This window comes from Pleurodeles waltl, chromosome 12 (genome assembly GCF_031143425.1).
Source record: "Pleurodeles waltl isolate 20211129_DDA chromosome 12, aPleWal1.hap1.20221129, whole genome shotgun sequence".
Lineage (NCBI taxonomy): Eukaryota > Metazoa > Chordata > Amphibia > Caudata > Salamandridae > Pleurodeles > Pleurodeles waltl.
Genome location: NC_090451.1, coordinates 312,159,256 through 312,231,344, shown reverse-complemented (window position 1 = coordinate 312,231,344; position 72,089 = coordinate 312,159,256).

The following is a 72,089-nucleotide window of genomic DNA, read 5'->3' as shown; positions in this document are numbered from 1 at the left end:
TGTAGCGGCACACTTGGACCCAGCATTCGCATCAATGGTGGATGATACTTTGACTCCTAACTTTGATGAATACTAGGGCAGCGCAGGAAGTAAAACCATATACTGGGTTACAATGAAAGTGGTGGTGCACGGGGAATGCCTGAAAACCACCTATAGAGTTAGGAAATACCTTGAGCGGATCTTGGACAGGCACGACCACAATCTGAGTGCACTAGGGAGGAGGTTGCCAGCTGACCCAGATACATTTTCTAATCTGGTCCAGTTCTCCAGGAGCTTCCATTTACATTGCTGGAATGGCAGCAATGTAAATGGAAGCTCCTGGAGGACTGGACCAGATTAGAAAACTTTGTCCACAAAGCCCACTGCCAGGGACTCCATGTGGGAGGGGACAAGGCAGGGGCACTTCTTGCCCGATTGACCAAACAAGAGGGCCACCACGCATCAATATTGTCAATATGGGACAACACAGGTAGTCTTATTGGTACACAGTGGAGCATTAATGCTGTGTTTGCATCCCATCTTTGTAGAACATACACAGCTCAACCAAACAATGATATGGAGAGGGGGAGTGAAAATGCTGCTACTCGTGGAGGAAGACTGCTAGGCCATGGAGGCACACATTTCTAAAGGATAGATTGTGGCTGCCATACACAGCATAGAAAAGGCCAAAGATCCCTGGTGGGGATGGGCTACCTGCTGAATTCTACTCCATAAATGTGGGGAACTCTAGTGGAGAAATTGCTGGAGTTGTATAATGAGGCCCTGATAAGGGAACAACTGCCAGATATGATGCACGAGGCGATGGTGATAAAGATTCCTAAACTGGGTAAAGACCAGTCAGAGACCTTCTCTTGACGCCCACTATCCATGTTAAATATAGATGTGAAAATACTTAGTTGGTGCTGGCTAGTTGGCTACTGGGACACCTTCTGGCACTGATATACACGGATCAGTGCAGGTTTATCCCAAAGCGGAATACCCTCTGCAACCTTCAATGTCTCTCAAATGTATATCACATTCCACATCATCTGAGGATGAGTTTGCGTTAGCATTTTTGGCTATCAAGCAGGTGTTTGATTTGGTAGAATGGAACTATCTTTGGCTGGTCCTTGACAAAGTGGGCATTGGTACTCAATGCATATAGTGGGTGAAACTGGGTTTTATGGATTACGGGGCGAGGGTGCAGATAGGTGGGACTATGTGGAAGAGGTTCCCCCTGTACAGGGGTACGTAACAGGGATGCCTACTGTTGACATTATTATTTGCCCTAGCAATGAAACAATGGCATGTATGCTTAATCAGGGGCTCAAACCCTGGGGAATCTCAGTGGGGGCCATCCAACATGTAATCTGACTTTACACGGATTATGCTCTTGTCTATCTGTGACAGCCAGAATGTTCTGTGCCCATCCTACTAAATGTAATGCAAGAATTTGGGGAGTTCTCTGGACACCAGATCAATCACACTAATTCCAAATTGTTTTGCATGGGATCGCTGACGGTGATCCCGGTTTATGAACTGCCAGCCATGGTACTACCTAGGGAGATGAAGAACGTGTGGTATCTGTGAATTACGTTCACCCATACTGAGGAGAATTTCACAACTCTCAATATTGGCCGGGTGGTTGATGGGATGAAGCCGCTGATTAGGTTCTTGAAGACACTGCCTCTATCCTTGATACCCTGGTAAAAATGGTGATGCTCTTACGCTGGATATACACCTTACAGGGCACATTCTACAAGATCCCCCACTGCTATTTTTTTATTAATTGACAAGCACATTGTTGAACTACTGTTGGTGGACAGATGGAAACGGATCAAGCTCTCTACGCTCAAATTAACCTGACAGAAGGGCGAGTGGAGTTACCCGACATGGAACTGTACTATATATCAGCCCAATTACAACATCCAATTCTCTGACTTGACCCTCACGACAACTGGGAAAAGCAACTACTGAAGGGCTAATGTGGTGCTGAGGCACTAACTACCTCACTGATGTGTGGGGCTACCAGACATGCCATGCGTGGTGAAGGATGTCAGTAATATCTCGGAATCAGTGGTGATCTAAAGCGCTTCATATGCAACAGGCTTGCACATCTGGACACTGCAGCCTTTCCTGCAGATGGTCAAGGCAATATCTGTTGGACAATGGCAGAGAGGAGACTGTAACACACTGGGGGAACCTTCCCCTAATGGCTGGTTCATAACCAGAGATGACGCTATTGAGTCCCATGCCCTAGGCAGAGGACAATATCTACATTATGCCACGCTTTCCTCCATGGCACTGGAGCATTGCCCATGCTTTCCAGATGCCTCACTCTCATTGAAGACATTGACAATGATGTTGGCCATGGTGGGAAGGAGACAACTGAAATCTATAATGTACAAAGCCTTGTGGGATGATCTACCCGCTCCTCTGCTAAAGATACAGAACAAGCAGGGAGGAGCACTGAAGTAGCCTCTAACTGCTGCAGATTGGGAAAGAGTGCACAGAGGTGTGTGGATGGTATAATCTAAAACATGATTTAAACTGATTTAGTATAAATTACATCCATGAAGCATACCTTACACCCAAAACACCACATATAATATACACCACATGTGCGCTGAGTTGTCTGTGTTGTGGGAGGCTGATTGCATACATGTGGCTTTGTCCTGTCCGTCGATTATACACTACTGGCAAGAAGAGGTGGAAAGACTTAATGGGGCCACGGTTTGGACAGTCCTACTAGAGTTATTGCTAGCTAAAGGCCGCATAGCGAACAAATGGTTGGCCGCGGTGGCCCCCTGTAATAAAGACTCACTCAGAGATACTGCAGAGTGGGCACTGGCAGAGGATGTTCACAAGACGCATTCTGAAAGGGACGATAAACTAGAGGATTTCTTGCGAGTGTGTGCGGCTATGTGTCTGTCGCTGAGGGACCCCCAGACTCCTTCCTACCTTGAGAGGGTGAGGGAAGAAGAGACCATCTCATAGATGGTGTTAGATAGTCCTTTTGGACTTGTAAGGATGTGACTGAGAATGTTATTGTGGCCTCTGACAAATACTGTATACCTACGAACTCCCTTAAGAGGAGACCTGTAATTGTACAGTAAAGACTGTGACATTGATTGGATCATGTGAACATTGAGGCGACAAATGGCGCAACCTAGCCACATGGCTCATAGATAATAAGAGCAGATGGGGTGGTATTGGGGGGAATGTTTCTTGTATCCTTGAGTATAAAAAGAGACATCTAACGAAAAACGTATGTGGTAAGATTAATGTTGATTTGATCTCTATGGAATCCTACACAATTTAATAAAGATTATATACAAAAAAAGTTGAATACATTAATAAATACCTACTCTACCATTTCAACAAAATTTAGGAGAACCTCCAGGTCAATTGAAAGGTTGGTACAGAAGTTTCAATGTATATTTATGAGCCTTGGATGCGTTCTGTTCCAGAAAGGTGTGTGTTTTGGAACATTGTCTTGGCATGAAGTGACAAAATATCTTTGAGCATCTTTTGGTTTTAGATCCGCAGAAAGGTAAAGAATACAATAAGCATGTCAAAAGACTTCAAAATATTACTAGGTCTAAAAAAGCATATTTTATCACAGCCACAAGTCTCTTTTCAAGTCGGAAAGTCAATAGTCTGACATAGGGGCCTTAAAAATGTTTGCAGCAAAAACTGATATTTCATTCGACTTAGTGCCTGATTCACAAAAGTAAACTTAAACTTTCATGTAAGTTTACTGCCGTTTGCTATTAACAAATTGATTTGCGAGTAGTGCGGAATCTCAGCACATACAAAGATAGATCTTTTTATATGTGGAGGCTCTGCACTTGTAAATATGCTTCTGGTAAAACCCCTTGTGAATAGCAAACAATCATACGCTTACTGGAAAGCGTAAGTTTATCTTTGTGAATCAGGCCATGAGTAATTTATTAGAGATCAAATAATGCAGAGGCAAGAAAAATCAAGAAATCACTTTGATCTCAAAGAACTTGACTTTAATAGTGGCAGTGAAAATTGCAAACTTCATCCAAGTCTCTCAAGGTGAATCTAAACACGTGAAAAAAACAGCAAAGAAGATAATATATGCGAGTAATCAGTTCCACAAGCGCTAACAAAACAACTGGCAAGCAACATCGAACACAGGAGGGGGTGCACATTATATATGTGGCCGTTAAGACATACAACAAACTCAACATTTTGTCTAGCACTTAAAAAGGAGTGCAGCAACTGTGGCAATATGAGGCACGTTCCAAAAATGTGCAGAATAAGTATGACTAAAGTCAATGCTGTATGGGAGGAGGAAATAGTACAAGCTGTTATGTCACATGTATTTCATATTGGAACATATCCACCAGAGTGTGCCAGTGATATAAGGAATCATCAGGATCCTTTTGCAGAAAGGAACAAATGTGCAGGTTTTGAATGGAACAAATATGCACTCCACAAATGCCGTAGCTACACTAATTTGGAAAGCATGAAATTGTTGAAATATACTTTTGAGATTGAGCATATTCCAGGCTAATGCGAAAACTGCATGCCAAGGTTGCAAAGACAGGGTGAAAGTGAAGATGAAATAGATGACATGAAGAATAAGACGGTAGCATATTGTGTTGGAAATGTTAGTTAAGTCTATGTTGTGAGTACAAGGGAGTGGAGGCAAGGGATGGGCACAGGTCAAGTAATGTAAAAGGTCATGGGTTATGTGACATCCAAGTGGCATAAAGACAGATGCCTGGCAGGTGAAATGAAAAAAATATGCCAATATTGCTTTTGAGTATATAATTGAGAAAGAACTGTTATGAATGGGTGAAAAACTACTACCAACACAGAAGGTGAAAAGTAAGCAGAACTGGGGCATATTGGACTGAAAGGATTGACAGCATATAAATAAGATTTAGAAAATCATTTTGGTGGTCATTTAAGGGCAGGAAATTGAACAGAAGGATGAGAATAGTACTGAGATCCGACCTGCGGACCTACGCACAGCGTATTATGACTGCTGGCAGCCCTCTGCCCTTTTTCGGACAGAGAGCCGCCAGCAGCCATACTGATGGTCGGCGGGGAAGTGGAAGCTGCTCCACCTCCACCGCCACGTCACCAGAACACCGCCCACCGAATCACAACCCAGGATTCGGTGTGGCGGTGTTCTGGTGACGGAGGATCACCGGAACGGGTAAGGTGATCGTCCGTTAGGGGACGGGGGTGGGGAGGTGTTGTGTGCGTGCATGGCGGTGTGCGTGTGAGTGTGTTTAGGGGGTGTGTGAGTGCGTGTATGCATGTATGCGTGTTGTGTGTTTGGAAAATGTGTGCGTGTCTGTCTGTGTGTATGTTTACGGGTATGTCTGTGTGTAGGTGTGCGGTATGTCTTTATGAGTGCATGTATGTGTGCGGGTATGTGTAGTTGTAGTGTATGTGTGCGTGTAGGGGGGATATGTGTGTCAATGTTGGGGGGGTGGGGAGGGAGGTTCTGCCACCTTTACGGGTGGTATGGTGGTCGTGGGTTTGGGGGGAGGACTCTGTGGCGGGGGAAGGGGGTGGTGGAGACCCCTATCAGTGCCAGGGAAGGAATTCCCTGGCACTGATAGTGCCTACCACCATGGATTTTGTGGCGGTACAGAACCCCACGAAATCCATGGTGGAATGCGGGGTCGTGATACCGCCGGTGGTGTAGTGACAGCCGCCGGGCTGGAGACCGAAGTCTCCAGCCCAGTGGTCGTTACCACCCTGGCAGTCGGATTGGAGAAGTGGCAGTTTAGCATGGCGGTCACCGCCATGCTTGTAATGTCATTTTTTTTACCGCCAGCCTGTTGGCGGTGTTACCGCCACTTCTCCACAGACCGGCAGGGTTGTAATGAGGGCACAAATGTCCTTTAAAAATACCTTGCAGATCCCTTGTCATGGATCTTCTTTTCATTTCAAATGTTCTTTATGTTCAGTTTTCATTCCCATCCAACAAGTGTTTCAACATTTGGGTATTGCCGAGTAACCACCTCGGTTAGAGAAATACATATAAATGGGCACTGTATCCTTGGGAAAATACCGGGGGTGGCCGTTTTGCAGGGCCACCCCCAGTTCTTGCCTTCCTCTGCCATTTGGACCTCGCAAAATAAACATTTTACCAGGCCTAAACATTCCTTTTGACATTTATGTCATCCCTAAGGTAGAAGCTAACGGTTCAGCAACACTGTAAGCGATTTCAAAACGTATTCGAGCTACCGTATAAACTGGTAGAAATCCGTTATTTACCAACTGGGAGTGTCTGGATGCCGTGGTCGGTGACTTCCACGTGACATGGGTGGGTTTCAGATACTTAGGAATTGAAATAACAATGGACAAGGAACAAGTTCTAGAACTGAACCTAGACTGCACCGTGTGAGGGATTTCCGTGAGGACGCAGAATGAGTGCGTAGGCTCTCTGTGACAATTACGGGCAGAGCTGCCCTTTTTTAAAATGACCACCTTCTCCAAAATGCTCTATGTGCTGGAAAACACCCCATTCCAAATAACTGATCAGTACTCTGACAAAAATAGAAACAGCACTTTCAACACTGCTCTGCGACGGAGGCAGCCTGAAAATAGTCCTGCTGATGCTGTATGTATTAAGACTAATGCTATTCAACATCGTCCATTGAAGAGAGAACATTCTTACACCCTCTCTGTAGTTGCCCAAGAGTGGGAGAGGATTGGAGAGACAATTTCTAATGAACTAGAAGCTTTAATGGAGGGAGCAACCCCTCAAAGACCCCAATTGATTATACAGGGTATGCCAAATGCTGCAGACATTCCTAGCACACAACTAATGTTCTGCCAGCTAGGCTTTGTAGTGGCGAATACAGCAAGAACGCGGAGGCGGGAACATAATCCCATCAGAGACATGTGGCAGGAGGGAATAAACAAATGCACGGAGGCGGAGAGAGTGGGTGTATGAGAACTGTGGCTATACCAAGAAATTTGATTAGATAGAGAGAAAAAGGGAAGCCTATCACGGCTTTACACATGATTTAGGCGACCCATCGGAAGCAGATATTAGACATACTACCTCTTTGACAAAGGAGACAGCATGGCAGATAGTGCCAATAGTGACACCTGAGAAGTTTACCACATGTGACTCAGAAACGAAGGAGCGGAAATGTAGTCGTACATGCTTGCTATGTTGCATTGTTCAGTGCCAATGTAAAGAAAATAACAATAACAATATAAAAAAATAAAATGTGGTTGTGTCAGCAAATATATTAAGGCGTAAACACTGTCTCTAAGTTCCATGTAAGATGACATGCCATAGTTGCAGCTTGCTAAAAGATCTTCTTATTACCACATCATCAGTACCTAATGGGAATACAAATGACACAGACTTGATGGGCAGCAGATCCAAGTCATGGCAAATCATTCAAACACATGAAAGTCAGTGTCTGAAGGAGACTGACCAACACAAACTGTGTGTCTGGACTTCTTATTGAGATTTTTTGAAGAATTGATGAAATAAGGTCTTCCAGACAGCTGCTTCTGTCAACTGACAGTTCTGAGAAAGTCTATCCGAACCAATAGCTTCTTGTGGAAAATTTAGTTTACTCTTCTGATCTCATATGTTTGACAAATGGCAGCTCTGGTCTAGGTTAATCCGGAAACTTAGCATTCTTGCAACTTTCACTCTGACCCTTTTTAGCACCCACTCAGAAGAAGACAGAATTATAAAAGTGATTCCATCTATATGCTTTCACTGATTTCCGCAGATTCACATATGCCAAATAAATGAGATAATCAAGGAATTAACTTGGTCCTAACCAGTGCCGGTTGATTCAGCTTTTTGAACCCCACATTAATTTCGTATGGGGTACGTAAAATTATGCTTTTCTCCAGTCATTGTGCATCTGAATAGCTGAAAACCGGAGCTAGAGATATTAACTTCCATGGCGCTAGCAGACAATGACTTCAGCTGCTCAAGCAGCAGAGAGCTATAAAAACACAGGAAACAACATTCTGCAGACATTTTCTCCCATCTGGCTACAATGCAGTATATGTGATTTTCTAAAACAATGCCTCAAGGGGCCATCAATGTATGAAGTCTGACAATGGAATTGGGAAAAACTACTTAGGCACTCAGCTGCCCATAGCCTCACACTATTGACACCAAGCAAACTCAGTAAGCAACCCAACTATTAAGGCAGGCAGTATTATAAAATCTGGGAGGTGGGGGAACAACAGTTGTAAGACACATCTGACAACGATGGAGTCATTAATCCTACATCACTGCTCTATTTCGCATCAAGTGATTTTACTTGATAAACACCAAGATCATTTTCTACCGATGAAAGAATCGGTCTATGTAAATGCAAGCATTCTACCCTTGTGGCTCTGTACATCCAGGCAGAGGAGCCAAGCCTCCACGTGTTGGAAATGAGAAGGTCGGTCTCAGTTCTAGTAAGAGCAGATCAGAAAAAAATAAGTAATAAAATGGTCCTACAGATTCGCAGTCCTGCTGATGTGTTTTTCAAGCTGTCTGCTTTGTTTACATCGCTGCTGCTTTCACTGCAGCAAGTATGCGCATGTGCGCTAAAATCTGCTTCACTGCCACCCATCAGCTTGTGTTCACAGTAAACACCAAACAGCAGAGACTTAATTGCACATTTTACCTACATTGTCTTTTCTGCTCGATATTGCGTTTGAACGCTGTGTGAGTTAGAATCACTTACTGTAGGGTTTCAGGAAATACTTCACATAGAAAAATACCTTAATGAATTCATAAGCATATTTATCATTTTTTGTCTGGTTGTTTGTCAGGCAGGAAATATAATGTGTTTTTCCTCTAACCAAACTGGCTGCAAATGTGTACAAGTACAATGTGTCTTTCCTCTAAGCAATAACATTATTTTTCTTTGCTTGTTATTTCGCTTTTAAAATGCATATCACTACATTTCGGGCCATGTGCAGAACAGAAGAAAGCGTATTGTGGCTATATAAAAATTGTAGAATTGAAATTTAGGGCCTCATTTACAAGAAATGATGTATCGCTGTAGCAACGAAGCAATGCATAAAAAATGTTAACACTGCGCTACCACAGATCCTAACGCCGTGCTTGCCTGAATTTACAAAACGGAGCACCATGACGAGAGGATCTTGGCTGCATCAAAAAAATGCTAGCCTGTGAGCCAAGTCAGAAGAAAAAAATACGCTACTGTGCAAAAGTTGTCATCCCTGAGGAGTTGGTGGTAGGAGTCCCAGGACATGAAAGTGTGGTATCTGATGAACAGCAAGAATCACAGGGTAAGTCACAGCGAGAGGCAATGTAGCAACTAGGTAATGTCATAAGGTGCAGGAAGCTGTGCCCCAGCACTGTCTGAGGGCCAAAGAATATTATGGTGGCACTTCTATGGTTAAACAGCAAAGACATGTAATGCGCACTGACTACCCATAATTATCACAGCCCAGTCCAGGTCCGTCACCTTACTCCGTTCATTGTGTGAAGTGCAGCATCAATCCATGTTTACCAAACTTTGTATTCTGCAATATACAGCAGTACTCACAACAACTACAACCTCCCAGAATACACAGCAAAAAAAAATGGACTGGAACTATACACCAAGCATGCACACTGCTACCTTGCAGAACCGGGCTGTTACAATGTAGGACACCTTGCACCATGAAGTTACTTGGTCTCACTTGGTCCCATGAAAACTAATCTAGAATGGAAATCCTTAGAATGGAATGGCGGTGTCACAGGACAAACATCTCATCTGGGAGGGGGGCTATATGAGGGCGATGGAAGGTATCCACACATAGGCACATGGCAAGAGACATGTTTTTTTTTTTTTTAAACCATTTATTAAGATATATAAATACAAATAGATGCAAGTACAATACAGTAACTTTTCCATATATGATAAGCAACAGTTAATATTTAGTTTAAAAACATATTTAAAAAAAAGAAAAAAAGATAGACAAATACTCTAATATCAATAAAGTGCAAAGTTAAGCCTGATACGGTTCACCTATAGCTCATGCAATACTAGCTTCAAGCCATTGTGCAAGTGGAGCCCATTTGGAGTTGCCAATCTGCCTTCGGGTAGCTCCCTTGAACGCTTAGCAGCTCATCTCTAGATACTACGTCAAGTATAAGCGGGCTAATCATCGATTAAATGAAGGGGGCGTTGACTCTAACCAGTCCGACGCGATGCAACAGCGAGCCGCTGACATGGCTAAAAATAAAAACCTCTGCAGTTGAAGCAGATAATCAGCATCATCAACACTGAGTAGTACAAGCTGGGGGGTAACCACCACCTCCTGCCGACTGAGCATAGAGACAAAATCAGCGATGTCTTTAAAGAATTCTTGCAATCTACCACAACTAAAGAACATGTGTTCTAGGTCAACCATCTCGCTCTTGCAGCGGGGGCATACCACCCCCCTTGAACTACCGCATTTCACTAGCTTGGCCAGTGTATAGTATAATTGAAATACCGTTTTATAATGCTGTTCTTGATGACCGGCCGCAAGCAGAAGCCGTTGACCCATATCTAGAGAAGTCAAAAAAGTAGATTCAGACGCCCCATTTCTCCGGGTCCACCTCTCAACATGATTACCTAGATCGTCTGGCAATACATCCAAAAAAAGTGGATCTAAAGAGCGAACCTGCCACTTTATTTGGTTATATAGTACCTCAAAAATAGGGATTCTGTCCCCCAATGAGCCACTAACATGGGTTGCCGTTTTCAATAAGAAGTCCCTTATTTGTAGGTATTTAAAAAAATCTTTTCTATCAAGTTTAAATTCTTTCCTCAGCTCCTCAAACTATTTAATGTGGGCCCCTGCATAGAAATCACCGATATAGCAGACACCCTGTTGTATCCATCTTGCACACAGTTTATCCCTAAAAATATCGGGAAGTATAGATGAGTTCATAATCAGGGTATAAAAATGTTTGAGTTCTATTCCCATATGGGCTTTGATTCTGGTCCACACCCTATAAGCCGCCCAGAAGGTCTTAAATTTAACTTTTTTTAAATAACTGGGCTCAATATTCCTCAAAAAAGCTGCGTTGGCATAATTGCCCCAGACCATATTATAAATTGATGGGCACGTCACCCCAACACCACCCCTATCCAAATCATGAGTAATTAAAGGTTAAATAAATTGTAGAACTGTCACCCAGTAATAAAATAGAAAATTAGGGTCAGTCCACCCACCTTTCTTTCTTGGAAGCACTAAGTACTTATATCCCCGCCGAGGCTTAGAGAAGGACCAGATAAAGCTATTGCTAAGTTCTCAATGTGTTTAAACCAGTCCTTACTGATTTCCAGTGAAATAGCATGAAAAAGATATAGAACCGTAGGTAGAAATAGCATTTTGATGATATTACAACGCCCTACAATCCTTAAATGTAAGTTATTCATGCGGTGCAACTCCTTCCTAGATTTAGCAATTACAGGGGCAAAGTTTTTTTCCACAATCTGCTCGAAGTTAGTCGTTAGTCTAATTCCTAAATAAGTCACTTGATCAAGCCTTCTATTATCAGCCATAGAAATCCACTCATTACCCATTATTTGACTCTTAGCCCTGTTTAGTAAATAGCCAGATACCACACTAAAATCTGCCGTTAATGTCTCTATTTCTATAAAAGCCAACCCGGGTCATGTGTGGTAACAGCTATATCATCCGCATATGCCAGGATTTTCAGCGTGCCCTCCACCGTATCCATAGGCAGGATCAAGTTGCTATGAAAAAGCCTACTTATTAAAGGATCAATATAGAGGGCAAAAAGTAGAGGTGAACAGGGACAACCTTGTCTCGTACCCCTTGTAATATATATAATATTAGATGCTACCCCAGGTATATAAATTCGAGCCGTAGGTTTCTGGTATAGGGGCTTGTATGGCCCTAATACAACCGGGTCCAATGTTAGCTTTCAACAGCACTGCCCAAAGATACTCTCAGCTCACTCTAGCAAAGGCTTTTTCAGCATCTAACAAAATTAATGCCATGGGGATGCAGCAACTTGAGATGCATCCAGCATAGCAACAATCCGCCTAACATGGTCAGCCGTCCCATGTTCAGGAATAAACCCATGCTTCCATGGGGAAACAAGCCCACCAATTACTCTATTCAATCTGGTTGCAAAAGTTTTTGCGTACAGTTTCGCATCCGCATTTATTGGGGAAATGGGGCGATAGGAGCCTGGCAATAGTGGGTCCTTTTCTTTCTTTAAAAAAAAATGCAATATTGGCTTCTTGCCATGAGACTGGCACTTGCCCCCATCCTGAACTGACACAAATAGTGCCAAGATATAATCTTTTAGTTAATCAAAAAAGGTTTTTATAAAATTCCAATGGTATCATGTCCGGCCCAGTGGCTTTACCATTGGGCAGAGAAGCTAATGCTGCTATGATCTCATCAATCAAAATAGGGGCAACCAATTGGCGATTCTCATCTGACGATAATCTGGGGCCAGGATTTTCCTTCAAATACTGACTAATCTTTTCAGCTTGATCACTACCAGATAGATTCCCCTGCTGATACAACACTGAATAGTAATCTCTAAAGACCTCCAGTATCGCTATGTCCTCCTGCACGATCTGCCCCTGCGTATCCTTAATAGCGAGAATAACACCCCGGATCACCCTCTGACTAGTGTTGTAAACAAGCAATTTACCCACCTTCTCACTAAGCTCAGAGGACGCCTGTCTACGCATCTGAGCCTTGATAACATCTTGATTCACATACAGCTGCATAACCCCAGCTTTCGTGGCAGCAATCTTATTCAAAATACTCTGCATAAAATGGCTATTCACAGTCAACCCCCCAATCTGTCATTCCAGAGAAGCCAAATCCTCCAACGCCGCCGACAAAACTGAGCGATGTTGTTTTTCCTGCTTTAGGGCATAACTTAAAGTTTCCCCTCGAACAGCCACCTTTAAAGTATCCCAGAGCATCCCAGGTAAAGCCGTGCCTCGGTTAAAGCTTAAAAACTCTGGGATCCATCTTTTCAATAATGATATATAGGCAGGGTCTAAAAGTAGGCCCCGGCCCCGGTTTATGCTTTACATAAACCTGAAAATGGCACCACCAAAGGGTTAACCCTAGGAAACTTCTCTATAAAAAGCCCCTCACACAGAGAAGATGACAAAAAAAAAAAATCCAATCGGACAGACTTCCGATGCGGATAGGAGAAAAAGGTATACCCCGGATCAGGAGTCGCACCGTGCTGCCAAGCATCCATGACTCTACACTAAAGCCTGCACATCACGATGCACCTTCGGCTTTCTTCCTGCATATGAATTCTGATTCTGCAAGAGGGTGCCAACCTCTATGTGTATATTCAGGTCACCACATATAACCAACGTAATAGGCCAGGCAGCCAGCTCCACATTCAAGCTATCTATAATGTCCGGATCATCTGAATTAGACCCATAGAAAGAACACAGGGTAAAACAAAACTCCCCCAGTATAAATTCCAATATGACCCAGCGACCCAATCAATCTACCCTTTTTTTTGCCACCATAAGAAGATCTTGCCAAGCGAGAACTGCGACCCCTCTTGTTGTCGTGGCTTGAGTTGTACAGGCCAATACTTGTAGACCCTGAAAGTCCAAAAAATGCTTTTTTGATAGTGCAACATGCGTCTCTTGCAAGCAGATTACATCTGCTTTTAACATCTTTAATCCCTGATTCACCAAACGTCTTTTCACCGAATCATTCAAACCACATATATTAATCGTGGCAATCCGAAGAGTATTACAATGCCCCATTTAAAAATCTAGCAGATACTACCACAATTAAACCGAGCCTAGTCATACATGGAGAAAAAAACTTCAATACCTTCTTATACTTCATTTTATGCATTTGTAAAGCAAACATACTACCCTGAACCCCACCCCCAGACCCCTAACCCCCCAAACCCCTCCAGACCACACCCCAACCCCCCCCACCTCACCCCCGATACCCTACCAAATGAGGCAGTCAGACTAAGGGGGTCATTACAACATTGGCGGTAAAAGCCGCTTACCGCCGTGCAGAAGACCGCCAACATACCGCTGCGGCCGTGGAATTCCGCCACAGCTATTATGACCCACATCTCGGAATCTGCCGAAATTCAGACACCCACACAAGTCCGCCACACCAAAGGTCAGTGATAAACTGGCGAAAACAAATCCTCCACCATCACGCCAACAGAAACACGCCCATGCTATTACGACCCACGAATCCACGCGGCGGTCTTTCAACCGCGGTATTCCATTGGCGGTACACACCGCCGCGCTCAAAATACACACACATCTCCAAAACACCGCCACATTGGACAATTCGAAATACACATACCTGATACACATACACACACCACTCCCACACACCCATTACAATATAAAACACACACCCACATCACCCACAAACCCCTACGACCAAAAATTAGAGACGAAGGCCAGAGAGAACGAGCACAGCAATAGACAACCCCACCACACAGAGGCACACAACACCATCACCCACACAACATCCACGCACAAAACACCACACACCACTACACATCACAACACTCATCACCACATACACCACCCCACACATCACCTACACCACCCAATGGCACGCCAAAGACACCCCAGGTTCTCGGAGGAGGAGGAGCTCAGGGTCATGGTGGAGGAAATCGTATGGGTAGAGCCACAGCTATTTGGATCACAGGTGCAGCACACCTCTATAGCTAGGAAGATGGAGCTATGGCGAAGAATAGTCGACAGGGTCAACGCAGTGGGACAGCACCAAAGAAATCGGGAGGACATCAGGAAGAGGTGGAATGACCTACGGGGGAAGGTGCGTTCCGTGGTCTCCAGGCACAACATCGAGGTTCAGCGGACTGGCGGCAGACCCCCACCATGCATCCTGAGGGCCTTGGAAGAGTCGGTGGAGGAATGGACACTGGTAAGTCAAATCTTAACCATCATATCCCCCACCCTACCTGCATGCTATCACACACCCCCACCCTCGCCCCATCCCCTATCACTCCAACTCCTCACTAATGTACTAATAACACAGACCACCCATCCCAACACCAAGCCCTGCTTGACGCAACAAAGCATGGACACCCATCACTAAAGCATGCCCACTGCACATACCCATAACAACTCCTAACCATCATCACACAAGCCCCCACACAGGAATGCTAGCACTGGGGTACACGCTCACCCACCCATTGCACACCATGACACACACAGATGCAATAATCATGCTTTTATACCCCTGAAGGACCACTAGCTAACGTCACCAGACAGGAGGGTCCAGACATCTCCACCCCACCCACAGAAGAGGCCCATAGTGATGACAGCAGCTCTAGCCAACTGGATCCGGATGACCAGCCCGGACCATCGTGGGCTTCGGGACAGTCGGTTCCCCTCGCACATGCACAGCCCAACACTGACCTTCCACCCTCTGGAAACACCAGTACAGCACCCACCCAGCGGGCCCATACCTCCGTACCCAGGACACGTCAATCAGCTGTGTGTCCACCACTACAGGGAACCCAGGATAAACCACCACGCCAACAACAACAGGGACCTGGGGGCAGTGGTAGTGGGCACATGGTCCAGGGGACGGAGGCACAGGAACACAGGGGAACTGGGAGGGCTGCTGTGCGACAGGGGGTGGACAGGCCAAGGGAACCCACTCTCCACGAGGCCCTCTCCTCCATCATGGGAGCATACCACCACTCCCAGGAGACGATGGCTACGGTCCTGGCCAAGGTTCAGGAGACCCAGCGCCTGCAGGAGGAACAGTATTTGGGCTTCAGGTAGGAACTCAGAACCGTCAGCTCCGCCCTGGGCACCATCGTAGGGGTGCTGAAGGACATACAGAAAACCATGAGGGACACCGTGGCACTCCAAGGGGCCCCTGACACTAGCATGAACGATGAACTGTCCACCACCTCCACCGGCGCTAGTGGACAGGATGCCCCGCCACAGGAGCACCACACCAGCACCCCACCCCCTGCAGACGGACAACCACCCCGCAAGCGGTCCCTGAGATCCAGGAACAGGACAGAGCAAGATGGCAAGACCCCCGCCAAGAAATGAGACCACCCTGATTGTCATCCCACTGTCCCACTTTGTAACCCTGTCCATATTGGAACTGTCCCAGCTCCACTTCCTATGCCCATATGGGCAGTGCACCTGTGAGACTAATAGACTGGACTCTGCCATGGACATTCCTCCACCATCACCCATCACCATTTTACCACCCCCTCCAATAATCAGCACTTCAATAAACACCCGTGAACCACAAAACAATCTGGAGTCAGTCTGTGATTTTGAAAATGTGTATTAGCTATAACAATGACAAAATCCGTTCACAATAGTAATGTCAACATACCTATGTCACACATCACAAGTCCATGAAGGATGCAAGCAGATGACACACGTTGGTAACCACACCTGTGAAACCGTAATGGAAATGTACAACTCAGTTACCAAATACTGCTTGAAATTGACAGACAGGATAGAGGTAGAAGTGTGAAAGTAAAAGTATTAGTAAAGAAAGTGTTCTCACCTGTGTGTCACTGGAAATATTGCTGTATGACTGAGTCCCTGTTGTCAATGTCTTCTTCCTCTGCTTCCTCCTCATCACTGTCCACAGGCTCCACAGCTGCCACAACACCGTCATCTGGACCATCCTCCTGCAGAAAAGGCACCTGGTGTCGCAAAGCAAGATTGTGAAGCATAGAGCAGGCGATGATGATCTGGCACACCTTCCTTGGTGAGTAGAATAGGGAACCACCTGTCATATGGAGGCACCTGAACCTGGCCTTCAGGAGGCCGAAGGTGCGTTCGATCACCCTCCTAGTCCGCCCATGGGCCTCATTGTAGCGTTCCTCTGCCCTGGTCCTGGGAGTCCTCACGGGGGTCAATAGCCATGACAGGTTGGGGTAACCAGAGTCCCCTAATAGCCACTCCTGGTGCCTCTGGAGTTGACCCATCACATAAGGGATGATGCTATTCCGCAGGATGTAGGCGTCATGCACAGAGCCAGGGAACATAGCATTTACCTGCGAGATGTACTGGTCTGCCAAACATACCATCTGTACATTCATGGAATGATAACTCTTCCGGTTCCTGTACACCTGTTGACTCCTGTGGGTTCGCCCCTATGATGTTAGGGATATGTCCCAGGGCATAGAAGTCACCTTTAACTGTAGCCAAATCCTCCACCTGAGGGAAAACGATGTAGATCCTCATGTGTTTCAGCAGGGCAGACAACACTCTGGACAACACGTTGGAAAACATAGGCTGGGACATCCCTGATGCCATGGCCACTGTTGTTTGAAATGACCCACTTGCTACGAAATGGAGCACTGATAGCACCTGCACTTAAGGGGGGATTCCTGTGGGATGGCGGATTGGTGACATAAGGTCTGGCTCCAACTGGGTACACAGTTCCTGGATTGTGGCACGGTCAAACCTGTATGTGATGATTAAATGTCGCTCCTCCATTGTCAACAGGTCCACCAGCGGTCGGTACACCGGAGGATTCCGCCATCTCCTCACATGTCCCAGCTGACGGTGCCTAGGAAGGACAAAAGTGACACAGAGTCAAGCAATTCAGAGGTATGTACCCACAGTTACCCAGAACACGAAACAAATTCCAAAAAGTTGTATGTATGTGTGTTGAGTCCAGGCCTCGGTATGTGTGACGCAGTTGAAAATGAAGCCATGTGGCCCCCTGAAATGGCGGCTGCCTGACCTCCAAAGTGGGACAATGGGATGTGAGGTAACTGCGCTGGCGTTGTACACCATCGCGGTAGGCGGTCGGAGACCGCGGCGCAATGCTGCGTTGGTTAACATTGGACCCTATGGGTCCCAGGAGCCAATGAGGAAGTGCAGCGGCGGTGATGATACGCATCGCCGCGGACGTCACCGCCGCGGACGTCTCCGCCATTTTCTATCTGTGCAATCACTCGATACCTGATCTTCGACAGGAGAGGACCTACACTGCAAGTGCTGCTGTGACCTCGGTCTGGAAGAGACAATGGCATGTGCGTCTAGGGAAAGGGCCCCTGCCTTCACTGCACAGGAGTTGGAGAAGCTCGTGGACGGGGTCCTTCCCCAGTACATGCTACTATACGGTCCTCCAGACCAACAGGTGAGTACATAGGGTGCAAGTTGTATGGGCTATGCCTGGGTGGAGAGGGCTGGATGTAAGAAGGAAGGGGGCAGAGTTCTGTGACCATGAATGAGTGTGAATGCATGTGCCACATGGCAAGGGCAGGGATGTGGGCCACTCACTTCGACGGTGCAGTTGGTAATGACTTCTCCTCTTCCCCTGTACATGTCATGTAGGTCAGCGCCCACCAGAAGAAGGATATTTGGCGTGCCATCGCCAAGGACGTCCGGACCCTGGGGGTCCACCAGAGACGGAGCACCCACTGCCGTAAAAGATGGGAGGACATTCGCCGCTGGAGCAAGAAGACAGCGGAGGCTCAGCTGGGGATAGCCTCCCAACGTGGGAGGGGTGCCCGTCTCACCATGACCCCCCTGATGTTCCAGATCCTGGCGGTGGCCTACCCTGAGTTGGATGGGCGCATGAGGGCATCACAGCAGACACAAGGGGGTGAGTACACTCTCATTCTGCTGACTTTGCGCGCAGTGGAGGGGTTTGGGTGGGGGAGGAGGGCTCTGGGTTTCCCTAGGCCAGGGCAAGTCCCGTAGGCTAGGCCCCTCCGTAATGCAGGCCATGTGGCACTCCACCTCACTTCTGTAGAGTGCCAAGTACAGGTATACATGCCCCTGTGTCATCTATGTGTGCAGATGTCCACCATAGCCATGTAGGCCATATCCCAGGAACTGCAGCTGTAGAGGCCAAGAGAGCGGCGTAGTGCAGGGGGCTGCTGTGTCTGTATTGTCCGCCAACGGTAGCGGTAAGCCATGCACTCAACCTGTCTTTCTTCTGTTTCCCACCCTCTTTTTGTGCTCTCCCTGTTCTTTTGTGCATCAGCATCATCAGGCGGAGGTACAGTGGCACCGGAGCACGAGGGGGCTGCATCCCACATGGCCATGGAGGCCCACACCACGGACTCTGAGTAGACCAGTGGGACGGAGGGCGAGGGGAGCTTCACGGCGGTCACCGGATCAGCAAACAGCGACACGGACTCTTCCTCCGATGGGAGCTCCCTTGTGGTGGTGGCAACATCTGTGCCCCCCCACTTCAAAAGGTACAGCCGCCACCCCCCCTACCAGTACCACCCTCCCAGCAGCCCCTCAGCCTTCGCCCCGTGCCCGCTCACCCAGGAGGGTGGGCATCACCTTCGCCCCAGGCACCTCAGCCCCTGACCCTGTCACCTCTGCTGCCCTCAGTGAGGAGGCCATTGACCTCCTCAGGTCACTCACTGTTGGGCAGTCTACCATTGTGAATGCCATCCAGGGTGTAGAGAGGGAGTTGCAACACACTAATGCATTCCTGGAGGGCATTCATTCTGGTCAGGCTGCCCATCATCGAACCCTGCAATCTCTGGCCTCAGCACTGATGGCAGCCATTGTCCCTGTGTCTAGCCTCCTTCCTCCAACTTCCTCCACCCAGACCCAATCCCCTGTACCTCAACCTATCCCAAGCACACCATCGGACGAGCCTGCACACACCTCAACACACAAGGCAGCTCAGGCAAAAATAGGCACCACACATCCCACAGGCACTCACACAAGCATCACCCACATACAGACACAGCAACATCCACTGCCTCCACTGTGTCCCCCTCCTCGTCGTCTCCCTCCCAGTCTCGTCTACACTCTCACCTGCATGCACTACCACCACAGACACTAGGACTCGCACCAGAATGCCCAGCACCACACCCCGCTCACCTGCACTCACCACCCCACTACCATTTACACGTCCCCTGTGTCCTCTCCAAGTGTGTCTGTGACGCCCCCTCCCAAAGTACACAAACGTGGCCACACACACACCCAACATCCATCCACCTCACGACAGCCTCCAGAACATGCACCTGCACCCAAATCATCAAAAGTTACACCTCCTTCAACCACCTCCTCTTCCTCCACTCCCAGACCCCCTCCAGCTACCCGTCCCAGTCTTCGTCAGAAACTTTTCCAGAGCAACGTTGACCTCTTTCCCACCACCCCCCCTCCAATTCATAGGTCCCGTAGTAGCACCTCAGCCAAAAAAGTCTGGTACCAGTGGTGTCTGTTAGAGGTATGTGGAATGCACCGGGCACCAGGGCAGCCAGTGTGACACGGAGCCAAAGCACAGCCAGTCCCCCCCCACCCTGTGAAGCACCAGAAGTTAGACAGTGCCCGACGGGAGAGGGTGAAGACTCCTGCCGGCAAAGCCGCTCACAAGGGTCCCGGGGGGAGTGTCGAGTCAGCTGTGACTCCTCCCAAGGTGGGGAAGGGGCAGAAGAAAGCGCCAAAGTCTGGGAAGAGCAGCACGGCGGAGAATACCGCCATCATCCCCGCTGCCTAGGACGCCACCGCCAGCCCCATCATCACTGGTCAGGAGACCACCGCCAGAGTCAGTGCCCAGGAGGGCAGCACAATCGTCACTGGTCAGGAGAACACCGCCAGAGTCAGTGTCCAGGAGGGCAGCACAATCGTCACTGGTCAGGAGACCACCGCCAGAGTCAGTGCCCAGGAGGGCAGCACGACCACTGCCAGAGTCAGTGCCCAGGAGGGCAGCACAATCATCACTGGTCAGGAGACCACCGCCAGAGTCAGTGCCCGGGAGGGCAGCACAATCGTCACTGGTCAGGAGACCACCGCCGGAGTCAGTGCCCGGGAGGGCAGCACAATCGTCACTGGTCAGGAGACCATCGCCGGAGTCAGTGCCCAGGAGGGCCCCAGCAGCCACAGCCCCGCTGGGCAATGAGGGACCACCATGGCACTCACCGCTGCACAGGTCAGAGACAGCAAAGTCAAGCACCGCTGAACAGGGCAAACACCGCTGAACAGGGCAAGCACCGCTGAACAGGGCAAAGACCGCCATGGCAAGCAACGCTGACAGGGCAAGCACCGCTGAACAGGGCAAAGACCGCCATGGCAAGCACTGCTGAACAAGGCAAGCACAGCTGAACAGGGCAAAGACCGCCATGGCAAGCACCGCTGAACAGGGCAAGCAGCGCTGAACAGGGCAAAGACCGCCATGGCAAGCACCGCTGAACAGGGCAAGCACCGCTGAACAGGGCAAAGACTGCCATGGAAAGCACCGCTGAACAGGGCAAGCACCGCTGAACAGGGCAAAGACTGCCGAACAGGGCAAAGACTGCCGAACAGGGCAAAGACCGCCATGGCAAGCACCGCTGAACAGGGCAGAAACTGCAAAGTCAAGCACCGCTGAACAGGGCAAGCACCACTGAACAGGGCAAGCACCGCCAACTCAGGCATCGCTAGCCCATGTGCGGCAGGGGCAGTGACGGAACTGGGGCCGTCACGGGGATAGTGATGCACTCTGGGCACCAGTCCCCCTCCAGAACCAGTGGAGAACAGCATCCACTACCTCAGTCCTACACAAGATGAAGCACTCTGGGCACCAGTCCCCCTCCAGAACCAGTGGATAACAGCATCCACTACCTCAGTCCTACACAGGATGAAGCACTCTGGGCACCAGTCCCCCCCCAGAACCACTGCAGAACAGCATCCACTACCTCAGTCCTACACAGGATGAAGCACTCTGGGCACCAGTCCCCTCTAGAACCAGTGGAGAACAGCATCCACTACCTCAGTCGTTAACAGGATGAAGCACTCTGGGCACCAATCCCCCTCCAGAACCAGTGGAGAGTGGAGAACAGCATCCACCACCTCAGTCCTTAACAGGATGAAGCACTCTGGGCACCATTCCCCCTCCAGAACCAGTGGAGAACAGCATCCACTACCTCAGTCCTACACAGGATGAAGCACTCTGGGAACCAGTCCCCCTCCAGAACCAGTGGAGAACAGCATCCACTACCTCAGTCCTTAACAGGATGAAGCACTCTGGGCACCAGTCCCCCTCCAGAACCAGTGGAGAAAGGCATCCACTACCTCAGTCCTACACAGGATGAAGCACTCTGGGCACCAGTCCCCCTCCAGAACCAGTGGATAACAGCATCCACTACCTCAGTCCTTAACAAGATGAATCACTCTGGGCACCAGTCCCCCTCCAGAACCAGTGGAGAAAGGCATCCACTTGAGAGACTGTGGCTTTGCACTCCCCAGGATGGTACAGTGGGCAAACCACCCACTGTAGAGACTTGAGAGACTGTGGCTTTGCACTCCCCAGGATGGTACAGTGGGCAAACCACCCACTGTAGAGACTTGAGAGACTGTGGCTTTGCACTCCCCAGGATACATCAATGGGCATGGAGCCCCGTCGTGGATCTGGCGTGGTGCTGTCATCCGGCTGAGGTGCCCCCCCTTCCCTTCCCCCTGAGGTGCCTGTTGTATTTCTATCTGATGCCCCTGCAGTGTTCTCTCCGTTTCAGGACAGGTATTGTGTGTGGGCCTCGCCCATGCATTTTGGGCCCAGTGGTCCACAGACATTGGATGGTGCATACCTGCACTACTGATCGTGATGTATATTTTTGGCATTTGTATATATTTCTGTATATATTGGCTTACTGTATTGTGCTACATTACAATGGTTGTACTCATTTCCTTTTGTCTTTGCATTCTTCCGGGGGGGTTGGGGGTTGTTACTGTGATGTTTTGAAATGCATTGGTGTGTGTGTTGTAGTGGGTGAGGGTCGGGGTGGGGGTGGGGGTGGGGATGTTGCGTGTGTGTGTCCCTGACTTTTGCCTCCCCCCTCCCCTATGTCGTAGATGCAGTACTCACCGTTGTCTTCGGCGCCGCCGTTGCTGATGTTCATAGAGGAGCAGGAACACAATCGCAGGGAGTATTTGGAGTTCCAGCTCCATGGTGCCCTCCTTCCTCGTGGAGTGTGTTAAGGTGAGCGTTTTCCCATTGGAATGGCTGTTTCCGCCGTGTTTTTATCCACGGTGAATCCGCCCCGGAAAAGTTGGCAGATTGGCCTGTTGTAATACTGTGGGCGGTACTTTGTCTTCCGCCTGTCTGTTGGCGGTGACCGCCACGCTGTTTGTCTGTACCGCCGTGGTGGTCAGAGTGTTAAAGTGGCTGTCTATGTTGGCGGTTTCCGCCACGGTCATAATTCCCTTTTTTTTCCGCCGGCCTGTTTGCGGTATTACCGCCGCTTTAACACCGTCCGCCAGGGTTGTAATGACCCCCTAAGTCTGTAAGATGGGCAGGGGGCTCTCCCCTCCCAGGCTCCAGGGACTACCACCTGGAAAGAGAAACAAAAATATTATTGACTGCTACATCATGCAGAAGAAAAAAGAAGAGGAACCCCTCCCAAAAAAAGGAAAATAGGTTCTTTCAAACACCTAACTCTTGTCACCATATCACCATATCACAACTCCTTTTCCCAGTTCTATCCCCACACTTGCCCCTCCTTTCACCGTCATGCCTCTTCTACATCTAACTTGCCCATATGGTTCTTTATATATTTATATATTTATACAACCTCCATCCCATGCCCCCCTTTTCCTTCCCTTATTTAGGCAGAACTGCAGGTCTTCTTTAGCTTTGTTCTCTGACGTAAACATCCGCACAGTGCCTTTGAATATTGTCTTTAGTCGAGCCGGAGACAGCAAAAATGCTTCAGCTCCCTTCCCCTTCCCAGGGGGAGAAAAAAAAGTACAGCCCTCACAGCTGATTTAGAGTTAGGACGCGCCTTGGCATAAACTATGTGCCGCAGCAGATTTACCAAAATAGACAATAAAGGCTCTAGGCTGTTGCAGACCCGACCCAGCTCCTCCTGCCGATGATTGCTTCTTCAAGTACAATGTAAAATATCGTGCATACCAGCTTGTAGCACCACTGCCCCCAGTTCTGTTTCGAAGGCATCAGCCAGAGCCTCAATCGTGGCAATCAGTTCACCAATTTCTGAGTAGGACTTTGCTATCTTACTGACTACTACTTGCAATTGCTTTGTGGCCACTCTAACTTTTTTACTGTCCCCCTGTGTCTGTTTATGCTGTGCCATAATATTCTCATAGATAAGAGCCAGCGAGGGAGAGGTCACCTCTAACTTTGTAGCATCTTTCTCATGCCCACCTGAGTTTTCTAGAAGTTCATCCATCATGTGCGGGATTTGTTGTGTTCCTGAATAGTCCCAAGACATTGCTCTCGCACCTTTCTCTTTCTCGCCTTTTTTTCCATTTTCTCCACATCGAGGCCATCGCCTCGCCTTTCATAACACTTGATTGCAGTCCGCCTTAACATAGAGGGGGGGGAGAAGAGCTATTCCCTGTTTCTGAGTCCCTGGAAAAGCTGCTTTCAGCACCGTCAGAATCCCTGGAGTGATCAGAGAGAGAATAAAAGTTCTCACCACCCTCACCCACTATATGATGCTCCTCTTTTCCCTGCTGGGTATAGCGGGGATTATGGGGAACTGTGAGGGTACATTCTGAAATAGTCAGATCCTCCTCAGCTAGTGCGGCGTTTGCCATTTTTGTCACCATCAGATCCTGTTGCACAGCCTGTTAATTTCGGGGCCGTTTCAAAGCATCTGTAGAGGGATTGTCTTGTAGCTGTTGGTACATTTTTCCCTCCGGCAATGCTGGCTTATTGCCATTGGCATTAAACGTGGTAAGACTTGAGGAATCCAAAGACAAGCCCCCAGCAGAATTGCTTTTGCCCAGAGGTCCGTTATCCTCACTGATGGCATCAGTATGAGGCAGCGTTTTATCTTGGGAAACTGTGGCCACCGGATCAATGCCATCACCAGTCGCCTCGGTCACATCTGCAGCCTTATCCTGGAGGAGGTCGAGGTTAGGAGGTTTACCACCTATGTTGCCCACAAAGGCTCCCCCGGGTTGTGGAGCTTTAAACATTAAGGGGATTGTCACTCCCCCCCAGACATGCCCGCCAGGCTGGCATCACTTCCTGACTTACGGGTTTGGTCCAAAGCTGTGTGGTTATCTTTCGTGGTCCCCTGGGTTCTTGTTGCAGTTTGTCTCCCAGTGCTGCCATTACTGCCACTCCTCGAAGCACCCCCTCGAGTCAAAAGCGGAGGATGAGAGGAATGCTGATCATGTAATCCAGTCTTTACTCGGCTCCCACACACGACTTTCGCACCCATCACTGCTTGTAATCCTCTTTGTGGCAGAGAGGAGCGGGGAAGCGTTAGGATGTGTAAAAAAGTAAAAAGAACCTCCATGCTGCTGCTGCTGCAAACACGGCAGCCGGAGCTGTTTACACAGCCAGCCCGGCTCACCGAGTCGTGAAAAAGAACTCAGCAGCGGAAAAAAGCAGCACCTCCCAGAGCCGCGGCGTTCATCTGCCGTATTATCCGCTCTCATCCCTCTGTGAAAATGAGCAGTCAATCTATCGGAGCTGCGAGGGGAAACGAGAGCCTCCGGCCACTAGCAACTTGCGGCCGCCATCTTGCCTCAGTTCTGCCACTTCCGGCAAGAGACATGTCTATAGTACCTTGCATGAAACATTATTGCAACCAGCTGACCTGGCATGCAGGGTGAGTGCACACCGGTGTCAGCTGCCATGGAAGGGACCATAGGAACTCCTCGCAACTAATCATTTGGGGAGGGGAATGCAAGAGATTCTCACCACAGAACCATGTGTGTACAAAATAATGATGATGTGTTGGGCGGTGGGCCACTGCTACTGCTGGTGCTGACTGTGCATCTCAAAATGACATTCAGTAGGAGACTGTGTATACTGAAGAGGTGGGAATGGATATTTGGACTGCATTGTAGCTACACAAATACACATGCACTACTGGATCTACCTGTGCAATGCTTGTGCCACACCTGGGGAGGGATGGCAGAGAACAGCCCATTGGGGGACTACAACCTACATGTCATGTGGTCCTGGGGAAACATGTAGCATGTGCCAGGAGGGAGTCTGATGCAACATTGTCTCATGGTGCCACATGTAAAATTTGAGAGATGTCAAACGGGGACTTTACAAGGGATACCAAGAACCACTTAGCCATCACAAATGACAAGACTCATGGAAGAACCCAGGCTGAAGTGGGTGGGCCTACTGATGTGGGAACCATATGTAGGTACTTGCCGCTACTTACACCACTGCTACAGTGTGGGCTGATGCCTCACCAAACATCTTCTATAACAAAGCAAAGCATAGCAGTATAGGATATGGTCACACATTATCCATGTGTCATAGGCATGTGAGAATGAAAGTATGATCTGGGTAGCATCACTGTGTGGCACTTACCCATCTATCGGGACCCAAAAGTGGGTAATCAGAGGAGGCATGTACCCATACAATGGCCTGGGCCTGAGTCGCATTACGTGTGACACTGCAGATAAATAACTCTGATCATGATGAAATGGTGGGAGTGTCAGTGATCTTAACCTTCCCATTAGGACAGGGCCCATTCCCTCAGAGTAGGCACACAGTGCTTGTGAAAACAATGCAGAGATACTGCGATCTGTAACGGAAATGCTGTGAGATTTCACAACATTACCCATGACTAACAGGTGTACTACACATCGCTGTTAAACTGAAAAGTGCTATGTTAGAAACCTTGGATGTCAACCTGATTACTCATGTAAACATCTAACAGAGATCACAGTTAACATTTCTCTATCTCATTGAAAAAGGATGGACCCATACCTCCTGGCCAGCTAAATGTTCTGGACATTTCTGGTGATGTGAATGACCAGCTGCAAACCATACATCCAGGCACCTTCCAGAAAATCCTGGGCACCATATAGACACCATTGTCGATCGCGGAGAGGTTTGACAGCATTGTGGGGGCTCCACATGATCTGCCCAACATACAACAGACACCACCTGGCAATGCACCCAGAGCCCTGGATGCCCAGGACCCACAACTTACATTCCATAGACATCCCTAGGAGTCCAGCGGCAGCTGACATATCAGGTGTGGGCAGGGCTGGAGACCTTGGCGTCCACCCTAGAGGCAGTCTATAGGTGCCTCAGTCTCAATAAGGACAACTTGGCTGTCATACGAGGCACCTACTCTCCGCTCTGTGGCCCTAGTAGTCCCTGGCTCAAATTGCTGGTGTCATGAGGCAGAAATGGACAACAAAGTCCAGTTCTTGTCCTCTTTCAGGCAGAAGCAGCAACTGCAGGCCCACCCAGCAAATCACAGTAACAGGCAAAGGGGCAGTACTCCTCCTCCGGCTCTTCAGTTCTTCTCCTTGGCAGAGGTTTCTCTTGGTTCCAGAAGAAATCTAAAACTCTGGGGTTTTGGGTTCACTACTTATATTCCCCATTTCTGCCTTTGAAGTAGGCAAACTTCAAAGGAAAGTCTCTGTTGTTCACGAGATCCTGCTTTGCCCAGGCCTGCTCCAGACACACACTAGGGGGTTGGAGAATGCATTGTGTGAGGCCAGGCACAGCCCATTCAGGTGTAAGTGACCACTCCTCCCTCCACACTAGCTCAGATGGCCCATCAGGATATGCAGGCTACTCCCCAGCTCAGTTTGTCTCACTGTCTAGAGGGGATTCACAAACAGCCCAACTGTCAGTCTGACCCGGACAAGGAATCCACAAACAGGCAGAGTCACAAAAGGGTTTAAGCAAGAAAATGTACACTTTGTAAAAGTAGCATTTTCAAACTGACAATTTAAAACCCAACTTTACAAAAATATGTATTTTTAAATAGTAACTTCAGAGACACCAAACTCCAGATTTCCATCAGCTCCCAAAGGGAAACTACACTTAAAAGATATTTAAAGGCAGCCCCAGTGTTAAACTATGAGAGGGATAGGCCTTGCAACAGTGAAAAACGAATTTGGCAGTATTTCACTGTTGGGACAATTAAAACACATCAGTACATGTCCCATCTTTAACATACACTGCACCCTGCCCCTGGGGCTACCTAGGGCATGCCTTCGGGTGCCTTACAAAATGGACGGTTTGGGCTTGGCAGGTGGGTGCCCTTGCCAGGTCGAATTGGAAATTTACACCTGTGCACACACAGACACTGCAGTGGCAAGTCTGAGCCATGTTTACAGGGCTACTCATGTGGGTGGCACAACCAGTGCTGCAGGCCCACTAGTAGCATTTACGGGCCCTGGGCACCTCTAGTGTACTTTACTAGGACAAGGAATCCACAAACAGGCAGAGTCACAAAAGGGTTTAAGCAAGAAAATGTACACTTTGTAAAAGTAGCATTTTCAAACTGACAATTTAAAACCCAACTTTACAAAAATATGCATTTTTAAATAGTAACTTCAGAGACACCAAACTCCAGATTTCCATCAGCTCCCAAAGGGAAACTACACTTAAAAGATATTTAAAGGCAGCCCCAGTGTTAAACTATGAGAGGGATAGGCCTTGCAACAGTGAAAAACGAATTTGGCAGTATTTCACTGTTGGGACAATTAAAACACATCAGTACATGTCCCATCTTTAACATACACTGCACCCTGCCCCTGGGGCTACCTAGGGCATGCCTTCGGGTGCCTTACAAAATGGACGGTTTGGGCTTGGCAGGTGGGTGCCCTTGCCAGGTCGAATTGGAAATTTACACCTGTGCACACACAGACACTGCAGTGGCAAGTCTGAGCCATGTTTACAGGGCTACTCATGTGGGTGGCACAACCAGTGCTGCAGGCCCACTAGTAGCATTTACGGGCCCTGGGCACCTCTAGTGTACTTTACTAGGGACTTACTAGTAAATCAAATATGCCAGTCATGGAAAAGCCAATTACATATACAAATTTCACAGGAGCACTTGCACTTTGGCACTGGTCAGCAGTGATAAAGTGCCCAGAGTACCAAAAACAGCAAAAAAAGAGTATAGCACACAGACAAAACATAGGTAGCAGAGGCAAAAAAGATAAGAGAGACCACGCCAAGGATGCCAGGTCTAACAGAGTCCATGGAGAAAAGCAGGACTCCCTCATTGCCACCATGGGTGCCTACCACTGTGACAATGCTGCTGGGTTGCAAAGCCAGCAGATCCCTCTTGTTGCTGTGCTGTTTTATGTGTTGCCATAGATGAAAGCTGTTATGTACACGGGATCCACCTCTTCAGCCCCTGATGTGTGTGTGCCTCCCTCTACTTCAACAGCCATAACACCCCCGTCACTAGAGGCACCACATACATCAGAGAAAGAAGATGTGGACTGCACATCTTTCACCTGAAAAAGGGTAGCATTGCACTGTGGTACATACCCACTTTCTCCTTTGCCTTGTGCTTAACATCATGCCAGTGTCAAAACAACTGACACTGTTCTCAATGTGACTCTCCCTCTATTTAGCTTTCACATTTGTGGGCTGTTATTGGGGCTAATCTATCCTAATGGCAATTTGGTACTCCTCACTGGAGCACTCCTCTCATGCACATGTTCCATGACATGTCCCTTCATGGACTCTGTCTGGACATCTAATGGCTTCAAACATCTGTTGGGATTATTGTCTCATGAATGGTATCTGAGCACATCATGTAATTTTAAACCTGTGAATAAAACTACTACCTACAACCTGTGTGTTGTATTTGTGCCTGAAGCAGGACCAATTTGAACCTGTTGCATTGTGTGAAGCAAATACACTGACTACTTGCCAAAGGGACATGTGCGTGTTGGAGGCAGAGACAAAGCCACACAGACAGAGTAATACATATTTGTTGAACATGAGAAGTATGTTGACTAGAAAGCGGTTATAGAGGCTCCCATGATGTAGTGCAACAGGTATCATGCAGTCATTGTGAAAGCTTATGTAACCCGGTGGCTGGTCTAATCATGGATAGCAGCAACCAAACAACATTGCTGTGACAAGCGGATGATGACAGTATGAGTCTGTAAGGTGCAGGCATCCGTGTTTGAGTTAAAAGTCTTGGATTAGGGTGAGTGCAATTACAACACCACCCCACCAATGCATGTCCAATGACTTACCTACACAGAACAACTGTGTATGAATACTTGTGTTGGGATGTGTATGCATTCACATCCAGATTGTCTCGTACACTGCTCAACAATGTTAGTAGATAGCTCATGTGTTTCCAGGGCTATCCTGCCAAGTACCTACCCATAAGGAAATCACCTAGTCACATATGTAGTCGAATTACTGCTAGCAAATTCAACCCCGTGTACCTAACATTACCTGAGCAGACATGGTAACTCCTACACAGGACATCATTATTGAGACTCATATGTAGCACACAACAAAACTTAATAATACCCTAAATATATGTCTCTAAAACTACTTAACCTACACAACCTAACTATCCTAGCCTAACCTTCACTACCTTATACTAACTACTACCTACAACTATTTATTCTACCTTATTCTATACATTTAACACCACATGATAAACATCAACCCCACCCCCTCTTAAAATACATCTGCAGACAAAGACAACAGTAACTACATCTATACATAAACTAACTAAACATTTTTGCCTAAACAAATATATATTTTTTGAAGAAATTGTTTACGTTTTTTTGTTTTTTGGGGGGGGATTTTTCCTTTTTTTTAAAACAAATAGCTTACACATCAATCCCCACCCATTAAAAACTCCTAATAAAACCTATTATCGTGGGTGTGTAACTCCCTCGCCTTGTCTAGAGTGGGTGGGTTCTGTCTGGCTTAGATGCATACCCTAGCCAACCAGAAACCCCATTTCTAACCACTATCTACAAGGGGAAGGGAAGAAAGGGTCCTTTTGATTCAACCTGCCCCTTAGTGTCTCTGGACTGTATGCTTAATTGCCTGGAGCTGGATGAGAATACTCTCAATCTTGGGCTCCAGGCTGACAACTAAAAACGTAGGTCCACTACTTCTTGAGGCATGTCCTGCTCAAAGTCCTGTGACAGTCCTTGGGTTTGAGCATAGGGGACAGTTTGAAATGTGTGACTGCTGGTGGAGGTTGATGGTCCTGTTTTGGCAGACCCACCCTTGTCTGCACCCGAGCCTTGCTGGTGGTAGCCATCTCCATTTTTGGGACACCTTGTGGAAAGGCCCTCCAGGCCCCCAATTCCTTTTCTTACTCAACGGTCTTGCCTATCTTCCTGAAAGCCTGGTGCACTTTGTGGATGTGTTTGTAAAGGTCATTCCTTAGCTGGTGCTGCTTCTTTTGGGCTGGGGTCATGTTCACTGTGTAATCATAAAGAAAAAATGTCATACAAAGGTTAACTTGGTAAATGATCATCAATCATGACATGTAAATACTATCTTCAGACATCACACGTTGCACTGTACATATCCCAAATACATCTTGAATGTCAAAGTTATCATACATCTGTACATCTATCATCTCCAACATACTATGGTCAAAGAACCAAGGCTAAGCAAATGTTGCATAATAGCAATGCACCATGCCAGTAGTAAGCATGCTTAGGAACCATGCTGTTTTGTGACCATGGTCTGACACACACTTCATGTTGTATTGATCATCAGTGCCCCTTCTGTATCCAGTAATGCCCTTGGATCTATTGGCACTAGCCAAAGTAAGATGTGCAAAGACTGCAAATTACATGTATAGTGTCACAACATTGGGTGCCTGATATGGCCAGGACACATATCTGAGCACATTGGCACATAGAAACTACAGGTCCCAGGTATCATATGTGAAAATAGAGGGTGGATAGCTCACTCACATCACACAGGGATGTATAAAAGATTTAGGGGGTCATTATGACCTCAGCGGTCTTTTTGAAAGACTGCCGAGGGACCGCCGTGCTAAAGACCGCCAGTGGTGGCGGTTTTCCGCTCGGCGTATTATGACTGTTGGCAGCTCTCCATCCTTTTTCGGATGGAGAGCCGCCAACAGCCATACTGGCGGGCGGCGGCGAAGTGGAGGTTGCTCCACCACCACGCCAACAGAACACTGCCCACGGAATCACGTCCTGTGATTCGGCGTGGCGGTGTACTGTTGACGGTGTCGTGTCGGCGGAGCAGCCCCCATGGATCCCGTCCCCTCCCGGAGGATCGACGGACCAGGTAAGTCGATCGTCCGTTAGGGGAGGGGGGCGGGGGGATGTTGTGTGTTGTGTGCGTGCATGGGGGTGTTGGTGTGTGTATGTAGAGGGGGGGTGAGTGCGTGTATGCTTGCGGGAGTGTTGTGTGTTTGGGAATGAGTGCGTATATGTCTGTGGGTATGTCTGTATGGATGTGTGCGTGTATGTTTGAATGTGGGTGTGCGTGTCTGACTGTGTGTGTGGATGTTGGCATGTATATCGGTGTGTGTGCATGTATGTGTGTTGGTGGTGCCTGCATGCGTGTCGTGTGTGAGTGAGTATTGTGATGTTGGGGGTTGGGGTGGGGAGGGGGCCCTGCCAGCTTTGGAGGGTGGCAGGGGTGGTGGGGGGTGTAGGGGAGAGAGTCGGGGTTGGGGTGGGGGAGACCCCTATCAGTGCCAGGGAAGGAATTCCCTGGCACTGATAGTGCTTACTGCCATGGATTTCATGGCGGTTTCAAACCGCATGAAATCCATGGCGGTCAGCCGGGTCCAAATACCGCCGGCGGTATAGTGACGGCCGCCGGGCTGGAGACCCAGGTCTCCAGCCCGGTGGGCGGAACGGAGAACCGGCGGATGACCATGGCGGTAACCACCATGGTCATAATTCCAAAAAAAAGACCGCCAGCCTGTTGGCGGTCTTATCGCCGCTTCTCCGCCTTCCGCCAGGGTCATAATGACCCCCATAAACTCCTTTAGTACATGGTGGGCTGTGTCACGACTGCTTGCACATTCCCCAAGTAACTGCATGTGTCACACAAAGCAGCCCATTGCCTGTACATATGTGTGAGATATTTGTGTCACCTTGCTGCATACCAGTACTCAGCACAACAATTTGATGGGTGTGTACATGCATGTCCTACATCTCATCTGCACAGGGATTTTGAGATGACAACGGTTAATGCATTTTCATAGTATAATCCTCTTTGACATACTTTTTGGAGACTATTATGCCCAGCACTATCTGAAGATGGAATGGGTATTAGCATGTCATATGACTGTGCTGTGCAGACATTCGTTTTGTCCAACGCACATTGCCATATCTGTGAAAGAGACAGTTGATAGCGATGTTGATCCATCCAACATAGAGTATGGGGCATCACACCACACGAGTGGGCCCTTCAACTGCATTCCCAAGTGTGAAATGTTGACATCTGTCCAGCTACAATTAGGGCCTTATTCACAAGTCCCTTAGTCCTGGAAGAACACCATTTTCTGTGATGTTCTGTGGCACACACAGCAGGAACACAATTTGAGAACTACATGATGCCACTATGCATGGCTTGTTGGGACCCTGCAAGTCTGGCACATTGCCTTACTCTCCTTACTTTGTTGTGACCCATCCCTCCTGTATGGGCTAGCCACAAACATCAGACATAGATTGCACCATGAGCAACAACAGCATATCTGTGCATCTGAAATGCATTTGTTAGGTATACTGTCCCCGGGCATATTCACCTATGAACACATTTCCACATATGTTCACAGATCCTGGCACTATGGTCATTGGTCTTTGGTCATACCAACAAAAATGTAGCCCCTCAGTGATAACAATCAGATCCTCCTTGACATTAGTCAGAGGCAACTTTACATCCGTGACACAACCTCTACCTTCCAGTCCAGATTCATATATAACTTATGATATTTGATTTTGAATAGATGCACTTTGAACATGACATCACACACAATCCTTGCACTAGCCATTAAACATACAGGATGACACTCACTGGTAGATACAGGGTCACTGAAGCTCTTAACCTCTCCAGCTGTGTAAGACTCAGATCCACCTGCAAGACATAACATGGATCATTGCACTGTCATTGTAGATAAAAAAACATTGAAAATATTTAACATTACACATGATTTGCAAATGGCCATGGAACCCTTCTTGTTGAAACAACTTAAATGGCTTATTTGACATGCCTCAATGATACACACTGGTAGATCAGGCTAACATGTACACACATATTATGAAACAATACAGACATCTCTTGGGCACATTGTTGAACCATTTCAAATGACTCACTACCCCAATATTTCACAAGGGCAGCAGAGTTTCATGGTACTCTGTACCTAAATGACTCACAGACTACACTCAGCCAAGACTAGCAATACCCCTGCCTTACTCTTTTCTTCGCATGTACATGACTATGCTATATACAGCACGTTAGTCATCCTTGTTCCCTCATTTAACGGACATTGGTATCTTTCATTGCTGCATAGCATCGAACATACATGTCTTACCCATCCCGAAAGCTCAATATTTTAAAATCAGACACATACATGTGTGAGATATACTCAGATGTATGACAGTCTGCATGTCGGAACTATGTACAGAGATACATACATCATGCCTCATTTACATGAAACACGATCAAGTGGAGTGTCACAAATGGTACTGATCCTGGAAGAGCAGTCTTCAGGGCAGCAGAAGCTAGCAAATGTCCTGGAACCAGGCCGTGTTTTGTAAAGGTGCACACTGCCTCAGGTTGTGCAGTGCACATCTGTTAACATGTGCACCATGGTGCTAACAAAGATAGTGGACACCAGGTGTGCTAGGGCCACTGCTCAGTGTGGGCGCATAACAGCACAGTATTCTGAAGCCTCTGTGTCATGCTTTGTCTATGAAAAATCTGTTTGGTGGGTTGATGGCATTTGTGCACTGACATATATGACGCACTGAAACTATAGGCCTCATTCACAAGCCCAAGCGGCAAACTGCACCACTGGAGCATCATTTTCTTGCAGTTTTCGTAGCACAGTGTGCCAACCCATATTCACGAGGTTAGGAATGAATCAGATTTCGATGCCACCTCAGGGATCGCGTCACAGTGGCACCATGGTGAGAAATTACATTATTTCTCCACATTTCTTCCTCTTCCTATCTGTGCTGCATTCTACAGCACACATAGACAAAGGAAAATGCCATTAATGATGGTTTTCATGCATGACGGTGTCCCTTCCTGCACATACACAAACATCCCTGTAAACCATTTACCCTTCCACCATAGCACAAGTGTGCCTGTGTTGCCACTCACAGCAATTTGTGAACCAGCGCAGTGGACAATGGACAGGAATGGAGCATATCTCATATATACAGTGCATTACTGCCCTTTTATTTGGATATAGGGCAGCACAGCAAGGAAACTTGTGGCCCTGTCCTGTGTCAACATTTAGTAAATGAGGTCCTAAGGCCACCAGACATCTAAATTGAAGTGCAATCCAAAGATTCATTCACAAAGTATGTGTACTTACAAACAATCTCAATGACTTCTCTACCAAGGTAGTCAAAAAGGTCATGTTCCCTGCTGATCACGTCCGCCCCAGCGATGCTTCAGCTGGTGGGTTGTCCGCTCCACGTTGAACAGCTGCTGCAATTGGATGCGGACCTTCTCCCACCACAGCTTGTCTGCCTCCATCTTATACCCCTGTATAACATCCTCCCATGGCCACCATGTTGGGCAGGTAGTATGTCACCAGGCAAACAAACCCTCCAAACTCCTGGGCACTAATGGATTTGACCTTTCCCTTCTCCGACATGTCCCTCCTCAAACACACTATGCACAACCCATGGAGGAACACCCAAATCTACCACAGCTACCTCTAAAGATGTACACCTGACAAAACACAGCACAATATGATACAAAATACAAATACAAAGGACAAGTGAGGCTTGAGTTTGTCCCTCACAAGGTCATATAAAACATCTTTTGTAATTTCCCTGCTTACAGGTACATGGCACTTCACCCATCGGGCACCTAGGGCAGACCTTAGATGTGATTTTTTATGTAAAAATGAGGTAGATTACCACTTTGGAAGTATATTTATTTCCAAAGTTGATTTTTCACACATTTTACTTTTTGAGGACAGTCTGCAAGGCAGGGCTGCCTTTAAACATGACAGCAGGCAACACAGCAGTGCACACTCCAGTGCAGGAAATCTACCGGGCCTTTAATGTTCCCTCCCTATTATATATAAGTGACATATAGGTAGAGGTGAATATGCTAAAAAGATGCCTTTATCACACTGTGACTTGGAAGGGAACGTGCATACACACTGGATGTGCTTACTTGTGTTGTTTTGGTGGTGGGGGGGAGCTCCAGCCCATCCCCTGCAGCCTCGGACAGCTGTCCACTGTTGGTGCTGCTGCAGGTGATGGTGGTGCTGGTGGTGCTGCTGGTGGTGGTGGGGGGAAGCTTCAGCCCATCCCCTGCAGCCTCAGACAGCTGCACCACCATGGTTGGTGGTGTGGGCTCCGACTAGTCCCTGCACCAGACCCCTTGTCCTTTCTGCCTGCTGGTGAAGGCCCCTTGTCCTTCCTGACATCAGCTGGGGATGGCTCCTTGCTCCTTTTGGCAGTAGCTGGGGATGGCTCCTTGCTCCTCTTGGCAGCAGCTGGGGATGGCTCCTTCCTAATCTTGGCAGCAGCTGGGGATGGCTCCCTATTCCTCTTGGCAGCAGCTGGGGTGGCTCCTTTGTCCACTTGGCAGCAACTGGGGGTGGCACCTTGGCCTTCCTGGCAGCACTTGGGTTACGCACCCTTTCAGTGTGGCTGCCTGGTCCCGGGATCATTTCCCACCAGGAGTTGCTGTGGACACTACCGGGTCCGTGGACTCGGTGGCTGAGGTGCTTGCCTGGGTTTTAGTCACCCTGGCCAGACGTGAAGGACAGGGGGGTAGGAGTAGGGAAGAGGTCAATGGTGGAGAGGAAAAGATGCTTAGGGACATTGGGGCAGGAAGAGGGAGGAGTTTGGGGAGTGGAGGAAGAGGGAGTGGTTGTAGGAGGTGTCTGTCTGCTGTGTTTGGGTGCAGGTGCCTGGGCTGGATGCTGTTGTGTGGTGGATGGCAGTTGGGTGTCTGAGTACTTGCATTTGTGTACTCTGGGAGGAGGGGGCACAGACACAGTGGGAGAGGACACAGGGGGTGTGTGCATGGCTGTTGGGGTGTTGACTGCCAGTGAGGTGTGTGTTCTCATATGTGTGCTGGTGATAGAGCTAGTGGATGAGGATGTAGTGCATGCAGGTGTTAGTGTAGACGCAACTGGGAGGGAGGTGGAGGACGAGGAGGAGGGGAACACAGTGGAGTCAGTGGATGTTGGTATGTCTGCATCTGGATGGTGTTGGTGCCTGTGGGATGATGTGTGATGCCTGTGTTTGCCTGTGGCACTCTTGTGTGTGTGCATGCTCGTCTGCCTGTGTGCTTGGGATAGGTTGTGGTTGAGGGGAATGGGATTGGGTAGAGGAAGTTTGAGGGGGGGGGAACAGGGACAATGGCTGGCATCAGAGAGGAGGCCAGAGCCTGGATTGATCTCTGTTGGGCCACCAAGCCAGTGTGAATGCCCTCCAGAAATGAATTGGACTGTTGCATTTGGGCTGCTAGCCCCTGGATGGCATTCACAGTGGTTGACTGCCCAACAGAGATGGATCTCAGGAGGTCAATAGCCTCCTCACTCAGGGCAGCAGGGCTCACTGGGGCAGGGCCTGAGGTGCCTGGGGCGAATGAGATGCCCTCCCTCCTGGGTGAGCGGGCACGGGCAAATTGAGGGGCTGCTGGGAGGGTGGTGCTGGTACGGGGGTGGCGGCTGTATCTGTAGCTGGGGTGGTCACAGAAGTGTCCGCCTCCACAAGGGAGCTTCCATCAGAGGAGGTATTTGTGTCTGAAGTGTCCCGTCTTGTCTCCGCCATGGTGCTCCCATCGCCCTCTGTCCCACTGGTGCCCTCACCGTCGGTGGACTCTGCCTCCTGGGTCCTGTGGGATGCAGCTCCATCCATTGCCAGTGCCTCTGCTCCTCCGCCAGATGATGCTAATGCTCATAAGGACAGGGTGACAAAACAAAAAAGGGGTGGAGAGACAAAGGATACACCTGGTCAATGGCTGCACCAACACCACCGTTGGCACACATAGCACCCTCACACACAGGGAATAGCCCTACGCAATGTGCCATAGCACTACCAGAGAAATAGGCATGGGGAGGAGCACACACCGCCAAATGCAGCACGCCTGGGACCCACGCAGCCCTGACCAGTAGTAGATACCTATGAGCTAGGTTGCAAAATTTTACCCTCCTGAGCCCTAGCCACCAGGGGACCTATGCTGCAATCTCAGGCCTGGCCTAACTGCACCCACTGACACACATCCCCCATCCAGATACCACCCTACAATGCATAAGTTGTAATGATCTGCACTGTACTCACCCCCTTGTGACTGCTGTGATGCCCTCAAGCGCCCATCCACCTCAGGATAGGCCACCGCCAGTATGCAGGCCCTCAGGGAGGTCAAGGTTCGACAGGCACCCCTTCCTCATTGGGAGGCCATCCCCAGCTGGGCTTCTGCCGTTTTCCGTGCCAAGAGTCTCAGGTCCTTCCACCGTTTGTGACAGTGGGTGCTCAGCCTGCTGTAGACTCCCAGGGTCCGCACGTCCTTGGCAAAGGCACGCCATATACCCTTCTTTTGATGGGCGCTGACCTGCAGAGGAAATGTACACAGGGAAAGGTATTAGTTAGACTGTCCTGCCTGTTACACTAATGGCCAACCATAGCCCTTCCCATCCCCTTACGCATAGACATGGCCCAGCATACATGCTGCACGCTGCCCAGGGCCTATCCACAAACCCCCCCCTACAAAAGGCCTTCACACACACCACTCCATGCATTCAAGCTCCATGTATTGTGCTCACAGTGTACTCATCTGTTGGTCTGGAGGCCCATACAGCAGTCCGTACTGGGGTAGGACCCCATCCACCAGTCGCTCCAACTCCGCTGAGGTGAAGGCAGGGGCCCTTTTCCCAGTCACACAGGCCATGGTAGGTTTCAGACACAGATCACAGCAGCATATGCAGTGTAGGTCCTCTCCTGTTGTAGGTCAAGTAGCAAGTGAGTGAACAGATAGAAAATGGTGGTGACGTCCGCAGCGGTGCCTACCATCACCCCTGGCATATCTCCATTGGCCACTGTACCCTAGAGTGCCGAATGTTAACAAATGAGGAGTTGCACAGCAGTTCCCGACTGCCTCCCGCAACAGCGCACAACGTCAGCGGAATTACCTCACTTCCACCTGTCCCTCCATACAGGACAGGCAGCCCCATTTCAGGGGGGGACAGGGCATGGATCATAACTGCGTCACAGTTCACAATTGTACGTTCAGGACATATACCACTAATACATCAAAAAATCACATCATGCATTGAACTGTAATGGTTACAGTGTACAGATCATGACGGGCTCCTCCCCCTTTTGCCGCATAGATTGCAACCGCTGCGGATGAATAGGAGATGGAGACATCCCCCCATGTAAAGACCCCTGATGGACTTGGCAACAAGGAGGACAGGCACATTATCCTCACCTACAGATTTGACAGGGCCACAATCACAAAGCTATGTACTCAACTGGAGCTTGACCTGATATCTGCTATCCGTCACCCCACTGGGATCCCACCTATTGTGCAAGTCCTATCAGTGCTCCATTTCTTGGCAACTGGTTCTTTCAAAGTGACAGTGGGCTTGTCAGCACGAATGTCACAGCCAATGTTCTCAATAGTGCTAACCAGAGTGTTGTCTGCCCTGATTAAACACATGTGCAGCTACATTGTTTTCCCCCAGGTGGAGGATCTAGCCACAGTGAAGGCTGACTTCTATGCAATGGGACATATCCCCAACATAATTGGAGCGACTGATGGAACACATATTGCATTTTTACCCCCCTCCCATCCCCCCGGCAAAATGAACAGGTCTTCAGAAATCGAAAACAATTTCACTTGATGAATGTGCAGATGGTGTGCTTGGCGGACTAGTACATCTCCCACGTCAATGCTAAGTATCCAGGCTTGTTGCATGATGCTTTTATCCTGAGGAATAGCAGCATCCCAAATGTGATGGGCCAAATCCAGAGGCACAGGGTGTGGCTAATAGGTGAGCCCTGGCTCCCACCCAGTGGATGTTGGTGTATGGGTATGTGTGGGCCATCAGGGTTAGTGTGTGGCTAACAATTGTCCCTTGATATTTGCAGGTGACTCTGGATACCCCAACCTCTCATTGCTACTGACCCCTGTGAGGAATGCCAGGACAAGGGCAGAGGAACGTTACAATGAGGCACATGGGTGAACAAAAAGGACCATTGAACGTACATTTGGCCTCCTGAAGGCCAGGTTTTGGTGCCTCCATCTAACAGGTGGATCCCTATGCTACTCACCCAAGAAGGTCCGCTAGATCATCGTGGCATGCTGTAGGTTGCACAACCTTGCCTTGAGACTGTAGGAAAGAACTATCTTTCTTGGCATGCTACCCCCATTTTTACCTGTATGTCAGTATGTTTTTGCCTGTCTCACTTGGGTCCTGCTTGTCAGGACCCCAATGCTCATAGTTTATGGCCTAATGCGTGTGGTGTGTACAGTGTTTGACTGTGTCACTGAGGCTCTGATAATCAGAACCTCAGTGTTTATGCTCTCTCTGCTTTTAAATTTGTCACTATAGGCTAGTGACTTCATTTACCAATTTCAATTGGCACACTGGAGCCCCCCTTTTAAGTCCCTAGTATATGGTACCTAGGTACCCAGGGCATTGGGGTTCCAGGAGATCCACATGGGCTGCAGCATTTCTTTTGCCACCCATAAGGAGCTCAGACAAATCCTTCCACAGGACTGCCATTGCAGCCTGTGTGAAATAGTGCTCACACTATTTCACAGCCATTTTCACTGCACATAAATAACTTATAAGTCACCTATATGTCTAACGTTCTCTTGCTGAAGGTTAGGTGTAAAGTTACTAAGTGTAAGGGCACCCTTGCACTAGCAAAGGTGCCCCCACATAGTTCAGGGCCATTTCCCGGGACCTTGTGAGTGCGGGGACGCCATTACATGCGTGCACTACATACAGGTCAATACATGTAAGTAGCTTCACAATGCAACTCTGATAATGGCCATGTAACATGTCTAAGATCAAGGAATTGTCCCCCATTCCAAATCTGGTATTGGGGAGCCAATTCCATGCATCCTGGGGGCTCCACTTTGGACCCCCAGCACTGCCAAACCAGCTCTCTGAGGCGTGCACTGCAGCTACAGCTGCTGCCACCTCACAGACAGGGTTCTGCCCTCCTGGGGTCTGAGCAGCCCAGTCCCAGGAAGGCAGAACAAAGCATCTCCTTTGGGAGCAGGGTGTTACATCCTTTCCCTTTGGAAATAGGTGTTACAGGCTGGGGAGGGGTAGCCTCCCCAAGCCTCTGGAAATGCCCAGAAGGACACAGATGGTGCCCTCCTTGCATAAGCCAGTCTACACAGGTTCAGGCACCCCTTGTCCCCTGCTCTGATGCAATACTGGACAAAGGAAAGGGGAGTGACCACTCCCTGTCCATCGCCACCCTAGGGGTGGTACCCAGAGCTCCTCCAGTGTGTCCCAGACTTCAGCCATCTTTCTTTGCAAGGTGTGGGGGCACTCTAGAGGGCTCTGAGGGGCCAGTGCCAGCAGGTGATATCAGAGACCCCTCCTGATAGGTCCTTACCTGATAAGGCAGCCAATCACCCTCTCATGGCTATTTAGGGACTCTCCTGTGGGTTCTCTTCAGATTCTACTTGCAAGTTTCCAGCAGGTATCCTCTGTGACTACTTCTTCATCCGCTGACCTCGGATCAACTGCAGCCTGCTCCAGGAACTGCTGTAACAGCAACAAAGTATCCAGAAGGGATACTTTTCCTCTGCAACTTTAGCTCCAGCCAGCAACTGCAACATTTTACACAGTGTGCATGCTCTGAGGACTCCCTGTCTTCACCCTGCACTAGAAGTGCCGAAGAAATCTCCAGTGGGATGACGAAGTCACTCCCCTGCTCATGCAGGCACCTTCTAAGTCGATGACCGGTTCTCTTGGACTCCTCTCCTAGCAATAAGCGTGCTCCTTGGAAGACAGAGGGTAGACCCCATCGACAAAGACTATCCTGAGGTCCTGCTGTTCCAATTTGGAGGAGGTGAGACCTTGCTTTCCCCCAGAATGAAAGTACCCCTGTGCACCACGTCTTCTTCACCTCCTGAGGCCTCTGTACACTATTTGCAAAATTCCTTCATGCACAGCCTAGCTCAGGTCCCCAGCATTCTATCCTGTGATGCTCAACTCACTGTGTTGTTCTCCGGGAGCGTGGGACCTTCCTTTGTAGTGCTGCACCAACTGTATTTTGCACCTCCTTTGTCCCCGTGTCCTGGGACTCCGGTGGGTGTTATCTGGTGCTCTGAGAGCTCTCTGAAGTGCTGAGAGCCCCCCCCCTTATTCCTCACACAGAGTTGAGGCCTCCAGTTCCCTCCTGGGTCCAGATAGCGCCTAGTAGATGCAAAATGCGACTTTGTGAGAACCAAGGCTTGATGGAGGGATCCAGTGCCAAAACTCACCTGCATCCAACTTCATGACGTGGGACATCCTTTGCATCATGCAGGAACCCACTGGTATCTTCCTAGGATGCATTCCTGCAGTCTTCGTCCAACTGGCGACTCTTCTTTTGTACCCTCTACTGGGTTGGCAGGGGCTCCTTTCCTTCCTGGAACTTCTTTCGACTTCTGGACTTGGTCCCCTTCCTTTGCATGACAATCCACTGTTTGTTGTTTGCAGACTTGGTTGGTTCTTGCAATAATCCCAATCATGAGGTGTAGTGTGTCCTATTGAAACTTGAAGTACTTTACTCCTGCTCTTCTAGTCTCTGGGGTGGGGTAATTTACTTACCTTTACTGTATTCTTACTCTCCCAGCGATTCTGCACACACTACACTTGTCTAGGGAGAATTTGTGATTTGCATTCCACTTTCTTAGTATATGGTTTGTGTTGACCCTAGACCTATATTCTCCCATTGCATTCTGCAGCATTTCCTATTGTTTGCACTAGCCTATGTCTAATGACTTGCCTTATTTTGGTGTCTAGTGTACATATTGTGTATAATGCTTACCCCCAGAAGGAGTATTGCCTCTACGATACTTTTTGGTAATGTGTCACCCAAATAAACTAACTTTATTTTTGGTAACACTGAGTATTCTCTTTACTTGTGTATAAGTACGGTGTAACTATAAGTGGTAATGCAGGAGCTTTGCATGTCTCCTAGTTCAGCCTAAGCTGCTCTGCTATAGCTACCTCTATTAGCCTAAGCTGTTAGAACACTACTACTTCACCAATAAGGGATAACTGGACATGGTATAAGGTTTAAGTACCCAGGGTACCCAATACAAACCAGGCTTGCCTCCTACAGAGACGCCATGTGCCTTTTTTTGCAGGAGGAGGAAGCTGGAGAGGGCCGTGTGGCAGCAGTGGACCCTGTGGACAGTGAAGATGAGGAGGCAGAAGATGAGGATATGGACAACAGAACTGCAGTGATTAGACAATACTTCGAATGACACAATGGTAAGACAGTGTAACTTGACTTTTCCTTGACAGTTCTTTGTTTGACATTGTCACTGGCAGGCTGTTATTTCCCACTTCTATGGCCACTCACTGTACCCTTTGGCAACTCTTTTTGCAGATGTTGGTGCCCACTATCGCTCCTGGTGTGTTCACTGCAGCCAACTACAGGTCTTTCCTATGTAAACATTACTGTACAGTTGAATTGCAATGTTTGAACCTTGTTTAACAAATACATACTTAAATCATTTGACATACTCCATACTTGTATTTTTTCAAAGTGTGTTTATTGCAGTGCTCTTAAGAAAAGGGGAAAGTGCAATGGGCCGGGGTGATGATGGAGGAAATTCCAGGGTAGAGTCCAGTCTATTTATAGCACATGTGCATTGTACAAGGGGGGCATAGGAAGGGGAGCAATGGTAGTTCAAGGTGGACAGGGTGACAGAGTGGGACACAAGGGTGACAATAAGGAGAGTCTCATTTCCTGGTGAGGGTCTTGGCAATAGTCTCTGGCTTCTACCTGGATCGCAGGGAATGTTTGCAAGGTGGTTCTCCTTCTGCAGGGGGAGGGGTGCTGGTGGCCTGTTGGTCCTGTGGCGTGGCCTCTTGTCCACTAGCGGCAGTAGTCTGGCTAGTGGCAGGGGCCCGCTGGTGTGACACCGCCTCCCTCTACATGTTGGCCATGTCTGCTAGCAACCCTGCAATGGAAACCAGGGTGGTGTTAATGGACTTCAAGTCCTCCCTGATCCCCTGGTACTGTCCCTCCTGCAGCCGCATGTTCTCCTGCAACTTGTCCAGAATCTGGCCCAGCCTATCATGGGAATGATGGTATGCTCCCAGGATCACAGTGAGTGCCTCCTGGAGTGTTGGTTTCCTGGGCCTGTCCCCCTGGCTCACAGCAGTCCTCCCAGCTTCCCTGTTGTCCTGTGCCTCTGTCCCCTGAACCGTGTGCCCACTGCCACTGACCCCAGGTCCCTGATTGTCTTGTGTTTGTGTGGTGCCCTGGGGTCCCTGTTGTGGTGGACACACTACTGATTGCCGTGTCCTGGGAACAGAGGTATGGGCACGCTGGGTGGGTGCTGTGGTAGTGTTTCCTGAGGTGGAGGCTCTATGGTGGTGTGTGTCCGTGCCTGGGTAACTGACAATCCGGAGGTCCTCTACGGGCCAGGTTGGACATCCAGATCCAGGCGAGCAGAGTCGCTGTCATCACTGTTGGCCTCTTCTGTTGGGGGACTGGATGTTGCTGGCACCTCTTCTCCGGTGACATTGGCTGGGATACCTGTGGGGATGTTAATGCAGTGTTATTATTTCTGCATGTGACATATTGTGCAGGGTGTGTTGACCTCTGTGGTTGTTATTGCCCTGGTAGCTTAGCCTTGTGTCAGTTGTTATGTGGTGGGCTAGGTGATTCTCTCTAGTGTGCATGCTTTAGTGATAGGTGTCCATGCAGGTCTGTGAGTGGTGTCCATGGATTGGTGGTGCATGCTGGGCTTGGCATTGGGATGACTGGGTGGGATGGTGGGGTGTGTGGGAGGTGGTGGAGTGATGAGAGTGAGGGTGAGGGTGGGGGTATGTGATGGCATGCAGGTAGGGGGGTGTAAGTAGTAAAGAGTTGACTCACTAGAGTCCAGTCATCCTGCTACTCTTGCCAGACCCTCAGGATGCATGATTGCCAAGACTTGCTCCTCTCATGTTGATAGTTGTGGGGGAGCAGGTGGGTGTCCACCGCCAGTCCTCTGTACAGCGAGTTGGTGTCTTGCTGCAATGGAACGCACCTTCTCCCGTAGGTCATTCCACCTCTTCCTGATGTTGTCCCTTGTTCTGGGGTGCTGTCCCACGGCCCTGTCCATGATTCTCCGCCATAGCTCTATCTTCCTAGCAATGGATATCTGCTGTACCTGTGATCCAAATAGCTGTGGCTCTACCCGGATGATTTCCTCCACCATGACCCTTAGCTCCTCCACAGAGAATCTGGGGTGTTGTTGTGGTGCCATGGGTGTAGTGTGAATGGTGTGGGTGTGTAGGGTGATGTGTTGGGGTGTGTGATGTAAGGTGCGTGGGTGGTGTGTAGTTGATGGTGGTATGTGGCTCTGGTTGTGTGGGTGCTCTTGCTGTCTCTCTCTGTTGGCAATTGTTTGTAGTCGTAAAGGGTTGTGGGTGATGAGGGTGTGTGTTTTATAGTGGTGTGTGGGTGTGGTGTGTGTATGAGTGTCAGGTGTGTATAGTTTGAATTGTCCAATGTGGTGGTGTTTTTTTATGTGTGTGTGTATTTTGAGCGTGGCGGTATGTGCCACCAATGTTTTACCACCATTGAATGTCTGCCATGGTGATTTGTGGGTCATAATGTTGTGGGTGTTGTTCTGTTGGTGTAACGGTGTGGGTTTGGATACCCCCAGTTTATCACTGACCTTTGGGGTGGCAGACTTGTGTGTGTGGCTGAATAGTGACAGATTGGTATGTGTGTATCATAATATGGTGAGCGGATATCTGTAGTGGCGGTGGTATGTTGGCGGCAGTAAGTATGGAGGTAAGTGGGATTTACCGCCAATGTCATAATGAGGGCCTACATCCTTTGTCAGCTGCACAGTAAGTAGGGGTGGATTTGCCTACCGGAAAGTACCACAGAGGGGGGTTGGCTTTAGCCCCTTTGAGCTGTTGTATGGGCACCAGGTCAGAGGACCTCTGAGTCTGGTGAAAGAGGGCTGGGAGCTAGCTCCTAGGAAGCCACACCAGGATGTATTTAGCTACATGCTGGCCTTCAAAAACCAGACTCCACGCTTCAGGAACCTCGCACAAGAGAACCTGGAGGCAAGCCAGGAGGACATGAAATGCTGGTGCAACCAGAATACCGCTCTTGTTGAGTTTCAGCCTGGCCAGAAAGTGTGTGTCATGGCCCCCGTAAAGCCTTGTGCTCTGCAGGACAGGTGGTCAGGACCATTTGAGGTGAAGGAGTGCAAGAGTGACGTCACGTACTTGGTGGACTTGCAGACTCTAAGGAACCCCTTGAGGCTTCTACATGTGAACTGCCTCAAACCCCACTTTGAGAGGTCTGAGTTAACCATGCTCCTGGCTACAGATGATGGGGCTAAAGAAGAGAGTGAACCTCTCCCTGACCTCCTGTCTGCCAAGAAGTAAATGGGTCAGTAGAAGGTGTATTCCTCTCCCCTTTTCTGACTCTAAAACAACAGCGTGAGTGTTGCCAGTTACTGGGACACTTTGCCACTCTGTTCTCACTCACTCCAGGTGTCACCCATCTATGAATGCATGATATGGACCCTGGGGACAGCCTGCCTGGGAAAAACAAGGTTTACAGGTTGGCTGACAGAGTGAAGGCCAGCATCAAGGAGGAGGTCTCCAAGATGCTGGCTTCAGGGGTGATTGAGTGCTCCAGCAGCCCTTGGTATAGCTCAGTGGTTTTAGTGCCCAAGCCTGCTGCACCTGGTGTCACACCAGAACTTTGGTTCTGTGTGGGCTTACGGGGGGCTCAATGCTGTCACCAATATTGACGCCCACCTCATCCCCATAGCTGATGAGCTCACAGATTGGTTGGGCAGCCAAGTTCCTCAGCGCGTTTGATTTAACATCTGGGTACTGGCAGATTACCTTAACCGAGGAGGCCAAGGAGAGGTCAGCATTCTCAACACCAGAGGGGCACTTCCAGTTCCAGGTCATGCCCTTCAGGTTGAAAAATGCCCGCCACCTTCCAGAGGTTGGTCAATCAGGTCCTGGCTGGGCTTGAAAACTTCATTGCCGCCTACCATGACGACATTGCTGTACTCAGCTCCAGCTGGGAGGACCATTTGCACCACCTCTGGGAAGTGTTGAAGGCTCTACAAGCCATAGGCCTCACTATCAAGGCCAATAAGTGCCAGATGGGGCAGGGGTCAGTGTTGTACTTGGGACACCAGGTTGGGAGCGGCCTGGTGGTGCCCCTACAACCCAAAATGATGCTTTGGGGCACCCCCCAAGACCCAGACAGAGGTGAGAGCCTTCTTAGGCCTCATCAGGTACTACAGGACATTTGTCAAGCGGTATGGCACCATTTTTGCCCCCTTGACAAGGCATTTGGACTGAGGCGTGCCAGACTGTGTTTGACACCCTGAAGGAGGCCATGTGCACGGCACCAGTGCTACTGGTCCCTGAAGCCTCCAAGGAGCTTGTGGTACAGGCAGATGCTTCAGAGCATGGCGTGGGAGCAATACTTTCACAGCTGAATGAAGAGGGCCTAGATCAGCCTGTTCTCTTCCTTAGTAGGAGACTTCTTCCCAGGGAGTGCAACTGAAAAGGAAGCTTTTGCTGTGGTCTGGGCACTGAAGAAGCTAAGACCCTACTTGTTTGGGTCTCACTTCCGGGTTCAGACCGACCACAGGCCCCTCAGGTGCTTCATGCAGTTGAGGGGTGAGAACCCAAAATGGTTGAGGTGGTCCATTTCCCTACAGGGAATGGACTTTACAGTGGAACACTGCCCTGGCACAGAACATGCCAACGCTGATGGTCTGTCCAGGTTCTTCTACCTTAGTAAGGAGGATTTCCCAGGGTTTAGATAGTTCCCCCTACTCTCAGCTGGAGGGGACATGTGTTAGACTTGTCCCTTGTCCTTTTGCCTTCTGACTTCATGTTTTTATGGTGTACTGGACTCTGTTTTTGCTGGTTTATTGTCTCTGTGCACTTTACCACTGTTGATCAATGCTAAAGTGCAACTGCTCTCTATTTAAATTGTATTGGTGATTAGTTTATCCATGATTGGCATATTTGACTTACTGGTAAGTCCCTAGTAAAGTACCCTAGAGGTGCCCAGGTCCTGTAAATCAAATGGTACTAGTGGATCTGCAGCACTGGTTGTGCCACCCACACGAGTAGCCTTGAAAAAATGGCCCAGACCTGCCACTGCAGTCTGTGTGTGCAGTTTTAAACTGCCAATTCGACTTGGCACTTGCCAGGCCTAAACCTTCCCTTTTTATACATGTAAGGCACCCCTAAGGTAGGCCCTAGATAGACCCATGGGCAGGGTGCAATGTATATTAAAGGTGGAACATGTACCTATGTGTTTTACATGTCCCAACAGTGAAATGCTGCTAAACTTGTTTTTTCACTGTGCAAGGTCTATCTCTCTCATAGGTTGACATGGGGCTGCCTTTAAATATTATCTTTTGGTGAGGATTGTTTTTTAATTGTATGTTTGAAAATGCCAGTTTTAGAAAGTAGGCATTTTCTTGCTTAAACCTTTCTCTGGCTCTGTCAGTTTGTGGATTCTCTGTCTGGGTCAGTTTGACAGCTGGGCTGTTTGCACCTCTCCCTAGACAGTGACACAAAGGGGGCTGGGGTGTACCCCGCATATCAGGATGAGCCATCTGTGCTGGGAAGGAGTGGTTACTCACACCTGAAAGGGCTGTTCCTGCCCTCACACAATGCAGTCTCCTACCTCCTGGTGTGTGTCTGGGGCCTGGCCTGGACGAGGACGGATCTTGCAAACACTTGAGACTTTGCTTTGAACTTTGCCCACTTCAAAAGCAGAAAAGGGTATAAGTATTGGACCTAAAACCCCAGACTGTTAGAATCTTTCTGGAATCAAGAGGAACCTCTGCCACGGAGAAGAGCAGAAGAGCTGGAGGAGGAGTACTGTACCTTTGCTGTGTTGCTTTGCTGGACTGGCCTTCAGTTGCTGCTTCTGCTTGAAAAGTGGGCAAAGGGTGAACTTTGCTGTGTGTCCTGCTTGAGAAAGTTCTCCAAGGGCTTGGAGTAGAGCTTGCCTCCTGTTGGAAGTCTCAAGGACACCAAAGACTTCAGTTTCCTCAACCTGCAGCACTGGGAACTGTGTGTATCGTGCTGTTCAACAGGGGAACTAACTGCGACTCCACCAATGACACTGCTGGCCTGCACCATCACCTGCTGATGCCACGCGGAGCCACACTGCCTTGCTTCGCACCGCGACCCTGCTCTCACTGATACTGTCATCAGAAGACACCATCACGGCCCAGCACTCTGGCATTGCCTTGCTCACACTGCAGCCTGGGCATCCGCGACAATGACGTTCCTGCTGACACTGGCGCCGCTGCCTGCACTGTGGCCTGTGGACACCACTCGAGAGGTACACGATGCACCGTCCCGTCCTGCAGCGCAGCCCCAGTCTACTGACCATCGACTCCAGTGTCATCACCAAGCATCTCTGACTGCACCGTGGCCTGGGGACACCGCTTGTGAGGGTCACAAAGCACTGTTCCGTCCCACACCGCCGGCTTGGGCCTACCAACAACAGCACTTCAGCAGCGATGACGCCGCTGCCTGCACTGCAACCTGGTGACATTGCATGTCACACTGCTCCACTTCACACCGCGGCCTTGGTCTCATCAATGCCGCTAGATGCCATCACCGAGCCTCTGCCTGCACCGTGACCTGTAGGCACCACATGTTACATCGTCCCGCTTCACACTGCAGCCCCGACGCCATCCACGCCAGCACTCCTGACTTCATCAGCCCAGAGTTCGATCTGCAACGCATGTGACTTCAAGGGCACGACGACTCCTGCACCAACTCCGCAACCGAGACTGCAACGTCAGCAAAGCAGCTCTCTGGAGCTCACAGCGAGGATCACGACTCCCTGCAAAGGTACTGTTTGCGGGTCTTCCCGACACTGTAGCTGGCCCGCAATGCTGCGACCGGCCTGAACTCTTGGTTTTGTTGATCACAACGCCGTGATAGCCCCAGGTGGAGCTATCGACTTCAAGGAACTGTTTTTTTCAGTGAAATCTTACAAATTTCATATCTTTAGCATTGTATGTTGGAATTTTCTCATTTTGGTCTTGTTTTACACAGATAAATATTGGCTATTTTTCTAAATATGGTGTGGTGTCCTTTTGTAGTGTTTTCATTGTATTACTATGTGTTATATGCAAATGCTTTCCACATTGCTTCTGAGATAAGCCTGACTGCTCATGCCAAGCTACCAAGGGGGTGAGCAGGGGTTATCTGACTGGGTATCTCCCTCATCCTGATTAGAGTGAGGGCCCCTACTTGGACAGGATGCAAACCGACTGCCAACTAGAAACCCCATTTCTAACAGCTGATATGTGTGTTTTCTGCACAGCATGATTGCTCGACAGACAATGCAAACATTTCACACCACACTTTTCAGAGAGCAGTGAATGTGTCTGGCACTTTGAGGATGATGACAGTGTTCACATTTGATTGACAACTGTTGTGACTTGCTTATGGTTTCCTGAATGTGATTTTTTTTTTTTATTGGAACTGTGACATAAACTCCAAGACATGTGTTACAGTTTATCACATTTACATGTTGGAGCACTATCATACATTCACTTACGTACTTATGTGAAGAAATACTGCACAATGTGTGTTTATCTGTGTGCACCTGGAGCTGTGTTTTGGATGTTTTTGATGTCCATGGTCATCCCCAGATGTTGGTGTTGAATACATTACATTGGCACAGGCCTTTGGGTGTACCAAATTGTCCAGGGCAGTTGACATGATGCCATCCACTCAGTATGCACTCACACATACCAACTGAATGACATGGTGTCACAACTGCCATTTCCGATCCATGGTTGCGTGTCACAACGGGGGATCATTATACATGTGTGATGCAATTGTGTCCAATTTGTACACACAACACATTGATCCTGAAGATTTGGGAGTGGTAGTGTGCACTTCAGCTACACAACTTCCTGTACTTACAACATCTCTGAGAAGGGGGATTTCTAAGCAATACTTTGGGCCTCCTGCACTTTATGGTTCCTTTCATTTAGACTTGCACATAAGTTGCCTTGCAAGTACACATTCACAATTGCATCAGGGGTTGTAAGCGTTCTTCATTGCTTACAGGATTGTGTTTGTGTGTGCAGGTGCACCTCCAAGCCACGGTTGCTGCCTCAGAGGCATGGTGAGTGATGAATGTGTGTAGCATTACACATTACACATAACATGGGAATGATTTTGCTGATTATCATACACTTGTACAGTTACACGCCACCTGTCCATTAGAAGTGGTTTGTAATCTTGCACCTAGTTTCTGGTGTGGGAGCCATGACAAGGCTGATGGCCCATGTGTGTTACATGGGAACATACCCCAGTGGACATGGTACATCTCCCTTGGACACAGTGATGTTGGCCAGATTTTCTGCCTGCCATGCATGGCTGTGTGCCTTTACATCATGTAACATCTGCAAATCTGGCTTGAGATGTATTCACATGTATGGCAGGGTGATTTGCATTGCATATGTAGCGTGATGCATGGTGCATATATGTGTAACAGCCCTCATTCTGAACCTCATTCCGTACCTTCTCATGGTGCTGCCCTCTACAAACTAATAAATGTCACAAGTGCATTTTCCAACTAGGTTAGTGCCCTTCCATTTCTGTGCTTTGCAGCAGTTTTAAAATCCTCTTAGAGGTTTTTGTTGCTCAAATGGGTGTAATTTTTTATATTTATGTTTGTCTTCATTGCTTGATTTTGCTCCTGAGAAAGTGTCACTCATAGTCATTGAATATCACTCGTAGTTACACTGAAATTATGAAAAGGGCACACCTAAGCATTCTGAAACCTTGGCAGCTATGTGAGTAGCAGGTAAACGAGGTGGATCTGGTCACCTTACCCTAGACTGGGGCATTTTTATATGTGTGGGCAAAACACGTTTACTTAATTATTTTTCCTTAAATTAAATATATAATTTGGCCTCCTCATGTAACAATAATACATATTCCTCTTCGCTGAACTCTTAACTTTGCCAGACACTAATGCATTAAACATGACTAGCTGTTCTAACCTCTGACCTCTGCGGAATTTAAGTAACAACAATGTACAATACATCACCTACAGCAGGAACTCAAAGAACATGCATCTGTAAATGAAATGAATGAACTACTTCTCTTCTGCTGAGTGGAAGTAACATCACTTGTAAACATAATATATTATCCGTGCGAGTATGTGTGTGTTTTGCTCCTGCGTGTTTGCTCTCATTTGCGTGCACACACGCGTGCTTATGTAAATGCTTTTATTTAAATAAGCAGCGGGCAGGTGGCAGTAGCTTCCGAATATACTTATCTTTTTCGAGAGAGAAAAGCTATGCCAGACCCCAAGGTGGAATTAAGTAGCTGATTTGCACTACAAAGCCTAGGGTCATGAATTGTAATTGGTGTTATATTACAAAAATTCGTTCCCTAGAGAATTGCGACAGGATGATTAGCTATGAAGGAGTGTTAAGTCGTGATGATATTACAATAGATATTTGTTTTATTTCCTTCTGTGACATTGTAGGCCACGTGTACGTATAATATTATGAAAACCATACATACTACTGTTCAGCACGTCTACAGACATCTCCGGGAAATCAGTTTCTAGACTATGTGCGTCAGCAAGACGTTAATCCAGAACCGTCCATGATGCGGCATATGTAATTTTGTTCTCAAGAGATGTGAAGTGGGCACACATTGAGTCTCAAATTTCTAAGCTCGTGTTCATTAGTGACCATTAATCAAAATATTAATTACGCTATTTGGATGCCAATAGCATTAGCTCTATGAAGAAAACACAGTAAAATCAACAACAAAAAACTACATCGCCCCTCAGCCGAATCAATTACGACGATCTGCATGTTCTTCACCAATTGCACGCCTGAGTCGGAGTCTGCTGTCAGATTCTCTTTCATCCTCGCTCCTCTGGTTTGGCGGCATCGTAATTTTTGTGGTCGATGGGAGTAGGACAACCACACCACACGTGAGCACAGAGTTGTGGCCAGTGGCCACGCACGCTGTAGGCTACACAGAACATTGGGAGAACTGAGCAGGCCTTTCTCCCAATTTAGCATTACTCAGGTAAACAGCAGCCAAGGAGACTGCTTTCAGGCCAGGACACTATCATGTCCACGCCACACCATGACCAACCAATCACAGCTTCCTGCAGTGTGGTGCTTGTTTGATTTTTTTTTGGCAGGGCTAGTTTTGAGTTCAAGTCTGAAGGTGCCGGGGGGAGGGAGGAGGGTCGGGAGGCAATGGCAGAGAAAGAAAAGATTTTTCAGGTGACCCAGAAAGCAAAGCGATTCAACTGCATACGTTACTTTAGTCACTTTTCGACCTGGTGACCTGGATAAACAGTGATCACTTCTCGCTCAGGGAGAGAAGTGGGGAGGATCAAAAGAGGAAAAGAGTTCCACTGTGGGCGACCCTGGTGCTTGAGTCATGCTGGGTGGCGACACTTCTGCTTCAGACTTAGGGGCATATTTATGCTCTGCGCTGGATTTGCATCATTTTTTTACACAAATCCGGGGCAAACTTAACTCCATATTTATATTTTAGCGCTAGACATATCTAGTGCCAAAATATTGGAGTTAAAGTCATTTTTTGCCTGCAGAAAACTACCTTGCATCAATGAGATGCAAGGTAGGCGTTCCCGGGCAAAAAATTACTCTAAGGCCCTAGCCCCTTGTTTATCCTCCTGTGGAAAAATCACGCACGGGGGGGAGGAGGGGTCAAAAAATGGTGCAAAGCTTGCTTTGCGCCATTTCTTAATGCCAGGGCAGGTATTAGGGGACCTGTGGGTCTCTTTCCATGGTGGAACACCATGGAATAAGCCCACAGGTGCCCTCCCCAGGCCCAAGGGACACCCCCACCCACACCAGAGGGACAGCAGAGGATGGGGGACCCCATCCCAGGTAAGTATAGGTAAGTACCTGTAGGTATATTCATTTTTTTTTTAAGTGCCATATGGGGACCCTGAAATGGGCCCCCGAACATGGCACTAGGTGCAATGGCCATGCCCAGGGGACCCTGGTCCCCTGTGCTGGCCATTGGGGTGGTGGGCATGACTCCTGTCAGGAGTCATGTGGTATGGATGGTTTTGCGTGAGAAAATGACGCTAGGCAGGTTAGAGTCTTTTTTTTTACTCTAACCTGCCTAACATCATTTTTTGGTGCAAAACCCCCTTCTTCCATACCACCACCCCCAACTGGCTAACGTCATTGTTTTTAACATTAGCCTACCCTTCGCACTGGCTTGCACCATTCCATAAATATGGTGCCTGGCTAATGCACAGAAATGGTGCAAGCCAGTGCTAAACTTTTTAGTGCAAAACTGCGTTGGTGCAGTTTTGCACCAAAAAGTATAAATCAGGGCCTTAGTTCCTCTGCAAGACTACAGGCACGATAGCAGCATTCACAGCAGCTAAGGCTAACTGTTGGACTAAGGAGTTGAACTAAGGCAATTTGCAGCATGCAGGAAAGTAGCTCATCTTTATCCTCAGGCGAAAGCATCAGCAACCCTGTGACCTCGTACCTTTGAGTCTGGCTAACAGTGCAAAAGCCCAGCAAGTTTTGTCCCCATGGTTCAATCCTTCATTTGGGTGGTGCTGAGTTTACACTTGAAGTCAAGGATTTACATGAACATCTGGCTCTAGGAGACAGCTTATATTCACAAACAGTGCTTTTCACCTTAACCAGAGCAGCCACTCAGAAATAGTTCAACATTTGCATTTTTGTGAGTAATGTATTGAGTTGAAATATATTTTTCTTCAAGTACAGTATATTGCCTGAGCAATGAACATACATGTTCTTACGGTCTCTGGTCCCATTATGATAACTTATCTCCCACAATACCAACAGGGGATCTGTCTTTGTCTCAGGCACTCTGACAGCCAGTGCCAACGCAGGCAGTCTTTCACCATAGTGCAAGGGTGCCTGCATTGTGGGGATTTTTGTTTTTGTGGACGGAAGGGCACCTTCCTGCACAAAAACAATCACAAAAAGTGTGTTCCTCTTTCTATGTCTGTTACAAAATGCAGCACACATAGAAAGACTAAAATCAGTGCGAAATAAAGATATTTCTCTTTGCTGCATCATTCTTATGCCTCCCCTTAGGTAGCGTAAGAATCTGACGCATCCCCAGACTTGTAAATCTGGGAGTGCATTAGATTCCTTCAGGTTCCCATATGTGTTGCGTGGGAACACCCCAAGCAACACCCATGGAACGCCCCTTACACACAGTGTTATGTGTGAAAGTGGCCTATGTTTGCAAGGCCATGAAAAGCCACTCAAGATGGCTTTGCATGGCTTTGTAAAAATGGACTGGTAAACTGCTTCCCAGAGCATAAAAAAAGTGATGCTCCAGTGGCACAGTGTACCGCTAGGTCTGGTAAATGAGTCTCTATGTCTTTATGGAATGACCAGTGGTAAACCTTCTCAGCCTAAAAACGTCATGCATCCCCTGACTACAAATCAGCTGCCTTTACCTCATGCCATGATTTAAATATTGGGGAGAAAGTCATCCATGTTGGAAGAAGGTACCTTCTGGGTGAATCCCATCTCCGATGGAGTAAGAGATGCTGCTAACAAACAACATGTTCCAAAAACATGCCCGGGGGCTCAGAACGAGTGCAGGAAACTGTATTCTGAAACATTTGTCAGAAATATTGAAATGAGAAGAATGGTGGCAAACAGCTAGCCTGCTAGGAATCCTTCATCTTACAACCACAAGCAGAGTGGATTAATAGGACAATCTAGCCATAATCTCTAAAAATAGAAAGCCTATAATAAACTGGATTATTAGTTGGGGAGGATGGGGGTCCATACCAAGTAATTAGTCTAAAATCCTGTTAAATCTCATACACAAGTTCAATAAATAAACCTGTACTCTACCCTGCTAGCTCTGGCACACAGGAGATACATTTAAAAAAAGTCAAAACAAAACACAATCAATATAGAGGAAAACGTAATGAGCAAAAACAATTAAAATCCATAAAGGGGTAAGGTAAAAATAAAATTTCTATTTTTAGGGGAAGAAACAGTAAAGCTCTAGTTCATGGGTACTCGCAAACATTTTCCCAGGGGCCAAAAAGTTTGGTCTGTGATGCGCCTGGGGGCCGCATTGATGCCAGGGCTATGGCGGTCAAGTGGGGTGGCTCGGGTGATTGGTGGCAAGGTAGGTGTAGGAGAAGCAAATGATATACATCTAGTGGCTGAAATAAACAATGGAAAACCAGAAAACTTGGAATGAATCCCGGCTTACCCACTTTTCCAAATTGTGTGATCCTAGGCAATTGTTTAGTCTCACTTCACTCCTTTTTCTGCATTATCACATTTAAGATGACCTCGGAATACATGATTCATGGTGTGCGCTGCACAAAACCTGCCTCTATGTTTGATTTAATAAACTATAATGTTGTTAATGTATGATAGGAACCCAGGCCACCGATAAAGTGCACATACCAAGTGACTGGCCTCATCAATTTACTATTGGTTGTGTTCTCAGGATAAGGGAAATAATTAATGTTTCAAAATGTATGTTTCCAAATGTATGTTTGAAAACTATCACCTTTAAAGGAATACATCTCAGTGCACTGATAAAATAAATTGTACTAAGGCAAAAAGGTTCTACATGTTAACTAAATACACGTTTTTAATTTTAAAGAGACTGTCTTAGTTTTTACACTTGTGCTGCAAGATGTCTTTAAAAATGAAGGCGTTTCTAAAGTTAAGTGCAGGAGTCCCTAGTCACTTCCTTTCTTTAACACCAATTAAGTTTGAAATAAATGATTGTGTGTGTATTTAATATTTTTATTGTTAGTGCAGAGTCGCGCAAACAGCTGCCAGTGCTCCTGTTGCCCATGGGCCCGCATGTAAAGGTCAGAGGGGCCGCATGAGGCCCGCGGGTCGTACTTTGAGTATCCATGCTCTAGTTAAAAGTCACTGTTTCCCATTGACAACAACCTCAGTGCAATTCGGGAAGACCACAGTGGAGCGGAGGTCAGATTTAAAGCAATTTGTGTGGATGAAGGGACATTGTGGTTAGATGAAAATGTCAGTTAAACATGCAGTTTTACAAAAGGTTATTGAAATTCACCAATTATATTTATCTCAAGTAATTATAACTTGCACCCCTACCATGCATGTGTTGTCATCAATGATGTAATTTCAGATGCTCTCATGTTCTCAATGATATCACAGAGTAAGCATGTTGTGAGTGATGTAATAGGAGAGGTAAATAGCTCTGCATTGTGTGGGTTTGAGTTAGTGTTACTATAGGACACACGTTTTGTTCCTTAAGATAAGTATACCTTGTGAATTTTTATGAGTTTTGTTCATGTTAAATTGTATGTTTTACGTAACATTTTCACCTAACTAAAATGTCTCATTAACTTTTAGGCCCTCATTACAACCTTGGCGGTAAATTACGCTTTCCGCCGTGCTGAAGACCGCCAACATACTGCTGCGGCAGCGGAATTCCGCTACAGGTATCACGACCCACAGCTCGGAATCTGCCACAATACAGACACCCACACAAGTCCTCCACACCAAAGGTCAGTGATAAACTGGTGATACCAAAACCTACACCGTCACGCCAACAAGAATACGCCCATACTATCACGACCCACAAATCAACGCGCCGGTCATTCAACCGCTGTAATCCATTGGCGGTACACACCGCCGCACTCAAAATACACACACCTTAACAAAACACAACTACATTGGACAGTTCGAAATACACACACCTGATACACATACACACACCACACGCACATACTCACAACAGTATGAAACAAAATATCAGATTGCTGTACAGAGGACTGGTGGTGGACCCCCACCTCCTCCCCACCTCCTCACCCACAACTAACAACATGGGAGGAGCAAGTCTTGGCGATAATGCATCCTGAGGGCCTCGCAGGAGTAGCAGGAGGACTAGACTCTGGTAAGTCATATCTTAACTACCATATTCCCCTACCCCACCTGCATGCCATCACATTATCTCACCCTCACCCCATCACTCAAACACCTCACAAATGCCCCACTATCACAACCCACACATCCCAATAATAAGCCCTGCATGCAACACCAAAGCGTGGACACCCATTACCAAAGCATGCCCTGTACAGATACCCACACAGACCCCAAAACACTAATCACACAATGGCAAACACAACAATGGAAGCACAGGAGTGGAGGGTAACTCACCCAATGCACAAGATGGCACACACGGACACTAAAACTATGCATTTACACCCCAACAGGACCCAAACCCAACGTCACCTGACAGGAGGTGCCAGACATATCCAGTCCCCCCACAGAAGAGGCCTACAGTGATGACAGCAGCTCTGCACACCTGGATCAAGATGACCAGCCTGGCTCATCAGGGACCTCTGGACAGTCGGTTCCACTGACACAGTCACAAACCACCACAGAGCCTCGCCCTCAGGGAAGACCACCTTAGGACCAACCCAGCGGGCCCATCCCTCTGTCCCCAGGACACGTCATTCAGCATTGTGTCCACCACTACAGGGACCCCAGGCAAACCCACCAACCCAAGACAACCAGGGACCTGGGGTCAGTGGCATTGGACACACGGTTCAGGGGACAGAGGCACAGGATAACAGGGAAGCTGGGTGGAGTGCTGTGCGACAGGGGGAGGAAAGGCCCAGGGAACCCACTCTCCACGAGACACTCTCCAACATCATGGGAGCATACCACCATTCCCAGGAGACCATGGACACAGTACTGGCCAAGTTTCAGGAGACCCAGCGGATGCAGGAGGAACACTACCCTGGTCACCATTGCAGGGGTGCTGGGAGCCCCTGTCAACACCATCAGAGACACAGGGGACACAAACGGGCCCCTGACACTATCATGGATGATATACAGCCCTCCACCTCCGCCGGCACTAGTGGACAGGAGGCACCACCACAGGACCAACAGGCCGCCAGCACCCCTCCCCCTGCAGAATGAGAACCAGCCCGCAAACAGTCCCTGAGATTCAGGAACAAGACAGAGAACATTGGCAATACCCTGCCAGGAAATAAGACCCTCCTGAATGTCACCCTTGTGTCCCAATTTGTCACCCTGTCCACCTTAAACTGCCATTGCTCCACTTCCTTTGCCCCATTGGACAATGCACCTGTGATACAAAAAGACTGGACTCTGCCATGGACATTCATCCACCATCACCCCAGCCCATTTCACCCCCCCATCCACTTATTTGCACAGAAATAAACACCCTAGATTCACAAAACAATATGGATTCAGTCTGTGCTTTCACAAATGTGTAATTGCAATATCTCTGGAATACAGCAATGTCAATGTACTTGTTCGCATACCAAGGTTACACAGCTGTAGGCCAGGAGTAAACATAGCAGAGGGCACAAATTGGGAGCCACATCTGTGAAATGGAAAGCCAAAGTGACAAGTCACGGTCCATTAAAAAAGACAGATTTATGCTAGCTCCTACAATAGTATGAGATGTGTGAAGCAGTTCTATCTTCTTACCTGTGTCTCACTGGAAGTATTGCATGATGATATTGTTTCGGTTGTCTATATCTTCTTCTTCTGCCTCCTTTTCATCACCATCCACCGGCTCCACAGCTGCCCCAAGACCAAAATCAGTCCCACCCGCCTGCAGAAAAGGCACCTGGCGTTGCAAAGCCAGGTTGTGCAACATACAGCAGGCCACGATGATCGGGCACACCTTCTTCGGTGAGTAGTATAGGGATAAACCTGTCAGATGGAGGCACCGGAATCTAGCCTTTAGGAGGCCGAAGGTGCTTTCTATTATCCTCCTAGTTCACCCACGTGTCTCATTGTAGCGTTTCTCTGCCCTTGTCCTGGGATTCCTCACTGGCGTCAGTAGCCATGACAGGTTGAGGTGACCAGAGTCACCTGCAAATATTGAGGGACAACTGTTAGACATCCTCCAAACATTAGGGAATCTCCCCTACCCAGACACCAAATGGAACTGTGTGGGGACTTTAGGCTCACCTATTAGCCACACACGGTGCCTCTGGAGTTGCCCCATCACATAAGGAATTCTGCTATTCCTCAAAATGTAAGCGTCATGCACAGAGCCAGGATACTTGCCATTCACATGGGAGATGTACTGGTCTGCCAAACATACCATCTGCACATTAATTTAATGGTAGCTTTTCCGGTTTCTGTACACCTGTTCATTCCTGCGGTGGATAAATGCCACATGTGTTCCATCAATGGCACCAATGATGTTGTCCCAGGGCATATAAGTCACCTTTCAATGTGGACACATGCTCCACTTGAGGGAAAACGATGTAGCTGCGCATGTGTTTCAGCAGGGCAGACAACACTCTGGACAACACGTTAGAGAACATTGTCTGGGACATCCCTGATGCCATGGCCACTGTTGTTTGAAAAGACCCACTGGCCAGGAAATGAAGTACAGACAGAACCTGCACTAGAGGGGGTATTCCTGTGGAATGGCGGATAGCTGACATCAGGTCTGGCTCCAACTGGGCACACAGTTCATGGATTGTTGCACAATCAAGTCTGTAAGTGATAATGATGTGTCTCTCTTCCATTGTCGACAGGGCCACCAGCGATCTGTACACCGGAGGATGCCGCCATCTCATCACCTGCCCCAGCGGATGTGCCCTATGGAGGAGAACAGTGAGCAGAGGGTCATCCAACACTTAGGTATCACAATGTGTTTTTTGCAAAAACGTTACAAATTTGCCATGTGCCTTTGTCTGTCCGTATTCATGGCCTAAATAGGTGTGACACAGTTTTTATGCCTGCCATGTGGCCCCCTGAAATGGCGGCTGCCTGACCTGTAAGGTGGGACAAGGGGAAATGAGGTAACTGCGCTGGCGTTGTACACCGTTGTGGTAGGCGGTCGAAGACCGTGGCGCAATTCAGCATTGGTTAACATTAGGGCCTATGGGTTCCAGAAGCCAATGACGATGTACGCCGGCGGTGATGGTACACACCGCCGCAGACGTGGCCGCCATTTTCTAACTGTTCCTTCACTTGATACCTGACCTTCAACAGGAGAGGACCTACACTGCAAGTGCTGCTGTGACCTGTGTCTGGAAGCAACGATGGCTACAGTGTCTGGGGAAAGGATCTCTACCTTCACTTCAGAGGAGTTGGAGAAACTGGTGGATGGGGTCCTCCCCCAGTACACGCAACTGTATGGTCCTCCAGACAAACAGGTGAGTACACTGTGAGCATGGTGGATAGCACATGATTGTATGGAGTGTCGTGGATGGAAGGGGGTGGGGAGGGGGACAGGCCAGCATGTGAGGATAGTGTGTGTGTATGTATGTCTGGGCCAGGGTGGGAGGTGTTTAGGCAATGCGTGAGATGAACTGTAGGGGATAGTAACATCCATTCTAACTTCACTTTTCCTCTAGGTCAGGGTCCACCAGAAGAAGGGTATTTGGTGTGCCATCTCCAAGGACGTCTGGACTCTGGGGGTCTACCATAGACGGAGCACCCACTGCCGAAAAAGATGGGAGGACCTGTGCCGCTGGAGCAAGAAGACGGCGGAGGCCCAGCTGGGGATGGCCTCCCAACGTGGAAGGGGTGCCCCTCACACCATGACCCCCCTGATGTACCAGATCCTGGCGATGGCATATCCAGAGTTAGATGGGCACTTGAGGGCATCACAGCAGCCACGAGGGGGGGAGTACAGTCTCATTCAGCTGACTCTGCGTGCTTTACAAGGTGTCTGGCAGGGGAAAGTGGGCTGTGGGTTCCCCTAGGCCAGGGCGAACTTGGTAGGATAGGTCCCTTGTTTAGCAGGCTCTGTGGCACTCCAACCCCAATAGTGGTAATAGCCATCTACACCTAGTCAGGCTCCTGTGGGTTTCAGGTGTGCAGCAAATGGGCTTAGGCATCGTCCCCCAAAGGCATGTGTATTTTCCTAAGAACTGTTAGTGCATGGCTTAGTGCAAGGGCTGCTCCCTGTGTGTTGTGTCCGCCAACGGTAGGGGTGTTGCATGCACTGAACATGTTTTTCTTCTGTCTCCCCCCCCTTTTTGTTTTGTCACCCTGTTCTTGTGTGCATTAGCATCATCTGGCGGAGGAGCAGTGGCACCGGAGCAGGAGGGAGCTGCATCCCACATGGCCCTGGAGGGTGAAGTAACAGAGTCTGATGCCACCAGTGGGACGGAGGGCAAGGGGAGCTCCATGACGGGGACAGGAGCATACACCAGCGACAGCAACTCATCCTCTGATGGGAGCTCCCTTGCAGTGGCGGGCACCTCTGTGCCCACCACATCAACAGGTACAGCCGCCATCCCCCTACCAGCACCGCCCTCCGAGCAGCCCCTCGGTGTGTGTCCAGTGCCCGCACACCCAGGAGGGTGGGCATCTCCTTCACCCCAGGCACCTCAGGCCCTGCCCCTGTCAGCCCTGCTGCCCTCAGTGAGGAGGCTATTGACCTCCTGAGATCCCTCACTGTTGGGCAATCTACAATTTTGAATGCCATCCAGGGTGTTGAGAGGCATTTGCAACAAATCAATGCATACCTGGAGGGCATTCATTCTGGCCAGGCGGCCCAGCAGAGAGCATTTCAGGCTCTGGCCTCAGCACTGATGGCAGCCATTGTCCCTGTGTCCAGCCTCCCCCCTCCAACTTCCTCCACCCGACCCAATTCCCTGTACATCAGCCTATCCCAAACACACCATCAGACTAGCATGCACACTCATCAACACACAAGAGTGGACATGGCAAACATAAGCATCACACATTCCACAGGCACACACATAAGCACCATATCCTTGCAGACACAGCAACATCCACTGCCTCCACTGTGTCCCCCTCCTCCACGTCCTCCTCCTCCCACCCTGTCTCGTCACCACTCACACCTGCATGCACTACATCCTCAGCCACTACCTCCATCACCAGCATGCCCATCACCACACACCGCTCACGTGCACTCATCACCCCCACTACCATTCACACGTCCCCTGTGTCCTCTCCCAGTGTGTCTGTGAGCCCTCCTCCCAAAGTACACAAACGCAGGCACACACCCACCCAACAGCCATCCACCTCACAACAGCCTCCGGCCCATGCACCTTCACCCAAATTCAGAAAACGTACACCTCCTACAACCACTACCTCTTCCTCCACTCCCAAACTCCCTTCATCTTCCCGTCCCAGTGTGTCTTAGAAACTTTTTCTAGCTAACATTGACCTCTTCCCTACATCTCCTCCCCCGTCCTTCCCCTAGGGCCAGGCTTTCCAGGTCCCAGCCCAGCACCTCAGCCACCATATCCCCAAGCACAGTGGTGCCAGCAACTCCGGTCTCATCGAGTGCGCCTCCCATCAGGGCTGCCAGTGTGCCACCTAGCGAGGCCAAGGAGCAGGCCATTCCGCCACCTGCCAAGGTGAAGAAGGTGCCCACATGCCCGAGGGAGAAGCCGCACTTACCAGCAAGCAAAGGCTCCTCCAAACCAAAAGGGGACAGTGGCAAGACACCAGCGGCAACATCTAAGGTGGGGAAGGGACACAAGCTGAAGGGCAGGTAAGGACAGGACAGGGTGGCTCCGACTGAGGGACTTGAGTCACCCCTTCTGGCAACCACTACACCAACCTGTATGACGGTGGACACCGCCACCTGCACCGCCACCAGCACCGCCACCTGCACGTCTGCTGCCTCTGCAACAGTCCCCAGGATCATCCCCAGTGGGCAGCCGTCCGAGGCTGCAGGAGACGTCCTGCTGTATCCCTCAACATGTGCAGACACATGCACCCCCTCCAGCACCTCCGCCACAGACACCGCCGCAAGCACCGTCACCAGCCCCGCAACGCGCTCAGACAGTGCCACCACAGCTGAAATGGCTATCATCCCCAGTGGGCAGCCGTCCGAGGCTGGAGGAGATGTCCTGGACCCTGTCCAGCTTCCATGAGGCATGACTTCCATCACTGTTTGCACTTGCAGGTGGCAGGTGAAGCCGCAGCAGGGTGGGGTGTGTCTCTTCCTCCATGGCGTATCATGCTACCTGTTCCCAGGCAATTTCGTGGCACACACACCCATGTGAGGGAATAGGACCAGCCACACTGCATGTGATGCACTCTGGGCGCAATGCCCCCTCCAGAACCAGTGGAGATTCACATCCACTTCCTCAGTCCTTGGCAGGATGAAACACTCTGGGAACTAAGACCCCTCCAGAACCAGTGGAGACTGTTACCCACTTGTGAGACTGTGGCTTTGCACTACCCAGGATACAGGAGTGGGCAAACTACCCACTGGAAAGACTTGTGAGACTGTGCTTTGCACTCCCCAGGATACAACAGTGGGCATAGAGCCCCCTCGTGGAGCAATGGTGTTGTGCGTTCATCCGGCTGAGGTTCCCCCCTCCCCTTCCCCCTGAGGCGCCTGTTTCATTTCGATCTGATGGCCCTGCAGTGTTCTCTCCGTTTCCAGTAAGGTATCTTGTGTGGGCTTTGTCCCTGCATTTTGGGACACTGATCCATAGACGATGTTTGAATACTATCCGGACTTGTGTAGTTGGTGTACATATTTGTATATACTGATTTTTGAACTTGCACTATCTGATTTTTATTGATTACAATTGTTACAATCATTTCCTTTTGTCCTTGCGTTCTTCCAGGGGGTGAGGGGGTGTATATGTAATGTTGCTGCATGTATTTGTGTGTATAGTGTTGTGGGTGAGGGTGGGGGTGGGGGTTTTGCGTGTTGCCTGTGTGTGTCACTCTCTTTGCCCTCCCCTGTGTTGTAGGATTAGTACTCACGTGGTCATCGACTGCGTCTTTCTTTCTCCTGAAACAGAAGGAGGAAGACCAGCATGGGCAGGACGTGTAGTTCGGGCTCCACGGCGTCCTGGTTCCTCGTTGGGTGTCGAGAGGTCAGTGGTTTCCCTTTCAAGTACTGTTTCTGCCGTGCTTTGATCGCGTTGGTACCGCACCGGAAAAGGTGGCGGATAGGCCTCTTCTAAAAGTGTGGGCGGTACATTGGGTTCCGCCTGTCTGTTGGCAGTTACCGCCGTGGCGGTTGGAGTGTTAAAGTGGCTGTCTATGTTGGCGGTTTCCGCCATGGTCGTGATTCCATTTTTTTCCGCCGGCCTGTTGGCAGTATTACCGCTGCTTTAACCCCTTAGCTGCTGGGCCATTTCCCCCCCAGTGCTGAGCCCTTTTTTGGCTATTTGGGGTAGTTCGCGCTTAGGCCTTCATAACTTTTTGTCCACATAAGCTATTCACGCCAAATTTGTGTCCTTTTTTTCCAACATCCTAGGGATTCTAATGGTACCCAGAGTTTTTGGTTTCCCCTGGAGGAGACCAGGAAAATAGCCAAAATACAGTGAAAATTTCATTTTTTCAAAACAAAAATGGAAAAAAGGGCTGCCGAAGAAGGCTTGTGGTTTTTTCCCTGAAAATGCCATCAACAAAGGGTTTCTGGTGCTGAAATCACTATCTTCCCACCTTTCAGGAATGGGCAGACTTGAATCAGAAAACCACATTTTCCAACACAAATTTGGCATTTTACTGGGACATACCCCATTTTTACTATTTTTGGTGCTTTCAACCTCCTTCCAGTTAGTGACAGGAATGGGTGTGAAAGCAATGCTGGATACCGGAAAGCTAAACATTTCTGAAAACTAGACAAAATTCTGAATTCAGCAAGGGGTCATTTGTGTAGATCCTACAAGGTTTTCCTACAGAAAATAACAGCTGAAATAAAAAAATATTGAAATTGAGCTGAAAACAACAGCCATTTTTCTTTATGTTTTACTCTGTAACTTTTTCCTGCGATGTCAGATTTCTGAAAGCAATATACCGTTTTGTCTGCTGGACTCTTCTGGTTGCGGGGATATAAAGGGCTTGTAGGTTCATCAGGAACCCTAGGTACCCAGAGCCAATAAATGAGCTGCACCCTGAAGTTGGTTTTCATTCTATACTGGGTATACAGCAATTCATTTGCTGAAATATGAAGAGTGAAAAAGAGGTATCAAGAAAACCTTAGCATTTCCAAAATGGGATCAAGATAAGGTTTTGAGGAGCAGTGGTTATTTGCACATCTCTAAATTCCAAGGTGCCCATACTAGCATGTGAATTGCAGTGCATTTCTCAAATAGACGTCTTTTTTACACACTCTCTTATGTTTGGAAGGCAAAAATTTAGAGAAAGATAAGGGGCAATAACACTTGTTTTGCTATTCTATGTTCCCCCAAGTCTCCCGATAAAAATGATACCTCACTTGTGTGGGTAGGCCTAGCACCCGCCACAGGAAATGCCCCAAAACACAACGTGGACACATCCCATTTTTTGACAAAATACAGAGCTGTTTTTGCAAAGTGCCTACCTGTAGATTTTGGCCTCTAGCTCAGCCGGCACATAGGGAAACCTACCAAACCTGTGCATTTTTGAAAACTAGAGACCTAGGGGAATCCAAGATGGGGTGACTCGTGGGGCTCTGACCAGGTTCTGTTACCCAGATTCCTTTGCAAACCTCAAAAAGTGGCTAAAAAAACAAGTTTTCCTCACATTTCGGTGACAGAAAGTTCTGGAATCTGAGAGGAGACACAAATTTCCTTCGACCCAGCGTTCCCCCAAGTCTCCCGATAAAAATGATACCTCACTTATGTGGGTAGGCCTAGCGCCCGCCACAGGAAATGCCCCAAAACACAACGTGGACACATCCCATTTTTTGACAAAATACAGAGCTGTTTTTTGCAAAGTGCCTACCTGTAGATTTTGGCCTCTAGCTCAGCCAGCACATAGGGAAACCTACCAAACCTGTGCATTTTTGAAAACTAGAGACCTAGGGGAATCCAAGATGGGGTGACTCGTGGGGCTCTGACCAGGTTCTGTTACCCAGAATCCTTTGCAAACCTCAAAAAGTGGCTAAAAAAACTAGTTTTCCTCACATTTCGGTGACAGAAAGTTCTGGAATCTGAGAGGAGCCACAAATTTCTTTCCACCCAGCGTTCCCCCAAGTCTCCCGATAAAAATGATACCTCACTTGTGCGGGTAGACCTAGTGCCCGCCACAGGAAATGCCCCAAAACACAACGTGGACACATCCCAATTTTTGACAAAATACAGAGCTGTTTTTTGCAAAGTGCCTACCTGTAGATTTTGGCCTCTAGCTCAGCCGGCACATAGGGAAACCTACCAAACCTGTGCATTTTTGAAAACTAGAGACCTAGGGGAATCCAAGATGGGGTGACCCGTGGGGCTCTGACCAGGTTCTGTTACCCAGAATCCTTTGCAAACCTCAAAAAGTGGCTAAAAAAACAAGTTTTCCTCACATTTCGGTGACAGAAAGTTCTGGAATCTGAGAGGAGCCACAAATTTCCTTCCACCCAGCGTTCCCCCAAGTCTCCCGATAAAAATCATACCTCACTTGTGTGGGTAGGTCTAGCGCCCGCCACAGGAAATGCCCCAAAACACAACATGGACACATCCCATTTTTTGACAAAATACAGAGCTGTTTTTTGCAAAGTGCCTACCTGTAGATTTTGGCCTCTAGCTCAGCCGGCACATAGGGAAACCTACCAAACCTGTGCATTTTTGAAAACTAGAGACCTAGGGGAATCCAAGATGGGGTGACCCGTGGGGCTCTGACCAGGTTCTGTTACCCAGAATCCTTTGCAAACCTCAAAAAGTGGCTAAAAAAACAAGTTTTCCTCACATTTCGGTGACAGAAAGTTCTGGAATCTGAGAGGAGCCACAAATTTCCTTCCACCCAGCGTTCCCCCAAGTCTCCCGATAAAAATCATACCTCACTTGTGTGGGTAGGTCTAGCGCCCGCCACAGGAAATGCCCCAAAACACAACATGGACACATCCCATTTTTTGACAAAATACAGAGCTGTTTTTTGCAAAGTGCCTACCTGTAGATTTTGGCCTCTAGCTCAGCCGGCACATAGGGAAACCTACCAAACCTGTGCATTTTTGAAAACTAGAGACCTAGGAGAATCCAAGATGGGGTGACTCGTGGGGCTCTGACCAGCTTCTGTTACCCAGACTCCTTTGCAAACCTCAAAAAGTGGCTAAAAAAACAAGTTTTCCTCACATTTCGGTGACAGAAAGTTCTGGAATCTGAGAGGAGCCACAAATTTCCTTCCACGCAGCGTTCCCCCAAGTCTCCCGATAAAAATGATACCTCACTTGTGTGGGTAGGCCTAGCGCCCGCCACAGGAAATGCCCCAAAACACAACGTGGACACATCCCATTTTTTGACAAAATACAGAGCTGTTTTTTGCAAAGTGCCTACCTGTAGATTTTGGCCTCTAGCTCAGCCGGCACATAGGGAAACCTACCAAACCTGTGCATTTTTGAAAACTAGAGACCTAGGGGAATCCAAGATGGGGTGGCTGGTGGGGCTCTGACCAGGTTCTGTTACCCAGAATCCTTTGCAAACCTCAAAATGTGTCTAAAATAACACGTTTTCCTCACATTTCGTGACAGAAAGTTCTGGAATCTGAGAGGAGCCACAAATTTCCTTCCACCCAGCGTTCCCCCAAGTCTCCCGATAAATATGATACCTCACTTGTGGGGTTAGGCCTGGTGCCCGCGACAGGAATAGATCACACAACGGTCAATGTTGGTCCTTACGTGAGGCAGCTGTTGACCCTGGGGTGATCCATTCCTGACACAGGCACTAGGTGTAGGCACTCAAGTGGGGTAGTGTTTTTATCAGGACAGGTGAGGAGTCATTGGGTGGTAGGAATGTTGTGGATCCTAGCATATTCCTGTAGTTTGTGTGACAGAAATGCAAGAAAAATTGAGGTTTTTTTCCAACATTTCAGCTTTGCAGGGTATTCTGGGTAAGAAAACTTTGGGGAATCCACACAAGTCACACCTCTGTGGACTCCCCCGAATGTCTAGTTTCCAGAAATGTTTGGGTTTAGTGTGTTTCTCTATATGGCCGGCGAATCCAGGACCAAAAACACAGGTGCCTGCCTTACAAAACCAGTTTGTTTTGCCATAGATAATTTTGATGTCTCCACAATATGATTTGGGTGGTGGAATTTGGGGCTGAACTAAATTGGGGAGCTCCCAAGAGAGCACTCTCTCTCTCTCTCTCTCTCTCTTTGCTTGCTGCCGCATTCACCTGCTCTCTAGGTTGGCCTAACCCACTATTACCCAGTTGCACGAACAGCTTGCGAAGGGACAGCAGGACTGTCCTCATCACCTCCCTCATAATGTACTGGAAGAGTAGTTATCGAATGGGACTCCTCTGACTGAAAAATCACTCCCAGAGTCTGCGCCATTGTCCTATCCCTCAGATGCTGTCTCAGTATCTGATGTCTCAGTCTCTGATCCTATGTCAGAGCGGTCCTCTATAACCCGAGTGCAGGCAGCAGTCATCCATCAAGATGCCATCTCTGCTATTGGCTAAACTGTTGCTCTAAAACACTAGCCTACGTAGACAGTCACAAAATCGATGTTGTGTGTGAGATACGTGCAACAGTAGAGGCCACCTTACCTGCGCTTCTTCCCTCAATCAGCACGTACTTTCAAGACACTCAAAAAACACCTTGTCACTTACCATTCGTCACAGTCTTTAGCACCTCCTGCGCCCAGTCCAATAATCATTATTGGTGCTCCCACTCCCTCCTCCTCGGATTCCCTCATTACCACCCAGCAAAAGTGCCCTTCATCTCTCCATAGCCGCCCTCCACCCCGCACATACATTTCATTGGTATTATAGCGCAGGTAATGGCTGACTTTACTAATGTACTCAGCTATTTACATAAAATACAGATTTGCTCTTTGCAGTAGGCATATAAACCTTCTGCGCTTCTTTATGGCACTAAAACTGCCACTAGACAAGTCGGACCCTTTTCCCCCCAGGGAAACCACACACATATTGACAAAAGTGATATATATATGACAGCCAACCACCTGAAACTCAACTCAAGCAAAACTGAAATAATCCTCTTTGGCCTACACAAAAACACCTGGGACCCCTCATGGTGGCCCACCACTCTAGGCCCTGCACCCACCCCCGCCAACCACGCACACAACCTCAGTATCATCCTAGACTCCTCCCTCTCGATGACCCAACAAATCAACGCTCTCACCTCCTCATGCTTCAACACACTCCGTATACTGAAAAACATTCAAATGGATCCCCACAGAGACCAGAAAAACTGTCACTCACGCACTCATCAGCAGCAGGCTTGATTACGGAAACGCCCTCTACGCCGGCACCACTCTAAAACTCAAGCGCAAACTACGCGCACCCAGAACTCAGCAGCACGACTCATCCTCGACCTCCCCGACACGAACACATCTCTCCACACCTCAAATCCCTCCACTGGCTCCCCACTGACAAAAGGATCACCTTCAAGATCCTCATCCTCACACACAAATCACTCCACAACACAGGCCCTGCCTACCTCAACGAGAGTCACCTTCCACACCCCCACACAAAACGTCCGCTCAGCTGACCTCTCTCTCGCCTCTGTCCCCCGCATCACACACACCACCACCGGGGGAAGATCCTTCTCCTACCTTGCACCCAAAACCTGGAACGCCCTCACAACCCACCTTCACAAGACCCAAAACCTACTTCTTTTCAGGAAGGGCCTCAAAACCTGGCTTTTTGAACAGTGAACCTCCCAGCCCCTTTCCCTCACCCCGTCCCCCCCTCCAGCGCCTTGAGACCCTCACGGGTGAGTAGCGCGCTTTATAAATCTTTGATTGATATATATAGATCTACCTCTATATATATATATATATATCTATCTACATAGATATATCTATAGATATATCCATGTATATAGATATATCTATCTATAGATATATATATATATATATATATATATAGATCTATATATAGATCTATTTTTTTTAGTTGTTGTATGGTTTCCTTGGGGGCCAAAATTTTTATTTTATTTTAGGGGAAAAGAAAAAAAAAATTCACCTGGGGGGCGGCGCGATCGCACCCCCCCCCCCGGGGGCACCTACCTTTTTTTAAAATAAAAAATATGCCCCGGGGGGGCGTCCCGTTTTCCGAGGGGGCCGCCCCCCCAAAATGAAATCCCTGGCGTCTAGTGCTGTTTCCTGACCCCCGATCGCAGCAGCTGCGATCGGGAGGCCAGGAAACCTGGAAGTGTTTCCTGGCCCCCGATCGCAGCACAGCTGCGACCGGGGGCCAGGAAACACTTTCAGGAAGGCCTCGTAAGAAAGGGGAGAGTCTCCCCTTTCTTACGAGGCCTTCCCGAACGTGGGAAAAACACCTTTGAAACGTCAGCGCGCCTCGCGGCGCGCTGACGTCACAAAGGGGCAGGTGGGGGGCAGTGGGGGGCGGTGGGGGGCGGTGGGGGGCAGGGGGAGACACGGAAGCTTCTGTGTCTCCCGGGGAAAGGTTAAAAAAAAAAAAAATCCTCGGGTGCAACTCACCTGAGGATTTATTAATACCCTTCCTGGTGTCAGCCACTGGTCGTGACCCGCACCAGGGAGGGTGTGTGGGCGTCGGCCAGTGGCCGCCGCCCGCACCGAAAAGGTTAACACCGACCGCCAGGGTTGTAATGAGGGCCTTGGTTTCTCCAATGAATTTCAAAAGCTTTTTGTGATGTAAAGTTACATATTATTACAATTCCTAACTATAAAGTGACTTTAACCTTTGGTTTTGTTTTAGTGAATTGCTATGGTGTTTTTTAACATAAAGTGAGCTGTCCATTGCTATGCATGGGGTGGGGTTGGGCGCAGGGCCTGTCAAGCGAGGCCCTATGTTCAACCCCCTATGGGCACCCACTGTGCTGCGCATGACTGACTAAGGACCTCATTACAGGTTTGGTGGTCTTTTGGCAAGACCGCTATGTTGGCAGGAGGGGCACACAAAGGAGGAGGAGGATGAAGAAGTGCAATCCATACACAATGGTATAGTTGATGGGCCTGTTATGTCCAGGGAGATCGTCTCCAGGGCAGGTATCAGTGGGTCATCTGAGGATCTGACTCCTGAAGAGTTATAGGACAGAGAGGCAGAGAGGAATCATCAGCTGGAGTTGGAAAAGTTTAGGATGCAAAGGGAGATGGAAGAAAGGAGGATGGCTAGAGAGGAGAAGAA